General features: G+C 42.9%; 2 protein-coding genes across 2 annotated transcripts in view; both read right to left on the bottom strand.

The window, feature by feature from the left end:
• lrrk1 (leucine-rich repeat kinase 1) overlaps positions 1-11,781 on the bottom strand; it is a 183,943-nt gene extending 172,162 nt beyond the window's left edge. Inside the window, exons 1-2 of the mRNA XM_038996044.1 lie at positions 11,640-11,781; positions 9,703-9,914 (exon numbers count right to left, since the gene is read on the bottom strand). Of these exons, the coding sequence (XP_038851972.1) occupies positions 9,703-9,796 (94 nt within the window). The 5' untranslated portion in view covers positions 9,797-9,914; positions 11,640-11,781. The remainder of the gene's footprint in view (positions 1-9,702; positions 9,915-11,639) is intronic.
• A 10,184-nt stretch (positions 11,782-21,965) lies between these two features.
• On the bottom strand, positions 21,966-55,275 carry aldh1a3 (aldehyde dehydrogenase 1 family, member A3). Its single transcript, XM_039005478.1, has 13 exons — positions 55,165-55,275; positions 54,474-54,578; positions 52,101-52,241; positions 48,481-48,610; positions 42,050-42,111; positions 39,832-39,960; positions 38,114-38,227; positions 37,423-37,525; positions 36,685-36,869; positions 29,460-29,624; positions 26,977-27,134; positions 22,192-22,266; positions 21,966-22,035 (listed from the first exon to the last, which is right to left on the bottom strand). Exons 1-13 carry the CDS (start codon positions 55,273-55,275, stop codon positions 21,966-21,968), a joined length of 1,548 nt encoding a protein of 515 aa, XP_038861406.1.
• Between the last annotated feature and the right edge of the window lie 16,814 nt (positions 55,276-72,089).

Below are 72,089 nucleotides of genomic sequence, written 5' to 3'. Positions count from 1 at the left end.
CCCTCCTCCAGCTAAATGTGTCCATCACCAACAGTAAACACAAGAGTAGCTAGCGCTCCTAACCCCCTCCTCCAGCTAAATGTGTTATCAGTGTGGGGAAGTGGAAGTGTCCCATAATATCACATCACAATGTGCAGAATGTTTCCTGATAGGTAAAGATGTAGGCCTATGACGTCACAGAACAGATATATTATTGTCTGTGTATGACACAATCTGACCCTTATAGGAACGTATAGGTAGACTTGCAAAATGATGGAAGCTTTCCCAAAACTCCCAGGTTTTCCAGAAATCACTGTTAAGATTCCCAGAATCAGAAGGGAATAAGCAGGAAATACCTGTTAAGATTCCCAGAATCAGAAGGGAATAAGCAGGAAATCCCTGTTAAGATTCCCAGAATCAGAAGGGAATAAGCAGGAAATACCTGTTAAGATTCCCAGAATCAGAAGGGAATAAGCAGGAAATACCTGTTAAGATTCCCAGAATCAGAAGGGAATAAGCAGGAAATCCCTGTTAAGATTCCCAGAATCAGAAGGGAATAAGCAGGAAATACCTGTTAAGATTCCCAGAATCAGAAGGGAATAAGCAGGAAATACCTGTTAAGATTCCCAGAATCAGAAGGGAATAGCAGGAAATCCCTGTTAAGATTCCCAGAATCAGAAGGGAATAAGCAGGAAATACCTGTTAAGATTCCCAGAATCAGAAGGGAATAAGCAGGAAATACCTGTTAAGATTCCCAGAATCAGAAGGGAATAAGCAGGAAATACCTGTTAAGATTCCCAGAATCAGAAGGGAATAAGCAGGAAATCCCTGTTAAGATTCCCAGAATCAGAAGGGAATAAGCAGGAAATCCCTGTTAAGATTCCCAGAATCAGAAGGGAATAAGCAGGAAATCCGGAATCGTCCAACTAGGATTTCTGGAAACCCTGGGAGTTTGGGGAACGTGATGTGAATGTTGTAACCCTAGTTAGTAGATTGGGTGTTGGATCAGGCAGCGTCTCAGCTCTACTCTTCATTAAGGCTAGAATAACTATTTGGTGAAACTGCCACGGCCCTTTAGGAAACTAACAAAATATAACTAATTACTTCAAACAATGAACACAGTTTTTCCCCTCTGACATCATAGTGTGACAGAACAGCAGAATATTCTTTGGGATGCTCCTCTCTTTAGTTTCATCAACATAAAGGGACTGGGGCGAAATGTGGCGCTTTTCAACAAATGCGGATTATAGTTTAAGGAAATCTCACTATTACTGCATTGAAGAGGTGTTAAGCAAAGGGACTTCCTGTCTCAATAAAGATGAATTGCATTTGAATAAGTCACCGTGGATGCACAGGGACATACGATACCATCGTCCCCATAGAGACTGGGCTGGTCATTGGATCAGTATGTCTCATTACTATAGGGATGCATTGTCTGCAGAGTGACAGTAATCTCAGTAATCTGCTGATTGATTGGCTCATTCTGTGTAGCAGGATCCCTAATCCTGTCATTTCTGTGATTGGACAGGAGGGGAGCCTGCCTGGGCTGCATTCCAAAGACTTTCCTCCACCCTTCTATCCTTGTTCACCCACTGAGGTTGGCAGGTTAAAAGGTATAAACCCCATAAAGTCCATCACATTCATGTCCGTTATTAAGTCAGGGCAGGAGATTATGATGTAGCCTCTCATACATCCCTGTACCACTGTGATGTATTATTAAGACACAGTATTTAACCAGGAAGCCCCATTGAGATAAACCCAGTATTTCTGAAGGGAAACCTGGACCTGTCAGAGTGTAATGTAGAGATGACCATCAATACACAAAGGGCAAAGGTGCCCAATGGCATTGATGATCAATAAAGATCAAGATAATCAACATATGGAGATGTTTCTTTTGAGAGCTACAGTTCCAGCACCATGGAAAGATTTCCATGTCTCAAAAGTATTTTAGAGGACACCTTGATTTTCTATCAAGATACCAAACACTCCCATCAGGCCTTGGAAGTCTTGTTTAAAATGCTGTAGCCGACTCTACATACAATAACCTAGTTCATATGTGATGGGCTCAGCAGCTACTCCAGAATAGATGACAGACGGTTGTGTTGTTGATATAAGCCTGGAGATACAACACCACATCACACTGGAATACTGATTAAATAGTCAGTGATTTCATCAAGGCAAATCAATCTACCCAACACTGGCTGAATTCTGACACATATCTGACATTTACTGTCATTCTATCCAACAGCATGTACTGCAGTTTAGATCACAGTGAAATAGTGTATGTATACAGGTAGCAGGCTTGGGGTTGAGTCCTTTACAACTCAGTCAATTCAGGAAGTAAAGTGGAATAGTGTATGTATACAGGTAGCAGGCTTGGGGTTGAGTCCTTTACAACTCAGTCAATTCAGGAAGTAAAGTGGAATAGTGTATGTATACAGGTAGCAGGCTTGGGGTTGATTCCTTCACAACTCAGTCAATTCAGGAAGTAAAGTGGAATAGTGTATGTATACAGGTAGCAGGCTTGGGGTTATTCCTTTACAACTCAGTCAATTCAGGAAGTAAAGTGGAATAGTGTATGTATACAGGTAGTAGGCTTGGGGTTGATTCCTTCACAACTCAGTCAATTCAGGAAGTAAAGTGGAATAGTGTATGTATACAGGTAGCAGGCTTGGGGTTGATTCCTTTACAACTCAGTCAATTCAGGAAGTAAAGTGGAATAGTGTATGTATACAGGTAGCAGGCTTGGGGTTATTCCTTTACAACTCAGTCAATTCAGGAAGTAAAGTGGAATAGTGTATGTATACAGGTAGCAGGCTTGGGGTTATTCCTTTACAACTCAGTCAATTCAGGAAGTAAAGTGGAATAGTGTATGTATACAGGTAGCAGGCTTGGGGTTGATTCCTTTACAACTCAGTCAATTCAGGAAGTAAAGTGGAATAGTGTATGTATACAGGTAGCAGGCTTGAGGTTATTCCTTTACAACTCAATTCAGGAAGTAAAGTGAAATACCAATATGTTACTAAAGTGACGACGTCACGACTCTTGAAAATGACAATAGAAATGAACCCCGACCCTAATATAGGGATCTATATATTTCCCCCAGTGCCAAATATTCAATCAAACAATCAATCAACGGGTCCAAAGTGTTTAGCCACAAAGTGTTTAGCCACAAAGTGTATAGCCACAAAGTATATAGCCACAAAGTGTATAGCCACAAAGTATATAGCCACAAAGTGTATAACCACAAAGTGTATAGCCACAAAGTGTACAGCCACAAAGTATATAGCCACAAAGTATATAGCCACAAAGTATATAGCCACAAAGTGTATAGCCACAAAGTATATAGCCACAAAGTGTATAGCCACAAAGTGTACAGCCACAAAGTGTATAGCCACAAAGTGTATAGCCACAAAGTGTATAACCACAAGCATAAAAAGAGATTTCCTGAAACCCAGTCAGTCAGAGTGAAAGTGAAATCTTCAGGGTCCTCATCTCTCTGTGAATTAAAAACATGCCTCTACTAGCCTACAGTACACACAGCTGCACCGTTAAACTATCAGATCCTACAGGCTAACACTAGCGTCAATCACAGCTAAAGTACATTAAACCCCACAGATTTACCACTAATCTGATGTAGCATTAGCTTTAGCCACACGTACAACAACATGCCCTGTACATATGCTCCAGACTGTAAACAAGACTATATGCACCCAGTTAGCTACATAGGCTACACAGTGACTACAGTGTACAGTGTTACTCTAGGCTAGGGCATCAGTCACATGTCCTGTAGCATACCTGTTCATACTACGAGACTGGACCCTTCTCTTTTCTCTCATCTCCCCATGACATTCAGATCGCTTGTTCCTCTTCTCATATAGCCTTTCCCTCTTTCCCTCCTTCCTCTGTAGTGCGTTATGTATCCAGGGAGACTCTCTCTAGCCTGTCTTCATGGCCGATGGCTCTCTCTGCATCCCTCCCTCTACCTCCCTGGCTGTGGCTGGCTAGCTGGCTGGCTGCACTCAGAGCTAGTGTCAGAGAGGAGGGGGGGTGGATCTTCTTTGTTTGGCAGGCCCAGCCACCAGCCCCTCCCTCCTGACTCCTCCCGGAGTGTCCTGCAGGAAAGGTAATGATGATATGTCTCTGCCTCTCAGTCTTGATCCCCTATCGATCTCTACCCCCCCCACCACCCATCCCTGCAGAGTGTAACCCAACCCTACCTCTCTTCTCTGCCTGCTTCCCCAGGGATAGAGGACCCTGACTGGGGAGGACTTCACTTAGCACACAGCCTCACAGAGAGGAAACGAGAGACAGAGAAAGGGGAGTGGGAGAGAGACAGAGAGAGAGAAAGGGGAGTAGAAAAGGGAGAGAGAAAGGGGAGTGGGAGAGAGAAAGGGGAGTAGAAAGGGGAGAGAGAAAGGGGAGTGGGAGAGAGAGAGAGAGAGAAAGGGGAGTAGAAAAGGGAGAGAGAAAGGGGAGTGGGAGAGAGAGAGAGAGAGAGAGAGAGAGAGAGAGAGAGAGAGAGAGAGAGAGAGAGGGGGGAGTAGAAAAGGGAGAGAGAAAAGGGAGTGGGAGAGAGAGAGAGAGAGAGAAAGGGGAGTAGAAAAGGGAGAGAGAAAGGGGAGTGGGAGAGAGAGAGAGAGAGAGAGAGAAAGGGGAGTAGAAAAAGGAGAGAGAAAGGGGAGTGGGAGAGAGAGAGAGAGAGAGAGAGAGAGAGAGAGAGAGAGAGAGAGAGAGAGAGAGAGAGAGAGAGAGAGAGAGAGAGAGAGAGAAAGGGGAGTGGGAGAGAGAGAGAGAGAGAGAGAGAGAGAGAGAGAGAGAGAGAGAGAGAGAGAGAGAGAAAGGGGAGTGGGAGAGAGAGAGAGAGAGAGAGAGAGAGAAAGGGGAGTGGGAGACAAAGACAGAGAGAAAGGGGAGTGGAAGAGAGAGAGAGAGAGAGAGCGAGAGAGAGAGAGAAAGGGGAGTGGGAGAGAGAGAGAGAGAGAGAGAGAGAAAGGGGAGTGGAAGAGAGAGAGGAAGAGGAAAAGAGTCTCTCTCTCTCCCACACACACCATTTTTCATACTCTCACAACCTATATGTGGTCTATCACATCTGCCACTGGTACTGAGTAGGACAAAGTTGCCCTTCTGTTTGGTGTTCCACACATCAACTACAAACAAGCAATTTTATGAACCATCTAAATGTCAAAGTTTCAAATTCCACAATCAATATGATTTAAAAACATGTTATGAGACGAGAAAATGTCCTTCTGAATGAAAACATGCTGTCAATTCTTCCACAGACCCTTTCTAAAGCATTTACACTATATTTACATATGTGCGTCCAAAATGGCACCCCATTCCCTACGGATAGTGCCCTACTTTTGACCAGGGCCCATCTATAAAAGGTCATTTCAGACGGTAGTGACTTCAGTAGCAGCATAGGATACAGTGGTGCTGCAGTGACTTCAGTAGCAGCATAGGATACAGTGGTGCTGCAGTGACTTCAGTAGCAGCATAGGATACAGTGGTGCTGCAGTGACTTCAGTAGCAGCATAGGATACAGTGGTGCTGCAGATACTTCAGTAGCAGCATAGGATACAGTGGTGCTGCTGTGACTTCAGTAGCAGCATAGGATACAGTGGTGCTGCAGTGACTTCAGTAGCAGCATAGGATACAGTGTTGCTGCAGTGACTTCAGTAGCAGCATAGGATACAGTGGTGCTGCAGTGACTTCAGTAGCAGCATAGGATACAGTGGTGCTGCAGTGACTTCAGTAGCAGCATAGGATACAGTGGTGCTGCTGTGACTTCAGTAGCAGCATAGGATACAGTGGTGCTGCAGTGACTTCAGTAGCAGCATAGGATACAGTGGTGCTGCAGTGACTTCAGTAGCAGCATAGGATACAGTGGTGCTGCAGTGACTTCAGTAGCAGCATAGGATACAGTGGTGCTGCAGTGACTTCAGTAGCAGCATAGGATACAGTGGTGCTGCAGTGACTTCAGTAGCAGCATAGGATACAGTGGTGCTGCAGTGACTTCAGTAGCAGCATAGGATACAGTGGTGCTGCTGTGACTTCAGTAGCAGCATAGGATACAGTGGTGCTGCTGTGACTTCAGTAGCAGCATAGGATACAGTGGTGCTGCAGTGACTTCAGTAGCAGCATAGGATACAGTGGTGCTGCAGTGACTTCAGTAGCAGCATAGGATACAGTGGTGCTGCTGTGACTTCAGTAGCAGCATAGGATACAGTGGTGCTGCAGTGACTTCAGTAGCAGCATAGGATACAGTGGTGCTGCAGTGACTTCAGTAGCAGCATAGGATACAGTGGTGCTGCAGTGACTTCAGTAGCAGCATAGGATACAGTGGTGCTGCAGTGACTTCAGTAGCAGCATAGGATACAGTGGTGCTGCAGTGACTTCAGTAGCAGCATAGGATACAGTGGTGCTGCTGTGACTTCAGTAGCAGCATAGGATACAGTGGTGCTGCAGTGACTTCAGTAGCAGCATAGGATACAGTGGTGCTGCAGTGACCTCAGTAGCAGCATAGGATACAGTGGTGCTGCAGTGACTTCAGTAGCAGCATAGGATACAGTGGTGCTGCAGTGACTTCAGTAGCAGCATAGGATACAGTGGTGCTGCAGTGACTTCAGTAGCAGCATAGGATACAGTGGTGCTGCAGTGACTTCAGTAGCAGCATAGGATACAGTGGTGCTGCTGTGACTTCAGTAGCAGCATAGGATACAGTGGTGCTGCAGTGACTTCAGTAGCAGCATAGGATACAGTGGTGCTGCTGTGACTTCAGTAGCAGCATAGGATACAGTGGTGCTGCAGTGACTTCAGTAGCAGCATAGGATACAGTGGTGCTGCAGTGACCTCAGTAGCAGCATAGGATACAGTGGTGCTGCAGTGACTTCAGTAGCAGCATAGGATACAGTGGTGCTGCTGTGACTTCAGTAGCAGCATAGGATACAGTGGTGCTGCAGTGACTTCAGTAGCAGCATAGGATACAGTGGTGCTGCTGTGACTTCAGTAGCAGCATAGGATACAGTGGTGCTGCAGTGACTTCAGTAGCAGCATAGGATACAGTGGTGCTGCAGTGACTTCAGTAGCAGCATAGGATACAGTGGTGCTGCTGTGACTTCAGTAGCAGCATAGGATACAGTGGTGCTGCAGTGACTTCAGTAGCAGCATAGGATACAGTGGTGCTGCAGTGACTTCAGTAGCAGCATAGGATACAGTGGTGCTGCAGTGACTTCAGTAGCAGCATAGGATACAGTGGTGCTGCAGTGACTTCAGTAGCAGCATAGGATACAGTGGTGCTGCAGTGACTTCAGTAGCAGCATAGGATACAGTGGTGCTGCAGTGACTTCAGTAGCAGCATAGGATACAGTGGTGCTGCAGTGACTTCAGTAGCAGCATAGGATACAGTGGTGCTGCAGTGACTTCAGTAGCAGCATAGGATACAGTGGTGCTGCAGTGACTTCAGTAGCAGCATAGGATACAGTGGTGCTGCTGTGACCTCAGTAGCAGCATAGGATACAGTGGTGCTGCAGTGACTTCAGTAGCAGCATAGGATACAGTGGTGCTGCAGTGACTTCAGTAGCAGCATAGGATACAGTGGTGCTGCAGTGACTTCAGTAGCAGCATAGGATACAGTGGTGCTGCAGTGACTTCAGTAGCAGCATAGGATACAGTGGTGCTGCAGTGACTTCAGTAGCAGCATAGGATACAGTGGTGCTGCAGTGACTTCAGTAGCAGCATAGGATACAGTGGTGCTGCTGTGACTTCAGTAGCAGCATAGGATACAGTGGTGCTGCAGTGACTTCAGTAGCAGCATAGGATACAGTGGTGCTGCTGTGACTTCAGTAGCAGCATAGGATACAGTGGTGCTGCTGTGACTTCAGTAGCAGCATAGGATACAGTGGTGCTGCAGTGACTTCAGTAGCAGCATAGGATACAGTGGTGCTGCTGTGACTTCAGTAGCAGCATAGGATACAGTGGTGCTGCAGTGACTTCAGTAGCAGCATAGGATACAGTGGTGCTGCAGTGACTTCAGTAGCAGCATAGGATACAGTGGTGCTGCTGTGACTTCAGTAGCAGCATAGGATACAGTGGTGCTGCAGTGACCTCAGTAGCAGCATAGGATACAGTGGTGCTGCAGTGACTTCAGTAGCAGCATAGGATACAGTGGTGCTGCAGTGACTTCAGTAGCAGCATAGGATACAGTGGTGCTGCAGTGACTTCAGTAGCAGCATAGGATACAGTGGTGCTGCAGTGACTTCAGTAGCAGCATAGGATACAGTGGTGCTGCTGTGACTTCAGTAGCAGCATAGGATACAGTGGTGCTGCAGTGACTTCAGTAGCAGCATAGGATACAGTGTTGCTGCAGTGACTTCAGTAGCAGCATAGGATACAGTGGTGCTGCTGTGACTTCAGTAGCAGCATAGGATACAGTGGTGCTGCTGTGACTTCAGTAGCAGCATAGGATACAGTGGTGCTGCAGTGACTTCAGTAGCAGCATAGGATACAGTGGTGCTGCTGTGACTTCAGTAGCAGCATAGGATACAGTGGTGCTGCAGTGACTTCAGTAGCAGCATAGGATACAGTGGTGCAGCTGCCACCACTTCTGTTGACTGAACCCAGTAGTGTTGTTGTTTCACTTCTGTCTTCTATATTTAAGCAGCCGCCACTCAGACACAGACGAGTCTCACCCACTCTGAATCTGCTGGTTCAGTTAAAACATATCCGACTGCCACGAAACAGGAGCCTGATCCCAGATCTGTTTGTGCCGTCTTCACAACTCCTATGGTGATTGTTATGCCAATGGCACAAACAGATCTGGGATCAGTCTAACAGAACACAGTATCTAAAGGGGATAATCAAATCAAATTGTATTTGTCCCATGCGCCGAATACAACAGGTGTAGTAGACTTTACAGTGAACTGCTTATTTACAAGCCCTTATCCAACAATAACGTTTTTTTTTTAATTACTAAAAACAGTATCATAATATTGGCTGATGCTAGCTGCCAGTCCAACCAAGGTGCATAGAAGAACTAACTGAACTCTTGTCTCACACACAGCTATGTCTTACTAAACTTGTGAGGACTTTTTGGGGACCAACAATTGATTCCCATTCAAAATCATATTTTCCCTAACCCTAAACAGAACCCTGAATAGCCTTTTTACCAGTGAGGACCGGCGAAATGTCCTCCATTCTCTGAATTATATTTGGTTTACTAGTATAGTAAAATGTGTACGTACACACACACACACACACACACACACACACACACACACACACACACACACACACACACACACACACACACACACACACACACACACACACACACACACACACACACACACACACACACACACACACACAGTCTCTCTATGTTTCACCAGTAGCCTGAGAGCCACACTGGTCCTGTATTGAACAACGCTACATTGTCAGCGGTACTGCAACAAGACACAGTGACACAGGACTTTGGCAGAGGGTTGAACTGGAAACACACAGACACACAAAGAATGTTCCAGTACTAACCACAACCAGGGAAAACACATGAACCAGCCTATGGCTCATTATCAAGCCGTCGTTCCTTGATTCCTTGCATTCTTTCTACTCATATCCTTCTCTGAAGGTCTGATGGGAGGGACCTTGGACATTCTCCTCCAATGTAAGGAATAAGGAAAAGACTCATTGAGATAAGTACAATACAGTAAAAGTGAATTCTCTCACCATCTTGTTCAAGATCTTGTTTCTCTTGTTCCTCCATGTTGTTGCTCTGTGCGCCTCCAGTGGCCTTGGAGAGGCCGACTGACCAGTAGGACATGCCTCCTCCTCCACAGCAGGGCAGGACTGAACTAGCACCAGTACCGGGTGGTGGTGGTCAGTGGGACTGGTCCCAGTCTGAGTCACTGGTGTGGTGGAAGACACTGGTCAGAGATGGGCTGTGGTAGGAGGGAGGACAGAGGGAGAGGCCATTAGTCAGAGCCCTGCAAAACACAGGCAGGCAGGGAGGCAGGGAGGCAGGGAGGCAGGCAGGCAGTCAGGCAGGCAGGCAGACAGGCAGGCAGACAGACAGACAGGCAGTCAGTCAGGCAGGCAGACAGACATAGGTTTGATCTTGAGAAAGTGAAAGCAGTCACACACTCACATTGCACAACAACAAGTTAATGGATACACAAATTGCCACCCAACATTTACAACTATAGTTGTCGAGATGCCTTAATTACAATAATGTACTTGTGTCTAGTACGAGAAGCTTTATACTACAACTTTTATGACTTGTTATTGTTTCTGACCCATATACAATAAACATAGCTAGGTGAATTGATCATGCTACTTTGAATGGGTTGTTTGTTGACATCCTTGTACTTTACACAGTTTTTGGAACAGATTCCTGTTGGAACGTTCCACAAATTATACCCACCCAGTTCCACAAATTATACCCACCCAGTTCCACAAATTATACCCACCCAGTTCCACAAATTATACCCACCCAGTTCCACAAATTATACCCACCCAGTTCCACAAATTATACCCACCCAGTTCCACAAATTATACCCACCCAGTTCCACAAATTATACCCACCCAGTTCCACAAATTATACCCACTCAGTTCCACAAATTATACCCACCCAGACACAGTTGCCTAATTTAGTGGATTTGTATTTTTAAATAATCTCTGTGTAAAACACACACTAGTCTACAGAACTATAAAAACAGAGACGTTACTATTTCTGGCCGCCTTGAACACACACTAGTCTACAGCCAGAACTATAAAAACAGAGACGTTACTATTTCTGGCCGCCTTGAACACACACTAGTCTACAGCCAGAACTATCAAATCAGAGACGTTACTATTTCTGGCCGCCTTGAACACACACTAGTCTACAGCCAGAACTATAAAATCAGAGACGTTACCATTTCTGGCGGCCTTGAGCACACACTAGTCTACAGACAGAACTATAAAAACAGAGACGCTACTATTTCTGGCCGCCTTGAACACACACTAGTCTACAGACAGAACTATAAAAACAGAGACGTTACTATTTCTGGCCGCCTTGAACACACACTAGTCTACAGCCAGAACTATAAAAACAGAGACGTTACTATTTCTGGCCGCCTTGAACACACACTAGTCTACAGCCAGAACTATAAAAACAGAGACGTTACTATTTCTGGCCGCCTTGAACACACACTAGTCTACAGCCAGAACTATAAAAACAGAGACGTTACTATTTCTGGCGGCCTTGAACACACACTAGTCTACAGCCAGAACTATAAAAACAGAGACGTTACTATTTCTGGCCGCCTTGAACACACACTAGTCTACAGCCAGAACTATCAAAACAGAGACGTTACTATTTCTGGCCGCCTTGAACACACACTAGTCTACAGCCAGAACTATAAAAACAGAGACGTTACTATTTCTGGCCGCCTTGAACACACACGACACTTCAGTTAATTCACTTTGGTTTACACATGCCACATCTTTAAAACCACACACTGTGTGCATGGTCTTGATTCTTTAACAAGTTGACTTTATTAGGCGTATAAACTCTGAAACGTGCCAAACGTGCGTCCAGTGACAGCAAGTAGACACATTTGTTTGCGAAACGTGCGCACTTGTTGCTCGTTAATGAGTGTAGTTGATAAGGAATTTTTTCTCACCGCATTGTCCATACACTGTCGAATGGTACTGATTTTGCGCTTCTAAAGCATTGAACAGGCTAAACTTCGATACATCCACAAGTGAAAGTTTAACCGAAGACAAAATAGCCGAAGGAACACTCACAAGCACAGATTGCAAAGGAAAAACGTCAACTTCCTGATTTCATCAAACCAAATACTTCCAGCCTGTGATGCTGCCTACCACGCTGTCTGTCTCATAACCCGGATATGGGAATAGCCTACTGTACAATGACTGTATGCTACTGTACCAGTTGCATTAGTTCTGCTAAACCTATGGCTGAAGCTCATTTACTGCATTTATACGTAATTTTTCAACTCTAAAATGCTATTTTGGAGAACAGCTAAAACTAATACAAATTACCCCAGGCATTAATTATCATTGCAATATTTGTTTTAAAGGTATGTGGAACTGCGTGTAGGCTACAATGTCAACCACTACTCAACCTTATCATGAATTGACAAATTTACTTGTGGAATCGCGCAAACAGTGAACATGAAATAGATGCATAAAACACGCTATCAAGTCACAACCATCCCAACTTCAAATGCGGACATCAAGGTGAAAGCAACCAGTGCATAAAACAGCTGACCACTAATACCAACTACGCCAGATAAATCCTACACATGCATTGAAATAAAATGTATAATAGCCTACATCAGACCTACAATCGACAAGGACGCATGAAGACAAACAAACTCGACCAAAGAATGACGAAAATCACGAAATACAAAAGGAAAATCTACACATTACTTTTTAAAGTGAGTTAAGGCCGTGCCCGTGATTCAGAACCGCTGAATGGACGGCGTCTCCGTACAGGTAGGCTTGGTGGAGCTCCGTGGCATGGTTCTGAATGGACAGCGCCTCTGTCTATTAGCCAACTATACATACTGAACAAAAATATAAAAGAAACATGAAACAATTTATATGATTTTACTGAGTTACAGTTCCTATAAGGAAATCAGTCAATTGAAATACATTCACTTGGCCCTCAATTATGGATTTCACATGACTGGGAATACAGATATGCATCTGTTGGTCACAGATACCTTTAAAAAGATAAGGGAGTGGATCAGAAAACCAGTCAGTATCTGATGTGACCACTGTTTGCCTAATGCAGCGCAACACATCTCCTTTGCATAGAGTTGAATAGGCTGTTGATTGTGGCCTATGGAATGTTGTCCCACTCCTCTACAATGGCTGAGCAAAGTTGCTGGATATTGGCTGGAACTATCATACACTTTGATACAGAGCATCCCATACATGCTCAATGGGTGACATGTCTGGTGAGTATGCAGGCCATGGAAGAACTGGGACATTTTCGGCTTCCAGGAATTGTGTACAGATCCTTGCGACATGCATTATCATGCTGAAACATGAGGTGATGGCGGCAGATGAATGGCACGACAATGGGCCTCAGAATCTTGTCACGGAATCTCTGTCCATTCACATTGCCATCGATAAAATGTTACCCATCGCTCCACAGTGAAATGCTATTAGCGCGTACCCGCTAACTAGCTAGCCATTTCACATCCGTTACACTCACCCCCCTTTCGACCTCCTCCTTTTCCGCAGCAACCAGAGACCCGGGTCAACAGCATCAATGTAACAGTATAACTTTAGTACGTCCCCTCGCCCCGACCTCGGGCGCGAACCAGGGACCCTCTGCACACATCAACAACTGACACCCACGAAGCGTCGTTACCCATCGCTCCACAAAGGCCGCGGCTTTTGTGGAGCGATGGGTAACGACGCTTCGTGGGTGTCAGTTGTTGATGTGTGCAGAAGGTCCCTGGTTCGCGCCCGGGTATGGGCGAGGGGACGGTTTAAAGTTATACTGTTACATTCGTTGTCCCGTATCTTATTCCTGGCCATACCATAACCCCACTGCCACCGTGGGGCACTCTGTTCACAACGTTGACATCAGCAAACTGCTCGCCCACACAACGCCGTACACATGGTCTGTGGTTGTGAGGCCAGTTGGATGTACTGCAAAAATCTCTAAAACGATGTTGAAGGCAGTTTATGGTAGAGAAATGAACATTCAATTATCTGGCAACAGCTCTGGTGGACAATGTTGCAGTCAGCATGCGAATTGCACACTCCCTCCAAACTTGAGACATCTGTGGCATTGTGTTGTGTGACAAAACTGCACATTTTATAGTGGCCTTTTATTGTCCCCAGCACAAGGTGCAGCTGTGTAATGATCATGCGGTTGAATCAGATTCTTGATATGCCAGTCCTGTCAGGTGGATGGCTTATCTTAGCAAAGGAGAAATGCTCACTAACAGTGATGTAAACAAATTGTGCACCATATTTGAGAGAAATAAGCTTTTTGTGCGTATGGAACATTTCTGGGATCTTTTATTTCAGCTCATGAAACACTGGACCAACACATTACATGTTTTTGTTCAGTGTAATTATTTAGTTGTTGGCAGTTAGACTTTTTTGGGGCACAGTTAGGTAGCCTGCAATGCTTATGAAAATCATAACTTGCTCGCAGATCTTTAGAAATGGTAGGATCAATTGTAAATTGGCACTCCACGTGAAAAAGTTTGCCAATCTCCTGCTATAGGCTATATGAAGCCACCCTTGGTGCATACAGTATACTATGACAGTGTCAGTGTCTCCTGTGCTTCCCGCCGGACCTCACTCACTCTCACACACACACATGTTTTGCATGACACTAGTATCAATTGGCTGGCTTTAGGACCCCTGCACTGTTGGTTGAGGGCGTGTAAGTAAGCATTTTACGGTAAAGTCTACACTTGTTGTATTCGGCGCATGTGACAAATAAAGTTTGATTTGATTTGCTCCGCATTATGAATGCCCTGACTTCTGCAGAGGCCATATCACCTTAAATGCTGCACAGCCAATGCAGACGTCGGATTGACCACAGTGGCAGTTTCCTTTGCCAGTCAGTCCTTTTGTATCACTTTCAGAAAGCAGAGACCGTGCCAGTTTGCTTTGCCAGTCAGTCCTTTTGTATCACTTTCAGAAAGTAGTGACCGTGCCAGTTTGCTTTGCCAGTCAGTCCTTTTGTATCACTTTCAGAAAGCAGAGACCGTGCCAGTTTGCTTTGCCAGTCAGTCCTTTTGTATCACTTTCAGAAAGCAGAGACCGTGCCAGTTTGCTTTGCCAGTCAGTCCTTTTGTATCACTTTCAGAAAGCAGAGACCGTGCCAGTTTGCTTTGCCAGTCAGTCCTTTTGTATCACTTTCAGAAAGCAGAGACCGTGCCAGTTTGCTTTGCCAGTCAGTCCTTTTGTATCACTTTCAGAAAGCAGAGACCGTGCCAGTTTGCTTTGCCAGTCAGTCCTTTTGTATCACTTTCAGAAAGCAGTGACCGTGCCAGTTTGCCTTGCCAGTCAGTCCTTTTGTATCACTTTCAGAAAGCAGAGACCGTGCCAGTTTGCTTTGCCAGTCAGTCCTTTTGTATCACTTTCAGAAAGCAGAGACCGTGCCAGTTTGCTTTGCCAGTCAGTCCTTTTGTATCACTTTCAGAAAGCAGAGACCGTGCCAGTTTGCTTTGCCAGTCAGTCCTTTTGTATCACTTTCAGAAAGCAGAGACCGTGCCAGTTTGCTTTGCCAGTCAGTCCTTTTGTATCACTTTCAGAAAGCAGAGACCGTGCCAGTTTGCTTTGCCAGTCAGTCCTTTTGTATCACTTTCAGAAAGCAGTGACCGTGCCAGTTTGCCTTGCCAGTCAGTCCTTTTGTATCACTTTCAGAAAGCAGAGACCGTGCCAGTTTGCTTTGCCAGTCAGTCCTTTTGTATCACTTTCAGAAAGCAGTGACCGTGCCAGTTTGCCTTGCCAGTAAGTCCTTTTGTATCACTTTCAGAAAGCAGAGACCGTGCCAGTTTGCTTTGCCAGTCAGTCCTTTTGTATCACTTTCAGAAAGCAGAGACCGTGCCAGTTTGCTTTGCCAGTCAGTCCTTTTGTATCACTTTCAGAAAGCAGAGACCGTGCCAGTTTTCTTTGCCAGTCAGTCCTTTTGTATCACTTTCAGAAAGCAGAGACCGTGCCAGTTTGCTTTGCCAGTCAGTCCTTTTGTATCACTTTCAGAAAGCAGAGACCGTGCCAGTTTGCTTTGCCAGTCAGTCCTTTTGTATCACTTTTAGAAAGCAGAGACCGTGCCAGTTTGCTTTGCCAGTCAGTCCTTTTGTATCACTTTCAGAAAGCAGTGACCGTGCCAGTTTGCCTTGCCAGTCAGTCCTTTTGTATCACTTTCAGAAAGCAGAGACCGTGCCAGTTTGCTTTGCCAGTCAGTCCTTTTGTATCACTTTCAGAAAGCAGAGACCGTGCCAGTTTGCTTTGCCAGTCAGTCCTTTTGTATCACTTTCAGAAAGCAGAGACCGTGCCAGTTTGCTTTGCCAGTCAGTCCTTTTGTATCACTTTCAGAAAGCAGAGACCGTGCCAGTTTGCTTTGCCAGTCAGTCCTTTTGTATCACTTTCAGAAAGCAGAGACCGTGCCAGTTTGCTTTGCCAGTCAGTCCTTTTGTATCACTTTTAGAAAGCAGAGACCGTGCCAGTTTGCTTTGCCAGTCAGTCCTTTTGTATCACTTTCAGAAAGCAGTGACCGTGCCAGTTTGCCTTGCCAGTCAGTCCTTTTGTATCACTTTCAGAAAGCAGAGACCGTGCCAGTTTGCTTTGCCAGTCAGTCCTTTTGTATCACTTTCAGAAAGCAGAGACCGTGCCAGTTTGCTTTGCCAGTCAGTCCTTTTGTATCACTTTCAGAAAGCAGTGACCGTGCCAGTTTGCCTTGCCAGTCAGTCCTTTTGTATCACTTTCAGAAAGCAGAGACCGTGCCAGTTTGCTTTGCCAGTCAGTCCTTTTGTATCACTTTCAGAAAGCAGAGACCGTGCCAGTTTGCTTTGCCAGTCAGTCCTTTTGTATCACTTTCAGAAAGCAGAGACCGTGCCAGTTTGCTTTGCCAGTCAGTCCTTTTGTATCACTTTCAGAAAGCAGAGACCGTGCCAGTTTGCTTTGCCAGTCAGTCCTTTTGTATCACTTTCAGAAAGCAGAGACCGTGCCAGTTTGCTTTGCCAGTCAGTCCTTTTGTATCACTTTTAGAAAGCAGAGACCGTGCCAGTTTGCTTTGCCAGTCAGTCCTTTTGTATCACTTTCAGAAAGCAGTGACCGTGCCAGTTTGCCTTGCCAGTCAGTCCTTTTGTATCACTTTCAGAAAGCAGAGACCGTGCCAGTTTGCTTTGCCAGTCAGTCCTTTTGTATCACTTTCAGAAAGCAGAGACCGTGCCAGTTTGCCTTGCCAGTCAGTCCTTTTGTATCACTTTCAGAAAGCAGTGACCGTGCCAGTTTGCCTTGCCAGTCAGTCCTTTTGTATCACTTTCAGAAAGCAGTGACCGTGCCAGTTTGCTTTGCCAGTCAGTCCTTTTGTATCACTTTCAGAAAGCAGAGACCGTGCCAGTTTGCTTTGCCAGTCAGTCCTTTTGTATCACTTTCAGAAAGCAGAGACCGTGCCAGTTTGCTTTGCCAGTCAGTCCTTTTGTATCACTTTCAGAAAGCAGTGACCGTGCCAGTTTGCTTTGCCAGTCAGTCCTTTTGTATCACTTTCAGAAAGCAGAGACCGTGCCAGTTTGCTTTGCCAGTCAGTCCTTTTGTATCACTTTCAGAAAGCAGAGACCGTGCCAGTTTGCTTTGCCAGTCAGTCCTTTTGTATCACTTTTAGAAAGCAGAGACCGTGCCAGTTTGCTTTGCCAGTCAGTCCTTTTGTATCACTTTCAGAAAGCAGTGACCGTGCCAGTTTGCCTTGCCAGTCAGTCCTTTTGTATCACTTTCAGAAAGCAGAGACCGTGCCAGTTTGCTTTGCCAGTCAGTCCTTTTGTATCACTTTCAGAAAGCAGAGACCGTGCCAGTTTGCCTTGCCAGTCAGTCCTTTTGTATCACTTTCAGAAAGCAGTGACCGTGCCAGTTTGCCTTGCCAGTCAGTCCTTTTGTATCACTTTCAGAAAGCAGAGACCGTGCCAGTTTGCTTTGCCAGTCAGTCCTTTTGTATCACTTTCAGAAAGCAGAGACCGTGCCAGTTTGCTTTGCCAGTCAGTCCTTTTGTATCACTTTCAGAAAGCAGAGACCGTGCCAGTTTGCTTTGCCAGTCAGTCCTTTTGTATCACTTTCAGAAAGCAGAGACCGTGCCAGTTTGCTTTGCCAGTCAGCCGTTAAGGCAGTCAGCTTTAATTAGAATTTGATGTCAGCATTTTGAACTCGGCCTTGTAAGCTTTGTTGTAATCGATAGCCTTTTTGATGACCATTTGAAAGAACAATATAGGCTGTGATAGCTGTAGGCCTAATTGATATGTTCATTCATTTACCCAGTAGGCTAGAGCAATTTTGGTTTCATGTATTAGTCTGAAAATAAACACAGAGCATTTCCCCAAAATACATATGTTGTTGGCTTCAAATACAATAACAATTGACTTTTCTTGCTATAGACCTATTTCATCATCATGCTCTGCCTGCATCTCTAATCCCTGTCTGTAGCCTACCTGTCTCTGGTATAATGCATTTCCACCTCTCTCTCTCAGTCTTGCTTGTCCATCTTCCTCAATTATAATGAAATATTCTAACAGATCAATCAAAACGTCATTAAATATTGGTAAGTTATTTAGCTATAGTGTAGATGTAGGGCTGTTTCTTTACTAATTACACAGACAGTGCCACTACTGCAATAATATCAGACAGAGAGAGACAAGCTGGCCCGGGGGAAATGTGCGAGCCGCCCCTTTTGTAGGCTGCTATGTTGCAATTAATATTCTCGGTGCAGTCTTGTTTATACAAAATGTTTCAATATTCTCCGAGCCACCTTGTTGATACAATGCTTCAATACTCGCAGAGCCACCTTGTTGATACAATGCTTCAATACTCACAGAGCCACCTTGTTGATACAATGCTTCAATACTCAGAGCCACCTTGTTGATACAATGCTTCAATACTCGCAGAGCCACCTTGTTGATACAATGCTTCAATACTCGCAGAGCCACCTTGTTGATACAATGCTTCAATACTCGCAGAGCCACCTTGTTGATACAATGCTTCAATACTCACAGAGCCACCTTGTTGATACAATGCTTCAATACTCACAGAGCCACCTTGTTGATACAATGCTTCAATACTCGCAGAGCCACCTTGTTGATACAATGCTTCAATACTCGCAGAGCCACCTTGTTGATACAATGCTTCAATACTCGCAGAGCCACCTTGTTGATACAATGCTTCAATACTCACAGAGCCACCTTGTTGATACAATGCTTCAATACTCACAGAGCCACCTTGTTGATACAATGCTTCAATACTCGCAGAGCCACCTTGTTGATACAATGCTTCAATACTCGCAGAGCCACCTTGTTGATACAATGCTTCAATACTCGCAGAGCCACCTTGTTGATACAATGCTTCAATACTCGCAGAGCCACCTTGTTGATACAATGCTTCAATACTCACAGAGCCACCTTGTTGATATAATGCTTCAATACTCGCAGAGCCACCTTGTTGATACAATGCTTCAATACTCGCAGAGCCACCTTGTTGATACAATGCTTCAATACTCACAGAGCCACCTTGTTGATACAATGCTTCAATACTCGCAGAGCCACCTTGTTGATACAATGCTTCAATACTCGCAGAGCCACCTTGTTGATACAATGCTTCAATACTCGTAGAGCCACCTTGTTGATACAATGCTTCAATACTCGCAGAGCCACCTTGTTGATACAATGCTTCAATACTCACAGAGCCACCTTGTTGATACAATGCTTCAATACTCGCAGAGCCACCTTGTTGATACAATGCTTCAATACTCGCAGAGCCACCTTGTTGATACAATGCTTCAATACTCGCAGAGCCACCTTGTTGATACAATGCTTCAATACTCGCAGAGCCACCTTGTTGATACAATGCTTCAATACTCGCAGAATGTTTCCCTTCCCTTCTCCAAGAGGTGTTACAATCTTATATGTATGACATGAAAATCCAAACGAATCACAAACACATTCCATTTTCTTTTATTTAAAATGTGTATTTAAATATCCATATAAAAAGTGAGAGACTAGTATATGAAACATGAACAAAATTACTTGTTTCCTTGTGGTTTGTTATACATTGTAACATCTCACATATGGTGCATATTGTGACGACAATGAATGGTTTACCTTCCATTTGAGACATTATTGGAGTACAAATGACTTGTATTTTCAACATAATGTCAGTTTTCAGTAGCATTGTTATACCATTAAAAACACCAATAGGACACAACCCCCATGTTTTACCTTATTGAATTAGGCTTCGGTTTCCCAGACACAGATTAAGCCGAGTGCTTGGATTAAACACAAATCTCAAATGAGAATCTCCATTGAAATGTTGTTTTAGTTTGGGAAACCAGCCCCATATGTATTGCAAAGAAATACATTCCATCAAACCATTTGCAAAACTTCCTACATTTAGTTCAATAAAAGCACAAAGCATAGAAACATCATCAGGGGTATCGTCACCCAAGACATAACAATATGTTAATAACAGTACTCAGGAGTCCAGACTAGTGCTGCAACATTCTGTTCACTTTCAGAAAATTCCCAGGGTTTCCAGCAATCCCTGAATCTGACCAGTAGTTCTGGGAAACCTGGGAAGTTTGGTAAAGTTAGCAGAATGTTGCCACCCTGGTCAAGACCTTATAGATGAGCAAAGTCATGCAACTCTGAAAGATATTGTACACAGATCCAAATGCAACACAATGTAAAGTGTTTAAAAGTGTTAAAATGCCAGTTAAGGTTTGCTAGTACAGTACTAGACCTATATATTGTTATTGTAGTGGATTAAAAACATGTCTTTCTTCTGGGCATTAGAAAGTAAAAAAATAGAGGTAAATATTACCTTGTTTGGAACGGGAATCAAAATTCATTCCACCATTTGAAAAGGGAGAAAATGCTCCTCAAAATGAGAGAAGAACATTCATATCAGAAAACCCAAAATTAAGAAACATTTTTTTTTTTTTAATGATTCCTCACATTCATTTCTGTACATGAGACCCACATAGATAGACAGTAGCATAGGCATAAACCGGGCTGCGTTCAGTGTAGGCAAACGTTGTGGAACATTGCAGATAGAAATGCTATGACTAGTGCTGACGTGGTGATTCCATATTCTACAAATCTGAGAGACATGTTTGTTCTACATAATATATTTTTATCTGAATGTTCCACAATGTTGTGCTCTGCCGAACACGGCCCACGTTCTACTATGGGACTGGTGACGTTTTACTATGGGACTGGTGTGTCACGTTCGTCGTAACATTTAAGTGAGGAGGACCAAGGCGCAGCGTGATAACAATACATTCTTCTTTAATGAAGACGAAACGAACACTATACAAACTAATCAAAACAACAAACGTGACGCTATACAAACAATAAGTGCATACACTGGCAACTTACACATAGACAATCACCCACAACCTACCTAATGACTATGGCTGCCTAAATATGGCTCCCAATCAGAGACAACGATAGACAGCTGTCTAATTGAGAACCAATCTAGGCAACCATAGACTTACATAAACACCTACAATGAACACAACCCCATGAACTCTACAAACACCCCCTAGACAATACAAACACCCTAGACGAGACAAAAACACACAAACATCCCCCATGTCACACCCTGACCTAACTAAAATAATAAAGAAAACAAAGATAACTAAGGCCAGGGCGTGACATGGTGACAAAGAAGGTTCAAAATTGTACACCACATCTGTTGGCGGGGTTTAGTGAAGCTCTGAAGTGCTGTGGTATTGTAAAGGGCTGGGGTGTATTCATTAGTGTAAAATGTTGCAAACCGTAGCAATTTCTATTGGACAAATTCAGGTAGGTCCCTCCCATTTCGTCTCGTTTGCTTCCAATTGGTTCCTATGAATACACCCCTGGAGCAATAGAGCTGTGGGAGGGTCTGAAACTCTAATAGGGTTTGGCTGCGTCCCAATTCACTTCCAGATTGGCCACCTCTCCTTGTCTCCTTTGATTTGCCAAGGAAAGAAAGCCACTCCAGTGTCCCAACACCCTTCGATGGCGTCCTTTCCTTGGCTTTTTCACCTTATGACTTTGAGTGATAGGTGAAATAGGCGTTGAATAGGATTTGAGCACAGCACACGCACAAATAAAACTCTTTATGACCAAAGGTGATAAAGGAAATGAGACAAGAAGATGAGGAAAGGGAGTGGCTTCAGAGTGTTGGGACACAGCCTGAGTTGATGACAGAGTAGTGCTGGGCTGGGCTCTAGTAGTGGTTTGTGGTCTCTCCTGTGTCCCTCACAGTGTCTCAGTCAGTTTGATGGTCACAGCTTTCACCTCAGAGTACTCTGCCAATGCATACTCACCCCTGAGGAATCAAAATACAAAGGTTAATAAATACTAATTCATTTGTATTGTTCTAATCATTCACATTGTGTTAAAAATGTGCAAAAGTGTAAAGTTTGGGTAAACAAACTAGTAAACCCTTTCATCACACATAGTGTTGAAGAGAAGTGACTCTTACAGCTCTCGTCCATTGCCTGACATTTTGTATCCTCCGAATGGTGCCTGGGCATGGAGGGCGTTATAACAGTTTACCCTGAGAGAGAGAGAGAGAGACAGAAAGTGAGAGAGAGTGAGTGAGAGAGCTTAACGGACATATTTTTCTATCCCCGGATTCCTAACGCAAACTCAACCTTTTCATCTGGATCTTCGCAACTAGCTAACCGCAATCCCGGATGACTACTCCTGGCTAGCGTTTCCATCCCGGAGCAAGCAAAATTAGCCTGAAGCTAACAAATTAGCCTGAAGCTAGCCCGGCTAGGGCTCCTGGGCTACCACCGAAGCACACTCCTGGGCTACAATATCCAGATCCCTTCTACTGCCGGTACGGGGCACGGAACCCCGCCGATCCTCTACGACTGGAATACAGACATAATCTGCCCGAGGATTCCAACAGGCCACTCAGGCGCGACGTACGCTGAAGGCCCATTCTGCTAACCGCGGCCTGCTAGCTATCTAGAGCTACTTGGAACCCTACTAATCCACGACTGGTCTATCGACGTCACCGCACGAGGAGGCAAAAACAGACTTTCCTCCATCGCGACATCCCCCAAAAGCCCTTCTGCTAACTTGCTAGCCCCGGTCTGCTAACTGCTATCTTGCTAGCCCCGGTCTGCTAACTGCTAGCTTGCTAGCCCCGGTCTGCTAACTGCTAGCTTGTTAGCCCCGGCCTACTAACTGTCTGAATCGCTGTGTCCCCAGCCAGCCCAACCACTCACTGGACCCATACGATCACTTGGCTACGCATGCCTCTCTCTAATATCAATATGCCAAAGGGGGCGGTGTTGCAATCTACTGCAAAGATAGCCTGCAGAGTTCTGTCTTACTATCCAGGTCTGTACCCAAACAATTTGAGCTTCTACTTCTAAAAACTCGACTTTCCAGAAACAAGTCTCTCACTGTTGCCGCTTGCTATAGACCTCCCTCTGCCCCCAGCTGTGCCCTCGACACCATATGTGAATTGATTGCCCCCCATCTATCTTCTGAGCTCATGCTACTAGGTGACCTAAACTGGGACATGCTTAACACCCCGGCCATCGTACAATCTAAGCTTGATGCCCTCAATCTTACACAAATGATCAATGAACCAACCAGGTACAATCCCAAATCCGTAAACACGGGCACCCTCATAGATATCATCCTAACTAACTCGCCCTCCAAATACACCTCTGCGGTTTTCAATCAAGATCTCAGCGATCACTGCCTCATTGCCTGCATCCGTAATGGGTCTGCGATCAAACGCTCCCTAAAACACTTCTGCGAGCAGGCCTTTCTAATCGACCTGGCCGGGGTATCCTGGAATGACATTGACCTCATCCCGTCAGTAGAGGATGCCTGGTTATTCTTTAAAAGTGCCTTCCTCACCATCTTAAATAAGCATGCTCCATTCGATTTTTTTAAAAACCAGGAATAGATATAGCCCGTGGTTCACTCCAGACCTGTCTGCCCTTGACGAGCACAAAAACATCCTGTGGCGTTCTGCATTAGCATCAAAAATCCCCCGTGATATGCAACTTTTCAGGGAAGTTAGGAACAAATATACACAGGCAGGCAGTTAGGAAAGCTAAGGCTAGCTTTTTCAAACAGAAATTTGCATCCTGTAGTACAAACTCAAAAAAGTTCTGGGACACTGTAAAGTCCATGGAGAATAAGAGCACCTCCTCCCAGCTGCCCACTGCTCTGAGGCTAGGAAATGCTGTTACCATCGATAAATCCACTATAATTGAGAATTTCGATAAGCATTTCTCTACGGCTGGCCATGCATTCCACCTGGCTACCCCTACCCCGGCCAACTGCCCGGCACCCTCCACAGCAACCCACCCAAGCCCCCACCATTTCTCCTTTACCCAAATCCAGATAGCTGATGTTCTGAAAGAGCTGCAAAATCTGGACCCCTACAAATCAGCCGGGCTAGACAATCTGGACCTTCTCTTTCTAAAATTATCTGCCAAAATTGTTGCAACCCCTATTACTAGCCTGTTCAAACTCTCTTTTGTATCGTCTGAGATTCCCAAAGATTGGAAAGCTGCCGCGGTCATCCCCCTCTTCAAAGGGGGTGACACTCTAGACCCAAACTGCTACAGACCTATATCTATCCTACCCTGTCTTTAAGTTCTTCGAAAGCCAAGTTAACAAACAGATTACCGACCATTTCGAATCCCACTATACCTTCTTCGCTATGCAATCTTGTTTCAGAGCTGGTCATGGGTGCACCTCAGCCACACTCAAGGTCCTAAACGACATCATAACCGCCATTTATAAGAGACATTACTGTGCAGCCGTATTCGTCGACCTGGCCAAGGCTTTCGACTGTCAATCACCACATTCTTATTGGCAGACTCGACAGCCTTGGTTTCTCAAATGATTGCCTCGCCTGGTTCACCAACTACTTCTCTGATAGAGTTCAGTGTGTCAAATCGGAGGGCCTGTTGTTCGGACCTCTGGTAGTCTCTATGGGGGAGACACAGGGTTCAATTCTCGGGCCGACTCTCTTCTCTGTATACATCAATGATGTCGCTCTTGCTGCTGGTGATTCTCTGATCCACCTCTACACAGACGACACCATTCTGTATACTTCTGGCCCCTCTTTGGGCACTGTGTTAACTAACCTCCAGACGAGCTTCAATGCAATACAACTCTCCTTCCATGGCCTCCAACTGCTCTTATATGCAAGTAAAACTAAATGCATGCTATTCAATCGATCACTGCCCGCACGTCCAGCATCACTACTCTGGACGGCTCTGACTTAGAATACGTGGACAACTACAAATACCTAGGTGTCTGGTTAGACTGTAAACTCTCCTTCCAGACTCACATTAAGCATCTCCAATCCAAAATTAAATCTAGAATCAGCTTCCTATATCGCAACAAAGCATCCTTCACTCATGCTGCCAAACATACCCTTGTAAAACTGACCATCCTACCGATCCTCGACGATGTCATCGATGAAATAGCCTCCAACACTCTACTCAACAAATTGGATGCAGTCTATCACAGTGCCATCCGTTTTGTCACCAAAGCCCCATACACTACCCACCACTGCGACCTGTATGCTCTCGTTGGTTGGCCCTCGCTTCATACTCGTAGCCAAACCCACTGGCTACAGGTTATCTACAAGTCTCTGCTAGGTAAAGTCCCGCCTTATCTCAGCTCACTGGTCACCATAGCAGCACCCACTCGTAGCACGCGCTCCAGCAGGTACATCTCACTGGTTACCCCCAAAGTCAATTACTCCTTTGGTAACCTTTCCTTCCAGTTCTCTGCTGCCAATGACTGGAACAAACTGCAAAATTCACTGAAGCTGGAGACTCATATCTCCCTCACTAGCTTTAAGCACCAGCTGTCAGAGCAGCTCAGAGATCACTGCACATAGCCCATCTATCTACCTCATCCCCATACTGTATTTATTTTTATTTCGCCTTTACTTAACCAGGTAGGCTAGTTGAGAACAAGTTCTCATTTGCAACTGCGACCTGGCCAAGATAAAGCATAGCAATTCGACACATACAACAACACAGAGTTACACATGGAATAAACAAAACATACAGTCAATAATACAGTAGAAAAAAAGAACAAAGTCTATATTCAGTGAGTGCAAATGAGGTAAGATATGGGAGTTAAGGCAATAAATAGGCCATGGTGGCGAAGTAATTACAATATAGCAATTAAACACTGGAATAGTAGATGTGCAGAAGATGAATGTGCAAGTAGAGATACTGGGGTGCAAAGGAGCAAAATAAATAAATAAAGATCTCTTCCTTTTTCTCTCCCACTCCTTGTCCTTCTCACTGCCACACAGAGGAGCTTCGTCTGGGATACCTACCTATCTACCTGGCTCGTCTGGGATACCTACCTATCTACCTGGCTCTATCTTGTGGCCACAAGGTGCAGCTACAGCTGTGTTCTCACATGAAGAGGTATAAGTAGGGGATACGGAGTCAGAGTGAATAGGGAGTACATTGGTAAAATGCTAATAGAAGTTGTACTGTAGAAAGTAGTAGTTAGCAGCACATGGAGTAAATGAATAATAAAGTAGTAATGGTAAAGAGTAGTGGTTGGCTTTGGGCCAATGGTAACAGTAGTAATAGTAGTAGTAGTGGTAGCAGTAATATTATTATTATTATTATTTTTTTTTAAATTATTATTATTATTATTATTTTTTTTTTTTTGGGGTGTTATTATTATTATTAGTAGTAGTAGTGGTAGTAGTAGTGGTGGTAGTGAGCCTCATGTCAACTAGTCTGTCTGCAGGAGAGAGGACTAACCATAGAGAATTATAGAGGCCTCTAGTGGCCTAAAGGCCAAAATTACCATGGGAAGCGCCATTGAGGGCTTCCACCATTTTAATGTAGTCAACTGGTTGGGACTTCCAACTTCATTGGCTGATCCCTCCTGGTGACCCTGTTGGAGTCATGTCCAACCAGGTCATCAGGAGGGTTCAGCCAATCGGGAAGAACCAAATTGACTACTTTAAAATTAAGATAGCCTCAATGGCGCTGCCCATTCTGTCACAGATACAAAGATGAGTGCTCTATCTATCTCTGGGACTAACCTCCTGTATTTATAGGAACTTGTCAGGCATTACTAATCAATCACTAACATCCAGTTCTCATCCTTACACTATTTTGGATATTAGTACTAGTATTGAATTGTTAGGATGGGAATAGTAATAGCTAATAGTTGTTGCTGTAGTCATATGTAGTGATACTAGCATGGTACCATTGTTCAGGAGTTAACAGTAACCTACCAGACGGTGCCAGTCTCCAGGGCGGCAGACACAGAGAGAGCCCGGTCCAGATTGCGTGTGAACACGGCAGAAGCCAAGCCGTACTCCGTACTGTTGGCTCTCTCTATGGCCTCCTGCTGGCTCTTGAAGCGGAATATACACTGGACCGGGCCGAAGATCTGGATGGGGTCATGGAGAAGATTACATGCCCTGTTCAAATGCATCCTTCCTACCGCCCTCCTTTGAAGAAATCCCTGATGTGACATGGCTGGTAATTGGTAATTGCTTACACCTATCAGTTTGTTGGATCAGTGATTACCTCAAGGAGGAGAGACAGGTATGTTTGTTATGTATTCAAACAGGCCATGGTCAGCAGGAGAAGGATAAAGCAAAGCCTCACAGGCCACAGGTGTCAGTTCAACGCCCAATTTGGATTGACTTGGATTTGATGAATAATGTGAAGAAAATGTTTTATTAAAAAATGCAATGACTTCACTGTTGAACCCTGTCAATGTTGTGTCCAGATAAATGTCTGTAGGATCAATCAGCACCTATCAGAATAGCCTTGGGTCATATTAAGATGAATAATTTAAAAAACAAGCGTTTGTTATTTGACAGGTTCAGGTTCCTCCCTGTGTCAGTCCATTTTCTTCCGTTTGGTGTCTAGTGAATACAACCCATAGAGATAGTTAGAGGACGTAACATTGCATCTGCCACATTATGGCGTCTGTGGGGGCATGGGTAGTGCCATTGAGGCCATCTCCATTTTTAAGTAGTACATTTTCTTCCTCTACTAATTTGATGAGTTGGTAAACAAACTAAAAGGCTGCATACTTCAAATCAAACTTTATTTGTCACATGCGCCGAATACAACAAGTGTAGACCTTACTGTGAAATGCTTACTTACAAGCCCTCAACCAACAGTGCAGTTCAAGAATAGTTAAGAAAATATTTACCAAATAGACCAAAGTAAAAAATAAGAATAAAAAGTAACACAATAAGAATAACAATAATGAGGCTATAAATAGCACAATTGGTTGGGAGAATGAAAAACGTCAGCCATGTTCTTCGGCGCCATCTTTTCACCTGCAGTGTGTTGTTTGAACAGATATAAAGCCAAGGTTGGCAATTTACTGCCACCTATAGTAATGGAATGTTTGTTCACGATTATACATCATCTACTGATCCCTCCTGATGACCTGGATGGAATTATGTGATCATTCCTTAACCCATAGGAAGTCCCACCCCATTGACTACTTAAAAATGGTGAAAGTCCTCAATAGCGCTGCCCATGCTAAAAAGGCTTTTGGCCACTAGAGTCCTCTATGTATTTCTATGATATGATCCTGCTTTACCATGACCATAGACTTGGATAGACAGCTCTAATACCACAAAGCCAGTTTTAGCATGGGCAGATCCATTGAGCACTTTTATCATTTTAAAGTAGTCAATTGGGTGGACCTTTCTATGGGTTAAGGAAGGATCGCAGAATTCTATCCAGGTCAGCAGAAGGGATCAGCCAATGAATGGCAGGTGGCATTAAATCACCAACCTTGGCTTTATGCCTATTTAGAAAACACACTCCAGGTGGCAGTATACACACTTTCAGTTTGTCTACCGACTCATAGAAGAAAAACAAGAATAAATTGACTACTTTCAATTGGAGAAAGATCTACATGGCGCTGGCCATGCTGTCACAGAAGCCATTATGCCACAGATGTAAAGAAGCGCCCTCCATCCATCTCCATGACTATGACCTTGTTTGAACCATAGATATACAGTTGTCTGAACCTGCACTTCAACCACACCACCAGAAGATGGCAGTGGTATACAACAAAACTGCCTGGACCAGTGGTGGCGTTCTCATTTTTATGAATGAAATCACTGTAAAGCCAACATCAGAAACCCCTAGCTCTGGGTAGAAGTTCCCCATAGACACAGATCACAGATCTAGGATCAGCTTTCCTTCCTCCAATCACAGAACAAAGACACAGTAGGCGGCCATTACGATGCAGAAAAAGTTCAGTTGACTATTTACAGGTATTATATACAGAGAACAGAATGATCTGCCTGTGGTATATTTAAGCAATAAGGCCAGAGGGAGTGTGGTATATATACCATGGCTAAGGGCTGTTCTTACACACGACGCAACGCGGAGTGCCTCGATACAGCCCTTAGCCGTGGTATATTGGCCATATACCACAAACACCCGAGGTGCCTTAGTGCTACTATAAACTGGTTAACAATGTAATCAGAGCAGTAAAAATAAATATTTTGTCATACCCGTGGTATACGGTCTGATATACAGTACCACGGCTGTCAGTCAATCAACATTCAGGACTCGAACCACCCAGTTTATAATTAATATCAGGACAGGTTTCGACTGTTAGAGTCTTCTTCAGGCAGCGTTGGGGTGGACGGATGCATCATCCCCCAATCCTAACCTTAACCATCTGACAAGAAAATCACAAAACTGAACATAGATCAGAATTTGGATCTCCCACCTCTTCCTTGGCGATGCGCATGTGGTCCTTGACATGGGAGAATACGGCGGGCTGGATGTAGAGGCCTGTGTCCTCCATGGCCACACCCCCACACTCCAGTTTGGCTCCCTCCTTCTTCCCGCTGTCAATCAACTCCAGTATCTTATCAAACTGCTTCTGGTCAATCTGGAGGAACAGGGGAAGATAGGAGATGAGAGGAGATGAGGGAGGGAGGGAGAGCGAGATAGAGGAAGGGAGGAGAGGAGGGAGGGAGGGAGGGAGGGAGGGAGGGAGGGAGGGAGGGAGGGAGGGAGGGAGGGAGGGAGGGAGGGAGTTGGAGGCAGGCAGGGTGATGTCATTACACAAAAGGTAAAGTAATGGCTATAAAGGGAGTATTCATTTACACACATCCAAAGCTGGCACAGGAGCAAAAGAAAGAAAGAACAGCTAGAAAAATAATGGGAGATTTTCTGCTCCCACCACAAGTGATCTTTAGTGAACCCATACTGATAGCCCACGTTGATAATCAACGGCGTAATGGAAACTACGTTTCTGTCAGAAAAGACCTGAAGGATACGTTCTGTAATTGTCCCACATCTTCTCATGCGGTCAGCTGTAGACTAAAAGTAAATGACTGAATCCTACATTGTGTCCTGCACGGTTAACATCTTCTCATGCTGTCAGCTGTAGACTAAAAGTAAAGGACATTGTGTCCTGCACGGTTAACTTAAGATAATATTTGATTGACTTCCCTGCATGACTTACATGAATATCTGAGTTAAGCACACATCTCTCAAGTTACAGATGTAGGATCTTCATTTGATCACTTTTTTGTTACTGAGAATTTTCCTGCACCACAGGAAATGCCAACTTTTGGAGTTTTAAAAAGGCTTCTAAAGTTTGTAATTTCCACTTAGAAATGTCAGACTTGATTTTCCTTAACGAAAAATGTATCAACCCCCTACAGAAATGTCCATTAACCAAATCCACATAATGATTCACATTTCCTGTTGCTGCAGGATTATTTTCCTGCCGTAGCAAACTGGCTCAAATGAAGCTCCTACATCTGTAGGATTTGGTCCAAAGTTGGGAACTGATCTAGTCGTGAATAATTGCCAAAGACTCCAACCACCCAAGCCATAGACTGTTCACTCTGCTACCATCCGGCAAACGGTACCCGAGCATCGGCTCTCGGACCAACAGGTTCCAAGGCAGCTTCTACCCCAAAACCATAACACTGCTGAATAGCCAGGCTGCTAAATAGTCAACTAATGGTTCCCAAACTATCTGCACTGACTCTGTCTTACACTGACCCTATGCACACTCACTAGACTTTATGTAAACACCGTATACACACTCACTAGACTTTATGTTAACACCGTATACACACTCACTAGACTATATATACACACCGTATACACACTCACTAGACTATATATACACACTCACTAGACTATATATACACACCATATACACACTCACTAGACTATATATACACACTCACTAGACTATATATACACACCGTATACACACTCACTAGACTATATATACACACTCACTAGACTATATATACACACCATATACACACTCACTAGACTATATATACACACTAACTAGACTATATATACACACCGTATACACACTCACTAGACTATATATACACACCGTATACACACTCACTAGACTATATATACACACCGTATACACACTCACTAGACTATATACACACACCGTATACACACTAACTAGACTATATACACACACCGTATACACACTCACTAGACTATATACACACACCGTATACACACTAACTTGACTATATACACACACCGTATACACACTAACTAGACTATATACACACACCGTATACACACTCACTAGACTATATACACACACCGTATACACACTCACTAGACTTTATATACACACCATATATACACTCACTCACACTACAGCGTCCCTCCCACACAAAACCCTCACACATTGACATACACTACATACGCACACACACATACACACACATAATACACACGCATACCGATACAAACACACATACAGTACATATGTGTACACACACACACACACACACACACACACTTTTACTCCACATTGATATGGTACTCCATGTATATATCTCCACATTGATCTGGTACTGGTTCTCCCTGTATATAGCCTCACATTGATCTGGTACTAGTACTTCCTGTGTAAAGCCTCACATTGATCTGGTACTAGTACTCCCTGTGTAAAGCCTCACATTGATCTGGTACTGGTACTTCCTGTATATAGCCTCACATTGATCTGGTACTGGTACTCCCTGTGTAAAGCCTCACATTGATCTGGTACTGGTACTTCCTGTATATAGCCTCACATTGATCTGATACTGGTACTCCCTGTATATAGCCTTACATTGTTCTGGTACTGGTACTCCCTGTATATAGCTCCACATTGATCTGGTACTGGTACTTCCTGTATATAGCCTCACATTGATCTGGCACTGGTACTTCCTGTATATAGCCTCACATTGATTTGGTACTGGTACTTCCTGTATATAGCTCCACATTGATCTAGTACTGGTACTTCCTGTATATAGCCTCACATTGATCTGGCACTAGTACTTCCTGTATATAGCCTCGCATTGATCTGGTACTGGTACTTCCTGTATATAGCTCCACATTGATCTGGTACTGGTACTTCCTATATATAGCTCCACATTGATCTGGTACTGGTACTCCCTGTATATAGCTCCACATTGATCTGGTACTGGTACTCCCTGTATATAGCCTCACATTGATATGGTACTGGTACTTCCTGTATATAGCTCCACATTGATCTGGTACTGGTACTTCCTGTATATAGCTCCACATTGATCTGGTACTGGTACTCCCTGTATATAGCTCCACATTAATCTGGTAATGGTACTTTCTGTATATAGCCTCACATTGATCTGGTACTGGTACTTCCTGTATATAGTAGCACATTAATCTGGTACTGGTACTTCCTGTATATAGTAGCACATTGATCTGGTACTGATACTTCCTGTATATAGTAGCACATTGATCTGGTACTGGTACTCCCTGTATATAGCTCCACATTGATCTGGTACTGGTACTCCCTGTATATAGTAGCACATTAATCTGGTACTGGTACTTCCTGTATATAGCCTCACATTGATTTGGTACTGGTACTTCCTGTATATAGCTCCACATTGATCTGGTACTGGTACTTCCTATATATAGCTCCACATTGATCTGGTACTGGTACTCCCTGTATATAGCTCCACATTGATCTGGTACTGGTACTCCCTGTATATAGCCTCACATTGATATGGTACTGGTACTTCCTGTATATAGCTCGACATTGATCTGGTACTGGTACTCCCTGTATATACCTCCACATTAATCTGGTAATGGTACTTTCTGTATATAGCCTCACATTGATCTGGTACTGGTACTTCCTGTATATAGCTCGACATTGATCTGGTACTGGTACTCCCTGTATATACCTCCACATTGATCTGGTACTGGTACTTCCTGTATATAGTAGCACATTGATCTGGTACTGATACTTCCTGTATATAGTAGCACATTGATCTGGTACTGGTACTCCCTGTATATAGCTCCACATTGATCTGGTACTGGTACTCCCTGTATATAGCCTCACATTGATCTGGTACTGGTACTCCCTGTATATAGCCTCACATTGATCTGGTACTGGTACTCCCTGTATATAGCTCCACATTGATCTGGTACTGGTACTTCCTGTATATAGTAGCACATTAATCTGGTACGGGTACTTCCTGTATATAGCCTCACATTGATCTGGTACTGGTACTTCCTGTATATAGCCTCACATTGATCTGGTACTGGTACTTCCTGTATATAGCTCCACATTGATCTCGTACTGGTACTTCCTGTATATAGCTCCACATTGATCTGGTACTGGTACTTCCTGTATATAGCTCCACATTGATCTAGTACTGGTACTTCCTGTATATAGCCTCACATTGATCTGGCACTAGTACTTCCTGTATATAGCCTCGCATTGATCTGGTACTGGTACTTCCTGTATATAGCTCCACATTGATCTCGTACTGGTACTTCCTGTATATAGCCTCGCATTGATCTGGTACTGGTACTTCCTGTATATAGCTCCACATTGATCTAGTACTGGTACTTCCTGTATATAGCCTCACATTGATCTGGCACTAGTACTTCCTGTATATAGCCTCGCATTGATCTGGTACTGGTACTTCCTGTATATAGCTCCACATTGATCTAGTACTGGTACTTCCTATATATAGCTCCACATTGATCTGGTACTGGTACTCCCTGTATATAGCTCCACATTGATCTGGTACTGGTACTCCCTGTATATAGCCTCACATTGATCTGGTACTGGTACTTCCTGTATATAGTAGCACATTAATCTGGTACTGGTACTTCCTGTATATAGTAGCACATTGATCTGGTACTGATACTTCCTGTATATAGTAGCACATTGATCTGGTACTGGTACTCCCTGTATATACAGTGGGGCAAAAAAGTATTTAGTCAGCCACCAATTGTGCAAGTTCTCCCACTTAAAAAAATGAGAGAGGCCTGTAATTTTCATCATAGGTACACTTCAACTATGACAGACAAAATGAGAAAAGAAAATCCAGAAAATCACATTGTAGGATTTTTAATGAATTTATTTGCAAATGATGGTGGAAAATAAGTATTTGGTCACCTACAAACAAGCAAGATTTCTGGCTCTCACAGACCTGTAACTTCTTCTTTAAGAGGCTCCTCTGTCCTCCACTCGTTACCTGTATTAATGGCACCTGTTTGAACTTGTTATCAGTATAAAAGACACCTGTCCACAACCTCAAACAGTCACACTCCAAACTCCGCTATGGCCAAGACCAAAGAGCTGTCAAAGGACACCAGAAACAAAATTGTAGACCTGCACCAGGCTGGGAAGACTGAATCTGCAATAGGTAAGCAGCTTGGTTTGAAGAAATCAACTGTGGGAGCAATTATTAGGAAATGGAAGACATACAAGACCACTGATAATCTCCCTCGATCTGGGGCTCCACGCAAGATCTCACCCCGTGGGGTCAAAATGATCACAAGAACGGTGAGCAAAAATCCCAGAACCACACGGGGGGACCTAGTGAATGACCTGCAGAGAGCTGGGACCAAAGTAACAAAGCCTACCATCAGTAACACACTACGCCGCCAGGGACTCAAATCCTGCAGTGCCAGACGTGTCCCCCTGCTTAAGCCAGTACATGTCCAGGCCCGTCTGAAGTTTGCTAGAGAGCATTTGGATGATCCAGAAGAAGATTGGGAGAATGTCATATGGTCAGATGAAACCAAAATAGAACTTTTTGGTAAAAACTCAACTCGTCGTGTTTGGAGGACAAAGAATGCTGAGTTGCATCCAAAGAACACCATACCTACTGTGAAGCACGGGGGTGGAAACATCATGCTTTGGGGTTGTTTTTCTGCAAAGGGACCAGGACGACTGATCCGTGTAAATGAAAGAATGAATGGGGCCATGTATCATGAGATTTCGAGTGAAAACCTCCTTCCATCAGCAAGGGCATTGAAGATGAAACGTGGCTGGGTCTTTCAGCATGACAATGATCCCAAACACACCGCCTGGGCAACGAAGGAGTGGCTTCGTAAGAAGCATTTCAAGGTCCTGGAGTGGCCTAGCCAGTCTCCAGATCTCAACCCCATAGAAAATCTTTGGAGGGAGTTGAAAGTCCGTGTTGCCCAGCAACAGCCCCAAAACATCACTGCTCTAGAGGAGATCTGCTTGGAGGAATGGGCCAAAATACCAGCAACAGTGTGTGAAAACCTTGTGAAGACTTACAGAAAACGTTTGACCTCTGTCATTGCCAACAAAGGGTATATAACAAAGTATTGAGATAAACTTTTGTAGGTGACCAAATACTTATTTTCCACCATAATTTGCAAATAAATTCATAAAAAATCCTACAATGTGATTTTCTGGATTTGTTTTTCTCATTTTGTCTGTCATAGTTGAAGTGTACCTATGATGAAAATTACAGGCCTCTCTCATCTTTTTAAGTGGGAGAACTGGCACAATTGGTGGCTGACTAAATACTTTTTTGCCCCACTGTAGCTCCACATTGATCTGGTACTGGTACTCCCTGTATATAGTAGCACATTAATCTGGTACTGGTACTTCCTGTATATAGCCTCACATTGATCTGGTACTGGTACTTCCTGTATATTGTAGCACATTAATCTGGTACTGGTACTTCCTGTATATAGCCTCACATTGATCTGGTACTGGTACTCCCTGTATATAGCCTCACATTGATCTGGTACTGGTACTCCCTGTATATAGCTCCACATTGATCTGGTACTGGTACTTCCTGTATATAGTAGCACATTAATCTGGTACGGGTACTTCCTGTATATAGCCTCACATTGATTTGGTACTGGTACTTCCTGTATATAGCCTCACATTGATCTGGTACTGGTACTTCCTGTATATAGCTCCACATTGATCTGGTACTGGTACTTCCTGTATATAGCTCCACATTGATCTGGTACTTGTACTTCCTGTATATAGCCTCACATTGATTTGGTACTGGTACTTCCTGTATATAGCCCCATTCTTGTGTATTTTATTGTATACCTCTTGTGTTACTATTTTATTTTGTATTATTATTTTTAAGCTCTGCATCATCGAGAAAGGTTCAGAAGCAAGCATTTCACTGTAAAGTCCACACCAGTTGTATGCAGCACGTGTGATAAATACAATTGAATACCATATACTGTCTGTTGCCCCATATTTGAGCATTTTGCTGTAAGTTGACATATTTGAGATGCTTTTCTACTGGCGGTATCACAGACACAATGACTAGAGGTTGTGGAGTTTGGACGGCTTGCTCTGTGTCAGTGGAGACTTTCTGACAAACTGTGTCTGCTCTGCTATCCAAACACCTGTCTGAGAGGCGCCAGAAGAAAATAAAGAGAAGAGAAGGAAGGGGGGAGAGGAGGAGAGAAAATAGAAGAGAGGGGGAGAGGAGGAGAGAAGAGAGAAGAGAGGGGGAGAGGAGGAGAGAAGAGAGAAGAGAGGGGGAGAGGAGGAGATAAAAGAGAAGAGAGGGGGAGAGGAGGAGAGAAAAGAGAAGAGAGGGGGGAGAGGAGGAGAGAAGAGAGAAGAGAGGGGGAGAGGAGGAGAGAAGAAAGAAGAGAGGGGGAGAGGAGGAGAGAAGAGACACCTGTGGTCCGTGTGATGTACGTGGGTCCAGGGGGTCTCCTATGACGATACTCTTGGCACTCTCGACGCTGCGGCGTACAAACTCCTCATAGATCTGTTCCTCCACGAAGACACGCGACGCGGCCGTGCAGCACTGGCCCTGGTTGAAGAAGGCTCCCTTTTGGGTCTCCTCCACTGCCAACTGCACTGTTAGTGAACATAGGAGAGATGTTGACGAAGGCTGTCGCCAAATGCCTTAGAGTCCCTCAGAGTAATAACATAACAATTGGCCACATCTTCCCTGAGGGCAAGATTTGGCATGATAATGACATAATTTTCTGGTTGTAAACTTGGTTTCTGGTCGTAGAGATGTCAGATAACAAGATTAGAACCGGGTAAACATGTATTTTTCTGGTCACAAACACATTTAAAAGAAACCCTGTCCCTTTAAAACCTGTATACAACCTGACCACGACGTCTTCAGACCTTGTAAAGACGTCATTGCAACCAGTTTTGCCCGCTGGGTTATCATATTATATTGTTGATATGTTGGATAGGCTAGGAGCCACGATGACACAATGTCCGTCATGATAACCATCACACAGTTCGCAATCAGTCTCCATCTCTATTGCTTACAAGCACACTATTGATCACACACACTGTGTCAAAGGCCTTTCCTCTGCGCCTAGCAGACCTGCTGTCTTTGTTCTCCCTCTCTGCCTTGTTGGTTTAATAGAGAGACAGAAACCACATCACTTACAGTCCGAGTCAGCAAAGACAATGCAGGGGTTCTTCCCACCCAGCTCCAGGGTCACTCTTTTCAGATTACTCTTTGCTGCGGCCTCTTTGATCAACTGGCCTACCTGGGGAGACAAACAGGGCGAGGACGGATCACAGGGGGAAGTCATATAACAATGTGTCATATGGCACATTCAGTTCAAACAAATACTTAAAAAAATATATACATTGGGATTTGATAGGGCACGAGGGACTGGTATCGGTGAGACAGATTGTTAATGAATGCATGTACTGCATGCCGAAATGAGAGAGATACCAACATTTTTAAACAAGTGTCAAATAAATGTGACATTTATTATAAAACCCTCAGTATATTTGTGAACATTTCGTGTGTTTATTTTACAATCCTGCACCCCACTTGGCTTTGAAAAATCTTTTATTTTCAGCCTTGGGTTCAAATAGTATTTGTTTCCTTTTGATACTTTAGCTGCACTTGATTGAGCTTGTCTGGCACAATGGAACACACAAACCAGTCCCAAAAGTGCAAACCCCGCCCATCTGACACTCCAGGCAGACTACTTGAAAGAAAAATACTACTTGAACCCAGGTCTGTTCATTTTGGAACAGATAGTGAACAGTTACATAAACCACAATCATCCAACCAGTTGCCCCGTCGCTTCCAGCATTATGCATACCTCCAAACATGCACGTACCTTTGTAGATCCCGTGAACGCCACTTTGTCGATGCCCATGTGGCTAGCAATGGCTGCGCCTGCTGTGGGGCCGAACCCTGGCACGATGTTCACCACTCCGGGGGGGAAACCGGCCTATCATGGCAACCCGACGACGATAGTTAGTGATCAGAACCATGTGCAAGGGAATAAGGTACGCTACTCGCTACTTCTGAACACAGTCAACATGGATGAGTTAAAGATACATTACACTTTCAAATCAAAGTTAGCAGGATCTACACACAAAAACCATGTTCTGGGACATGGTTTCACCTTAACATTAGACTACTCTTAAGGTCTGTAAATATAGGACAAACTTTCATTTAAGAGTGAAATGTCCCTTTAAGGAGCATGAGAGAGTTACTCTGGGAATTTCACCAGGTGCTTTTTATTTTATATATATATAATAAATAAGTATTTTTTTCTATTCAATTTCCAGTGTCGTCTTTGATTGGCTGAACAACTCTCATATACCCAATGATTAGAAGCAGAACTCTGGTCTTTCCCTTTAAAAATCATTACCGTCGACATGATAAAAGCGAACTGGTCTAATCACATAAGACCAGGGCTTTTCTCTGGGTATAAAACAGCCCGGGATCATTTGGACTAATGGCCGGTAAGAGAAGCCAAATAGGTTTGAAACCAAATGTCTCATGACCTGCGAGGCACTACTACAGTCCCATTTCATACTGTACACACACACACACAAAGGTATGCACTGACAAACAAACACACGCACATCAGCACGCACACACACACACACACACACACACACACACACACACACACACACACACACACACACACACACACACACACACACACACACACACACACACACACACACACACACACACACACACAAAGGCATGCACTGACGAACAAACACACACACATCAGCACACACACACACACACACACACACTGTATTGGTGGGGTAATCCCCTGCCTTTGATGTAGGATCTACGCTGAAGACATTGATATTTGCTCTCCTGAGCCCCGACATGAGGAGCAGAGTAAAGGGAAAGATCAAGATGTTTGTAATAGAGGAGGGAAAGAAGAGGCGAGGAGAGGAGAGGAGAGGAGAGGAGAGGAGAGGAGAGGAGAGGAGAGGAGAGGAGAGGAGAGGAGTGGATGAGGAGAGATGAGAGGATAGGGGAGAGAAGAGGAGAGGAGAGGGGGGGAGGGGAGGAAAAGGACAGGACAGGACAGAAGGGGAGAGGAGAGGAGAGAGGGGGAGAGGAAGGAGAGGGGAGGAAAGGAAAGGAGATGAGAAGGGAGGAGAGGGGAGAGGATAGGAGAGATAGAGGAGAGATAAGAGGGGAGGAAAGGAGAGGAGAGCAGGGGAGGGGAGGGGAGAGGAGAAGGGTCTATAGTTTGACCTCAGGTGAGTCTCCTGGTCAACAGATGTAATAGTCAATGTGTCCTGAGGAGGACCAATAGATTGCCTGTTATTTTTCTGTCCCGTTATAAAAGATAGTTGCATATAATATCTCTCTTCATTGCAGTGCAGGATTCTCCAAATCCCATCACGGAGAGCTACAGAGAGTGCAGGCTTTACTTCCAATCCAACACTGACACACCTGACCATTCCAAATAATCAACCAATCACAGCCCCTTCAGTCTGCACCATGCTCACCCAGTATAGCTCTTCAGCAACGGAGTTGGAGGCCCCTGTTGTTCTTAAAAGTGTCTCTCACCTCTTTGATGAGAGATCCTACGTGCAGGGCTGTGAGAGGGGTTTGCTCGGCTGGCTTGATGACCACAGTGTTACCACAGCACAGCGCCGGGGCCACCTTCCACATGAACATCAGCAGGGGGAAGTTCCACTAGGAGACACAAAACAAGTGTATATTTGACAGGCAGGTTGAAAACTTAAAGGGATAGTTCACTCAAAAACAATCTTTTAGTATTTTCTTCATTAGTCCAGTGTTAATATGATCCCTTTATTTGTTGCATGTCAGCAGCCAAGATTTCAAGATACAGCTCTTTCAGTACAGAGATGTACTGTGATGATGTGATTAGAGAGCAAATCAAGACCGCTGTGCTGTCATCCTATAAAGGGATGATTCAAACAATCTGCTTCAAAAACCTCTCTTCTCTCTGCCCTGTTATTTTCCCTACAGAGAACTTAATGAAAGAAATGAACAAATAACCGGACCCTCAAAGACAAATTAGACAGCAAACGCGTGTAAGAATCCTAATGTTTACTGTTTAAGCATTGTTAACTTTTACAATGCTTTGGATACAGCCGCCACAATTAGGGATTTTCTGGGATGTGTAACCCTAAAAACAAGCTTCCTGTTTTTCCTAAGCGATGACTCATGGTCTGCATGAGTGCCAGTGGTGCTTTTAGTAATTACACGACGTCCTTCAGTATAAATTTCATTTTGATGATATAATCTCCCATGTCGAACAACAGCCTGCTTGTTCCTTTGTTGCCGGAGCAACAGAAGAAGATATATACTTCTGCTAGCAGAGAAAGCCCATCGGCCGCATTCAGTCAGTCAAAATGTAGGAATAGAAATGATACCCCAGTCTGGTCTAGACTCTAGTGAACACGGTGCAATGTGATAGCCTTTACTCTAACCTACATGGACCACTATCCCACCCCAAGCTATCTGACGATAATATCATCAAAAAGGAAATATGGATGTGTTTTTGGATCTGCAAGGGTGCATCCTAAATGACACCCTATTCGACATATAGTGGGGGGCCCTGGTCATAAGTAGTGCCCTATATAGGGAGCAGGGTGCCATTTGGGACGTAGCCTTAATGTATAGTTGTAAACAGTCATGTTCCTGTAACGGTACACTTCAGTTGGATTAAGAGAGAGAATGCATTGTGAAGAAAGGTAGAGATTAGGATTAGATTTCCAGTACATGTCCAAGATTTAATTTCACCCTCAGATGGAGTTGAAGTTAGAACCTTAGGTAAAATGCAGCTTACAAATAATTTTTTAAAGACCAATCCAAACTCAAAGCTTACTTTTTGTATCATTCCAAATAAAGTTGCATTTACCTCAAAATGCACTTTCAAGAAAGATGTTACCTGAGAATATAATGGGATCATTTACTCTAATGCATTCCAAATGACACCCTATTCCCTATATAGTGCCCTACAGCCTATAGTGCTCAGTCAAAAGTAGTGCACTACAGCCTATAGTGGTCAGTCAAAAGTAGTGCACTATAGCCTATAGTGCTCAGTTAAAAGTAGTGCACTATGTAGGTACTAGGGTGCCATTTGGGGCGCAACTTTTAACTATCTCGTTATTGCTGCAGCTCTACTGATCTATGACTGTCAACACGCATGCTAAGAGTTATATTTCTGTATGTGCCAGGGACACGTAATGCCCTTGGAGCTGAGGCACAGTTTTTGGGGTGACAGCACTGACAGTAAAAAGCATGATGAACGGCTCTTGTGTTTGGCACACACACACACACACACACACACACACACACACACACACACACACACACACACACACACACACACACACACACACACACACACACGATAACATTCTCCCTTGTCTCTAGAATAAAGGAGAGTTTTGGTGCCAACATGACGTCCGTCCATCACTATTATAAATCTCCAACAGTCTGCTGTACTGTAGGCCTGTACTGTATATGTGTCCCATGGCTATCGTCTGTGGGGATTCTGTTACAGTGAAGGTAAACTCACTGCACTGTACACCTCTGACACTGTACACCTCTGGTCGTTGGGTGGGTGGGTGGGTGTGTGCGCATGCATTTTTCAGTCAATGTAGGTCAAATTGACCCCTTCTATTTGCCAAGTCATTGTGTTTAGCTGTAGTACAGCAGTAGTATGTGTTTAGTACCTGTTCACACCCTGCCAGCAGATTCTACATGTATTATTATTACAGAGTCACAAACACAGAACACTGGTCTTACTTACTGGGATGATGGCGCCACACACACCTATGGGCTCATGTTTGGTGAAACACATAAAAGTGTCATCTGGAGAAACAACAACACAACAACAAGATACTCATTATCAATCTCTCTCCACTCAAAATGACATATTACTTCAGGTTTACAGTCTGTTTGAATGTGGCATCCTTTCTCATTTATTTAGTTTACAGTCTGTTTAAATGTGGCATCCTTTCCCATTTATTTAGTTTACAGTCTGTTTAAATGTGGCATCCTTTCTCATTTATTTAGTTTAAAGTCTGTTTAAATGTGGCATCCTTTCCCATTTATTTAGTTAAAAGTCTGTTTGAATGTGGCATCCTTTCTCATTTATTTAGTTTACAGTCTGTTTAAATGTGGCATCGTTTCTCATTTATTTAGTTTACAGTCTGTTTAAATGTGGCATCCTTTCTCATTTATTTAGTTTAAAGTCTGTTTAAATGTGGCATCCTTTCCCATTTATTTAGTTAAAAGTCTGTTTGAATGTGGCATCCTTTCTCATTTATTTAGTTTAAAGTCTGTTTAAATGTGGCATCCTTTCCCATTTATTTAGTTTAAAGTCTGTTTAAATGTGGCATCCTTTCTCATTTATTTAGTTTAAAGTCTGTTTAAATGTGGCATCCTTTCCCATTTATTTAGTTTAAAGTCTGTTTAAATGTGGCATCCTTTCCCATTTATTTAGTTTAAAGTCTGTTTAAATGTGGCATCCTTTCCCATTTATTTAATTTAAAGTCTGTTTAAATGTGGCATCCTTTCTCATTTATTTAGTTTAAAGTCTGTTTAAATGTGGCATCCTTTCTCATTTATTTAGTTTAAAGTCTGTTTAAATGTGGCATCCTTTCCCATTTATTTAGTTTAAAGTCTGTTTAAATGTGGCATCCTTTCTCATTTATTTAGTTTAAAGTCTGTTTAAATGTGGCATCCTTTCCCATTTATTTAGTTTAAAGTCTGTTTAAATGTGGCATCCTTTCCCATTTATTTAGTTTAAAGTCTGTTTAAATGTGGCATCCTTTCCCATTTATTTAGTTTAAAGTCTGTTTAAATGTGGCATCCTTTCTCATTTATTTAGTTTAAAGTCTGTTTAAATGTGGCATCCTTTCTCATTTATTTAGTTTAAAGTCTGTTTAAATGTGGCATCCTTTCCCATTTATTTAGTTTAAAGTCTGTTTAAATGTGGCATCCTTTCCCATTTATTTAGTTTAAAGTCTGTTTAAATGTGGCATCCTTTCCCATTTATTTAGTTTAAAGTCTGTTTAAATGTGGCATCCTTTCTCATTTATTTAGTTTAAAGTCTGTTTAAATGTGGCATCCTTTCCCATTTATTTAGTTTAAAGTCTGTTTAAATGTGGCATCCTTTCCCATTTATTTAGTTTAAAGTCTGTTTAAATGTGGCATCCTTTCCCATTTATTTAGTTTAAAGTCTGTTTAAATGTGGCATCCTTTCTCATTTATTTAGTTTAAAGTCTGTTTAAATGTGGCATCCTTTCCCATTTATTTAGTTTAAAGTCTGTTTAAATGTGGCATCCTTTCCCATTTATTTAGTTTAAAGTCTGTTTAAATGTGGCATCCTTTCCCATTTATTTAGTTTAAAGTCTGTTTAAATGTGGCATCCTTTCTCATTTATTTAGTTTACAGTCTGTTTAAATGTGGCATCCTTTCTCATTTATTTAATTTAAAGTCTGTTTAAATGTGGCATCCTTTCTCATTTATTTAGTTTAAAGTCTGTTTAAATGTGGCATCCTTTCCCATTTATTTAGTTTAAAGTCTGTTTAAATGTGGCATCCTTTCTCATTTATTTAGTTTACAGTCTGTTTAAATGTGGCATCCTTTCTCATTTATTTAGTTTAAAGTCTGTTTAAATGTGGCATCCTTTCCCATTTATTTAGTTAAAAGTCTGTTTAAATGTGGCATCCTTTCCCATTTATTTTATTTAAAGTCTGTTTAAATGTGGCATCCTTTCTCATTTATTTAGTTTAAAGTCTGTTTAAATGTGGCATCCTTTCCCATTTATTTAGTTAAAAGTCTGTTTAAATGTGGCATCCTTTCCCATTTATTTTATTTAAAGTCTGTTTAAATGTGGCATCCTCTCTCATTTATTTAGTTTAAAGTCTGTTTAAATGTGGCATCCTTTCTCATTTATTTAGTTTAAAGTCTGTTTAAATGTGGCATCCTCTCTCATTTATTTAGTTTAAAGTCTGTTTAAATGTGGCATCCTTTCTCATTTATTTAGTTTAAAGTCTGTTTAAATGTGGCATCCTTTCTCATTTATTTTGTTTAAAGTCTGTTTAAATGTGGCATCCTTTCTCATTTATTTAGTTTAAAGTCTGTTTAAATGTGGCATCCTTTCTCATTTATTTTGTTTAAAGTCTGTTTAAATGTGGCATCCTTTCTCATTTATTTTGTTTAAAGTCTGTTTAAATGTGGCATCCTTTCCCATTTATTTAGTTTAAAGTCTGTTTAAATGTGGCATCCTTTCCCATTTATTTAATTTAAAGTCTGTTTAAATGTGGCATCCTTTCCCATTTATTTTGCTACGTCAACCATTTGCACTTTCGAATGATGGTCAAAAATATCCTTTAAACTCTCCATATAAACGGGGAGCACACAGTCATTTTGACGCTCCTCCTCTGCCCGTCCTAAAAGTCCCTGTGCCTTGCTACTCACATGGCTGAACGTCCTGTTCAATAGAAGGAAATAGAGCGGGCAGATACAGAGTCCCCAATAACCAGACTATTAAGCCTATTGTTTGGAGTGAAATGTCACCCTTGACCTTCTTGGAATGGAGGGGCAATTAAAAGCGTCCCCCATCTCTAACCCCCCCCCCCCCCCTCCATTTAATTGCTGCAATGTCCCACCCTCCTCTTTCTCTGTAGTAGTCAACTGGCTTTTTAGGGTAAATACAGTTGAACTATAATGAAGTTAAGTTGGAATGTTTATGCGATAGAGTTGACCTTAAACTACTCTGTTCAGCAGAATGTACTTACTTGGGGTGTTGCGGGTACTGAAAGGTTTGTTAAAACCCTGCACCAACAACTGTGGTTACAACATGTTAGTGTGCCATGTTGCACATGCGTTGCAGCAATTGTTCCACCAATAGTCTACTGTGGTGCAACCAACCTTTTTAGTGCCCTCAACTCTAATAGCACAACTCCAAGGTAGGCCGACATAAAACAAAGACAGGAAACTGTCTATTATAAAAATACATGTATAATACTGCACAGTAACATGAATTTACACCAACACAAGACATTCCAAAATCCTTTTTCACTACTGTACCACAGCATCTGTGCAACTAAGGTCCATCCTTCTGACATAGCAACTAGCGGGAACAACTTACTGACTCCAATGCTGCCTTAATGACACCCTATTCCCGATATAGTGCTCTACTTTTGGCACCTTACTTTCTTCCGTGACATTTTGCATGATCCCCCTCCACCTCCACACACGGACGTGTCAAAAGCCCAGCTGATAGCCTAGATAATGGGTTCAATCCGACACTCTCACTCCATGACTCTGACCTTGTCTTGTTTCTTCTATTGATGTATGTGGTGATTACAGCCAGACAGACTCCTACACACCCAGGATCCGTTATCTCCCCGTGTCCTGGGTGAGCCCACTCATCCCACACAGACAGACTGCTACACACCCAGGATCCGTTATCTCCCCGTGTCCTGGGTGAGTCCACTCATCCCACACAGACAGACCGCTACACACTCAGGATCCGTTATCTCCCCGTGTCCTGGGTGAGTCCACTCATCCCACACAGACAGACTGCTACACACTCAGGATCCGTTATCTCCCCGTGTCCTGGGTGAGTCCACTCATCCCACACAGACAGACTGCTACACACCCAGGATCCGTTATCTCCCCGTGTCCTGGGTGAGCCCACTCATCCCACACAGACAGACTGCTACACACCCAGGATCCGTTATCTCCCCGTGTCCTGGGTGAGCCCACTCATCCCACACAGACAGACCGCTACACACTCAGGATCCGTTATCTCCCCGTGTCCTGGGTGAGTCCACTCATCCCACACAGACAGACTGCTACACACTCAGGATCCGTTATCTCCCCATGTCCTGGGTGAGTCCACTCATCCCACACAGACAGACTGCTACACACCCAGGATCCGTTATCTCCCCGTGTCCTGGGTGAGCCCACTCATCCCACACAGACAGACTGCTACACACTCAGGATCCGTTATCTCCCCGTGTCCTGGGTGAGTCCACTCATCCCACACAGACAGACTGCTACACACCCAGGATCCGTTATCTCCCCGTGTCCTGGGTGAGCCCACTCATCCCACACAGACAGACCGCTACACACCCAGGATCCGTTATCTCCCTGTGTCCTGGGTGAGCCCACTCATCCCACACTTTACAGCTTATCAAAGGTTCCATTTACATAGTCAGGGGGGTGGACATGGGATGTACAGTAGAGTAGAGGGAATTAGACTGTATCCCAAATGGCACCCTATTCCCTATGTAGTGCACTACTTTTGAGCAGTGCACCTTTGCTTATTTAGGCCCAGAGCATTTTTTTTGTGTGTGTTTTTTTTAAGGAGAGAGGAATTCCACACTCCTTTCCTATTTGTATTATTTTCATGACAGGTTAGGAGTAGAGAGACAGAGTAGAGAGAGCAGAAATGTGTAGGGCTGATGTGGGGATCGAACCAGCAGCCCTATCTCAGGGGGTATATATATGGTTGTAAAGGTGAGAGCGTTACCTGCTCGACCAGACTCCGGGCCCTGGCCCAGAGCTGTTTCTAAGTCACCAAGTTGCTACTGGCAGGTAGAGGAGGGACTGTATACAGACTATTATACCAGGGGATAGTCACCTTAGTCTGGGAGTTGTTCCTGACAGGTAGAGGAGTGACTGTATACAGACTATTATACCAGGGGATAGTCATCTTAGTCTGGGAGTTGTTCCTGACAGGTAGAGGAGTGACTATATACAGACTATTATACCAGGGGATAGTCACCTTAGTCTGGGAGTTGTTCCTGACAGGTAGAGGAGTGACTGTATACAGACTATTATACCAGGGGATAGTCACCTTAGTCTGGGAGTTGTTCCTGACAGGTAGAGGAGTGACTATATACAGACTATTATACCAGGGGATAGTCACCTTAGTCTGGGAGTTGTTCCTGACAGGTAGAGGAGTGACTGTATACAGACTATTATACCAGGGGATAGTCACCTTAGTCTGGGAGTTGTTCCTGACAGGTAGAGGAGTGACTATATACAGACTATTATACCAGGGGATGGTCACCTTAGTCTGGGAGTTGTTCCTGACAGGTAGAGGAGTGACTATATACAGACTATTATACCAGGGGATAGTCACCTTAGTCTGGGAGTTGTTCCTGACAGGTAGAGGAGTGACTGTATACAGACTATTATACCAGGGGATAGTCACCTTAGTCTGGGAGTTGTTCCTGACAGGTAGAGGAGTGACTATATACAGACTATTATACCAGGGGATAGTCACCTTAGTCTGGGAGTTGTTCCTGACAGGTAGAGGAGTGACTATATACAGACTATTATACCAGGGGATAGTCATCTTAGTCTGGGAGTTGTTCCTGACAGGTAGAGGAGTGACTGTATACAGACTATTATACCAGGGGATAGGAGAGAGGAGAGAGGAGAGAGGAGAGAGGAGAGGAGAACAGAGAGGAGAAAGGAGGGGAGAGAGGGGGGGCTAACTCAGAGGCGTTGATCAGGCACTGATCTGGAGTGTCTGATTCTCAGCTAATCCCGACACAGACTGTTGCACCTCGCTGATTACCATCAGCCCCCTCTTCCTCTTCCTTTGTCCTCGCCAGCCTTTCGTCTCTCAACTGCCCCATTGGAATCTAATCAGGAGGAAAGAGGGAAGCCTGTTTTGTCTATCTGACGTCCTGTCGTGGCGGCCGAGGATGGTTTTTGACACTGAGATAGGGCGAAGTATTAAGAGGACGGACGAGATGCCACCCAGGGCTGCGGACAATTGACGGATCGGCTGAGTGACTCGACCGCTAATTAACTCGTTTCTTGACGACTGGGCGGAACCAGTGGGCTAATCATATAGTGGACAGAACGTCTATGTGAGCCATTACGCCACAAAGGAGAGAGACAAGTGATTGTTGAGAAACAGCTTGATCAGATTGACAGGTCATGGACCTTTTTGGGAAATACTTTAATAAAAGCTGGCTGTTATAATGCATTATTACCTGTGATAAGCATATAATAACACTGTTTGGAAATGTTGTTGTATTATAAATGTATGAAATGGTAATAACTGGATAATTACGAGATGATATCAAGACGCTATAAGGGGTCGTAAGCCTACGTGCTTTTAACAAATCATAATGCACTATACCTGTAGGTGAAAGTAACAGCCTGGCAATCTAAAAGGTTTTAAAGCACCACAGAGACACTTACCTACAGGCATGGTTTTGCCATGTATCTTGTCGGCCCAACCGGCATAGTATCTAAGGGTTTTGATGCTGCCGTCCAGATCAATGAAGAAAGAATGAAGGAATGGCTTCCCAGTGTCTATAGTCTCCATAGTCTGTAAAAGAGAATCAGAAACATTGAACATAGTGCATTAAGGCCACATTAATGCAGGCTATCCTAACTTCTGGGAAACCTGAGGCAGAATCATCTCAATAAGAGAAAAAAATAGCTGTTGTGAAACAAAAAATAACTAATAATATATGTTCTCAAAAATCGATTTTGAGAGTTTCTGTCATATTTTACTGAGTCGGTTGCAAGCGCAGCACCATCAACCCCTTGGTTGCTACAAAACATGTTTTATGCCCTCGACCTGCGCCAAGAAGTGAATCTGCTGTGGGAGTTGATGGCTTCAGAAAGAAAAGTAATAATGCTAATAATAATAATGCTAACAGGAGAGTAGAGGCCAGGGTACGGCACGGCTGCCCTCGTAGCACGCTTGTCTCTCTGTGGAGCTGCTGTGAGCTGGAACATTAGAAGACCAGAAAATACAACACGTCCATCTGAATCTGAATATCATATCAAATGTTTTTCTTATCTAGATGAACAATCATTTCTATAGAGCAGACGGGTGGACAAAAACCTCGACAAAAGCAATCCATGACGTTGCGCATTTGACAGTATTTCAAAAAGTGACTGTACGTAAGTTACTAAACTCTTTGACGGACACAAGCTGCTTGAAACCACTAAGCCGAATGTGTTGGGGAAGAGAAAAGTATTGTATGGTGAGACCCACTGTGTCAAACATGATTTGTACACTTATATGGTGCTATGATACTCCAGTTCTTTGATTGACTGTCTCATGTCAAGTGGGACACAAGTCCAATGTTTACTAAAAACCTGGGTCAAATACATACGTCAAATACTTTAAAATAAGCCTACTTGAAAGTATTTGAGGTGCGCTTGATTTACCTTGGGGTTTGGGAGAACCAATAGAGAATGATAGAGGACTTTGTATCAGTCCTATTATGGCATCTGTGAGCACACTGGCATCTCCATTTTGAAGTAGTCAATTTTCTTCTAGTTCTACTTCTATGAGTTGTTAACCAAACTGAAAGGGTGCATACTGCCACCTGGAGTGTGTTGTCTGAACAGGTATAAAGTCAAGGCTGGCGATTTACTGCCACCTGCAGTTATGGAATGTTTGTTTACGAGTATAGTTCATTAGCTGATCCCTCCTGATGACCCTGATGGAATTATGTGATCCTTATGAATTACACTGACGAAGGCTTAGGAAGGCCGAAATGTTTGTCTATCTACCTACCCCCGAATGAACAAACTACTATAAAGAAACCTTGAATCTCCTTTTTGAGTGAGGACCAGCTACATCATTTTGTGCTCCTTCCTTAACCCATTGGAATTCCCACCGAGTTGGCTACTTCAAAATGGTGAAAGGTCTCAATGACACTGCCAATGCTAAATTGGACTTTTGGGCACTAGAGTCCTCTATCTATCTCTATGGGAGAACCAGATCAAGTGCAGCACCAGCAATGACATATGTAGGCTATCTGACCAATACGATCTAATTCAACCCACTGCAAATCGGCAGATAATGAGAAATGAAGCACTCCACAGAGCTAGAACACCAATAGATTTATCCTGTATCTTTTCATTGAGCTAAATGCTAAATCTGGTCTTTATTTCCCCCACAAACAGAACAGGGGTTAGCGTAATTAGCGATACCCCAGCACAAGCAGCCCTCCCAGAGCATGTTTTCAATTAGCAGCCACATGCGATCCCATAATATGACTTCACTCTCATCTGTAATGTTTCATTTACAAATCTGACTCCTAATGCAATCTGGAAACTCGATTGAAAAGGCATTGGAACATGTGAGAAGGCATTGGAACTTGGCTTGGATCACCCACCACTGTAAAATCTGATTTACACTGTCTAAAATAATCCAAGGTGGCCCAACTCAAGATATTTTAGTAACTACAGTAGTTCCACAACCTTTTTGAGTTGACTCAACTTTTGGAGAAGTGGCAGCAGGTAGCCTCGTGTTTTTCAACGTTGGGCCAATAACTGAAAAGTTGCTAAAAAAAAAACTAATAGCTCCAGGGGTTGCTGTTAATTATGGCAGACCCTCCCTCAGGGAGAGATATCGCTATGCAGAAAACACATTTACAATTCATACATGCGTATTAATACACACTTGCACATATGTGAAATAGGAGAAATATAAACACCCACCAAATGATAAGTGTTGCATAAAGCCTCACATTTGAAGTTGGGCAAAACATTGTTCTAACTCATCTATACACTGAATATACCAAACATTATGAACACCTTCCTAATATTCAGTTGCACCCACCTGGCACCTAAACCCAGCAGCCTTGCAGTTCACGACAAAAACCAGTACGCCTGGCACCTACAACCATGTCCCGTTCAAAGGCACCTAAATCTTGTGTCTTGCCCATTCACCCTCTGAACGGCACACAATCACAACCCATGTCTCAATTGTCTCACGGCTTAAAACTCCTTTAACCCGTCTCCTCCCCTTCATCTACACTGATTGAAGTGGATTTAACAAGAGACATCAATAAGGGATCATATCTTTCACCTGGATTCACATGGTCAGTCTATGTCAATCAACTTAAAAATATGTTTTTGATAGATGTTTTGTATGGAAATGATTTGATTATTGACAAAAGGCTGTTATATTTTTTTAGGTTAAAGTAATACTACAGGGCTTCCCGGGTGGCGCAGTGGTCTAGGGCACTGCATCGCAGTGCTAGCTGTGCCACCAGAGACTCTGGGTTCACGCCAAGGCTCTGTCGCAGCCGGCCGCGACCGGGAGGTCCTTGGGGCGACGCACAATTGGCCTAGCGTCGTCCGGGTTAGGGAGGGTTTGGCCGATAGGGATATCCTTGTCTCATCGCACACCAGCGACTCCTGTGGCGTGCCGGGCGCAGTGCGCGCTAACCAAGGTCGCACGGTGTTTCCTCTGACACATTGGTGCGGCTTGGTTGGGTTGTGTTTCGGAGGACGCATGGCTTTCGACCTTCATCTCTCCCGAGCCCGTACGGGAGTTGTTGTGATGAGACAAGATAGTAACTACTAACAATTGGATACCACGAAAAAGGGGGTAAAAAAAAAGAGTAATACTACAGTCCAAAACTATATTTTGGTATTTTGTTCATTAGTCCACTGTCAATACAATTCCATGTCAGTTAAACTTTTTCCCAATTACGGTCTTCTCTTGTGACACACACAGGCCTAAAGTCACACAGACACCCACCAACAATATTAGAATGAATGTCAAGGTTGTGTGGGCATTATATAGCAACAAGTGTAGAACTGAAAAATATATATTACTCGAGTCGCGACATACCAGCTTGGAAAAGATTTTCAATCACAGATCATGCACCTTCAACGTCTGGTGCACTGCGCTGCTGCTGTCAATTCTCTCTGGACACCCAAACTAGATGATAGGCTACCTTCACAACGCAGGTGACCGATGTCAAGTTGACCAATAGGCTGCTAGTTGTAGCCTTCTACAGTCTAGAGACAAATAATGTTAATAGGCCGTTATATCCATAACTTACCGCTAGCAGTGCCCGGTCCCTCTCCATCAGGTCAGCGAGCTTGTGCAGGAGTCGCCCCCGGCTTGACACGTCCATCCTTCGCCACGGCGAGCCCCTCTGGCTGGCCGCTCTGGCAGCCTTTACAGCCTTGTCCACATCTGCCTGCAGGTACACATCAACAGCTTTCACACAGACAACTGATACACTACCTAAAACATTTCTATGGGTATTATTGTTTTGCATAAGTTACAATTATGAGCAGGCTAATGATAATTGATAGGCCTAATTGAGTTGATAGACAGTCACTCTCTTGGTTTTAAATTAGGCTATGGAAAAGGAAATTAAACATATAGGCCGAGATCAAGGGTCTTCAACCTTTTCTTGACCAGGGACCCCCTCCCAGGTAAACTGGCGACCCAGGGACCCCCATCATACGTTAGTAAAAACATTTATTTCATGTCTTGTTTTATCATGGGCAGCAGGTAGCCTAGTGGTTAGAGCGTTGGACTAGTAACCGGAAGGTTGCAAGATCGAATCACCGAGCTGACAAGGTAAAAATCTGTCGTTCTGCCCCTGAACAAGGCAGTTAACCCACTATTCCTAGGCCGTCACTGAAAATAAGAATGTGTTCTTAACTGACTTGCCTGGTAAAAAAAACAAAAAATCATCAGGTGAATCATAATGGCAATGAGAAATAATCAACATTTTAAAATGAATAGATTTGGTAAATACTTTTCATTATTTTGACCTCCCCACATTATAATTGGAAGAGGAAGTATAGTCTCTAACAGACTATTAGCTAGAAAGGTAGTAACTCCAAACAGATTTTCGCTAAGTTTTTTATCTGTTTAAACTAAGGCTGGCCGTTTGCTCCCAGGCTCTGTCGCAGCCAGCCGCGACCGGGAGATCCTTGGGGCGACGTACAATTGGCCTAGCGTCGTCCAGGTTAGGGAGGGTTTGGCCGGTAAGGATATCCTTGTCTCATCGCGCACTAGCGACTCCTGTGGCGGGCCGGGCGCAGTGCACACTAACCAGGTCGCCAGGTGCACGGTGTTTCCTCCGACACATTGGTGCGGCAGGCTTCCGGGTTGGATGCGCGCTGTGTTAAGAAGCAGTGCGGCTTGGTTGGGTTGTGTTTCGGAGGACGCATGGCTTTCGACCTTCGTCTCTCCCGAGCCCGTACGGGAGTTGTAGCGATGAGACAAGATAGTAACTACTAACAATTGGATACCACGAAATTGGGGAGAAAAGGGGGTAAAATAAAAAAATAAAAAATAAACTAAGGCTGGCCATGTCTTGGCAAACATGTCCATTGACTGGTAGCCTACTGACTGGTAGCCTACTGACAGGTAGCCTACTGACTGGTAGCCTATTGACTGGTAGCCTACTGACAGGTAGCCTACTGACTGGTAGCCTACTGACTGGTAGCCTACTGACAGGTAGCCTATTGACTGGTAGCCTACTGACTGGTAGCCTACTGACAGGTAGCCTATTGACTGGTAGCCTACTGACTGGTAGCCTACTGACTGGTAGCCTACTGACAGGTAGCCTATTGACTGGTAGCCTATTGACACGCAGCCTACTGACTGGTAGCCTACTGACTGGTAGCCTATTGACTGGTAGCCTATTGACTGGTAGCCTATTGACACGCAGCCTACTGACTGGTAGCCTACTGACTGGTAGCCTACTGACAGGTAGCCTATTGACTGGTAGCCTACTGACTGGTAGCCTATTGACTGGTAGCCTATTGACTGGTAGCCTATTGACACGCAGCCTACTTACTGGTAGCCTATTGACTGGTAGCCTACTGACAGGTAGCCTATTGACAGGTAGCCTATTGACTGGTAGCCTACTGACTGGTAGCCTACTGACAGGAAGCCTATTGACAGGTAGCCTACTGACTGGTGCTTTTTCAAAGCCCATGTCAGACACTCCAGTCAGTGTATCAGCTCCAATGAGTGTAATTTGCTCAATATTAGGAGTTGACAAATAAAGTTCACATCATTAGAAATAAAATATTATCCTCATTTCTACTGTAGGTATGTAATTAAAAATGTGTTTATTCTGTTGTTGCTAGCGATATTCATAAAAACATTGGAGAAGAAAACATTAATATATATATATTTCTCAGACCCCCTCCAGTCCCTGGAACCCAATCAGAACCAGATGAAGAGAGATAGAGAGAGGTGGAGAAAAGACACTCCAGTCCCTGGAACCCAATCAGAACCAGATGACGAGAGATAGAGAGAGGTGGAGAAAATACAGGATCACTGCAGTAGTAGTAATCAGTAATTCTGTTCATTTGATTTAGCAAACATTCCTTATTTCCTCAAGTCAACTTAGTAATTAAGACATGGGCCTAATCAAACATGAATTTATGTTTTAGGTACATACTTTGTCTGCTTCTTCCACTTCACAGATTTGGACACCTGTTGCTGGATTGAAGGTCTGAAATGTCTTTCCTTTGAGAGAGGTGTGCCACTCATTGTTGATAAAAATCTGTTGGACACAAAGAAAGACGCTGTTTAAAAAAAATACTGTTTTACAACGCACCTGTTCATTAGGCTACGATCAGTAAGCAATATAACACAGGAGCATAACTCAAGTGTGTTTTTTGGTTTCCAAATATATTTTTAATGCAGTCTTTTGGATCCAACTCCAATATGAAGACATGGATAGCACACCAACAGACAAACCACAACCTCTAGCCTGTGCACAGGCTACAGACTAACATGCATTAGAATAACTTGACGAAATTCACCTGCCCTGGCTTATGATGTCTTAAACATGTACTTTGACATTATATTATACCTTATACCTTACACTCTAGTTTCACGTTTTTATGGTCACGTGCACTAACTAGTACAGTACGTGCACTAACTAGCACAGTGAAATTACTTTCTTGAATGCTCTTTCCCAACAATGCAGTAGTACTATATATATATATATAGTTCAAAACAGTTAAAAAGTTTCGAAAGTTGTGCATACCGGTGTTTCAGATGTTTCGGCTTAATACTTTTTTTCACATTACATTTTCACTATTCAGTGATTGCTGCTATGTTACTTAATAAGACGTGCGTCTCACCTTGGTGTGGCGTATCTCCTGCACTTTGAAGGGCTGGGGAAAAGGCATGGGAGGGCCCCCATCGCCATTCGCCCCGGTCACCCCGTTCTCTGTTGTTCCGTTCTGAGCCATTCTGCGTCACCGGTCCAGTCCTGCCACAACTGTATTCACTCTATGTGTCTGTCTACTGTCTACTGAGCACTACAAGCGCATCCAGCGGTCTTTATAAGAATGCGAAAATCCTCCCTCGCTCTCTCTCTCTCGCTCTCTCCCCAGAGCAGCTGAGGGTAACCCAACTCTGCCCTTATCAAAATATCAAGCCCCAGTATCTGCAGCATGGAATCATAAACCAAAAGCCTCCTGGAATATTGTTGTTAATAGGAATGTTTAACGTAACAGGATAAAGATATAATGGCATAGGCTTTTATATTGACGGTCGGCTACTCAAGGACAGGTGTGGCAGGTACAATTTTTGCGTGTCAACTTATTTATTGGGGAAAGTGCAAGGTGTCAAGTATGGAACTTAAGCCATTCAAATGGATGCTAATTACTGTGGATGCTTTTAGACTACAGATAGCAAAATTGTAGAACACGGACAGCAGTACGTTCAAGTGTATACATTTCCAACACAATCTCACACTCAATTCGTGCAAATATGTACAAAAAGTATTTCAGCAGATTTTGTGCGTTTTTGTGTGGCTTAATTCGTGTGAAAATACATACATTTTTGTGAGACTTAATTCTAGGAATATACACACATTTTTGTGTGACTTCATTCATAGATTAAAAAAAAGTTTTGGGGAAAACTTCAGAACAATCTTTTAAAAGTTATTGAAGCAATGCATTTTGGGCAATGGTGCTCTACACTGCCTTTTTTTTGTGTCCCACGTTTATTTATATACATATATAAAAAACATCTTAATTAACAACTTTGTTAATCAACCAGATTGTCACCCGAAAAACTTATAATATAATAGAAGCCTTTTTCTATGGTTGTTTTTGCTTAATACTTTGGGATATTGGTGCTATGTCGGATTATATGAGTGTTGCCAAATTCGAGTAAAAAGCTGTATTTGTCAACAACAAAAAATTGTGATATTGATGAAGGTATTTGATTGGGGAATGGAGATACAATTTCATGATGGGAAATTAATTCATCAACAAAGGTGGGGAAACAGAAGACCTAAAAAAAAAAAACTTGGTTTTAACTCCCCTGAATCAACTGCATGGTATTTGCATCTATAACGAGTCTGGACTATTATCAATTAAGCCATATCAATGCAGTTAAACAGGTTCATGTAAAATAATGAATTATGTTGGCTTACACTTATGACACGTCCAAGGCTGTTTAATGATTATTATTACGGTTGTGTCAATCATGTTATATACTTAGGCTATTGTAACAAGGCATATGTCAGCATTGTAGGCCTACTGCCTCTGCCCGAGGCCTACTAGGCTTTCAAGGTAGCAGCCCTTAGAGTTTACTTTGCCACGTATGAGCCCTGGTTAGAGTCCCTGTTGCAGCTTTCACTTTCTTACGCTACATTGCTGGCAGCGTTGGGATCACGTCCAGCTCACGTCTAGTTATGTGATCTATTGTTAGGAAGCATTCTGGTTTTCAACATTGTGTTGGGTGTAATTACATTGATACAGTTGAAGTCGGAAGTTTACATACACCTTAGCCAAATACATTTAAACTCAGTTTTTCACAATTCCTGACGTTTAATCCGAGTAAAAATTCCCTGTCTTAGGTCAGTTAGGATCACCACTTTATTTTAAGAATGTGAAATGTCAGAATAATAGTAGAGAGAATGATTTATTTCAGCTTTTTTTCTTTCATCACATTCCCAGTGGGTCAGAAGGTTACATACACTCAATTAGTATTTGGTAGCATTGCCTTTAAATTGTTTAACTTGGGTCAATCGTTTCGGGTAGCTTTCCACAAGCTTCCCACAATAAGTTGGGTGGATTTTGGCCCATTCCTCCTGACAGAGCTGGTGTAACTGAGTCAGGTGTGTAGGCCTCCTTGCTCGCACATGCTTTTTCAGTTCTACCCACACATTTTCTATAGGATTGAGGTCAGGGTTTTGTGATGGCCACTCCAATACCTTGACTTTGTTGTCCTTAAGCCATTTTGCCACAACTTTGGAAGTATGCTTGGGGTCATTGTCCATTTGGAAGACCCATTTGCGACCTAGCTTGAAACTTCCTGACTGATGTCTTGAGATGTTGCTTCAATATATCCTCATCATTTTCCTCCCTCATGATGTCATCTATTTTGTGAAGTGCACCAGTCCCTCCTGCAGCAAAGCAACCCCACAACATGATGCTGCCACCCCCGTGCTTCACAGTTGGGATGGTGTTCTTCGGCTTGCAAGCCTCCCCCTTTTTCCGCCAAACATAACGATGGTCATTATGGCCAAACAGTACTATTTTTGTTTCATCAGACTAGAGGACATTTCTCCAAAAAGTACGATCTTTGTCCCCATGTGCAGTTGCAAACTGTAGTCTGGCTTTTTTATGGCGGTTTTGGAGCAGTGGCTTCTTCCTTGCTGAGCAGCCTTTCAGGTTATGTCGATATAGGACTCGTTTTACTGTGGATATAGATACTTTTCTACCTGTTTCCTCCAGCATCTTCACAAGGTCCTTTGTTGTTGTTTTGGGATTGATTTGCACTTTTCGCACCAAAGTACGTTCATCTCTAGGAGACAGAACGCGTCTCCTTCCTGAGCGGTATGACGGCTGCGTGGTCCTATGGTGTTTATACTTGCTTACTATTGTTTGTACAGATGAACGTGGTACCTTCAGTCATTTGGAAATTGCTCCCAAGGATGAACCAGACTTGTGGAGGTCTACAATTCTTTTCCTAGGTCTTGGCTGATTTCTTTTGATTTTCCCATAATGTCAAACAAAGAGGCACTGAGTTTGAAGGTAGGCCTTGAAATACATCCACAGGTACACATCCAATTGACTCAAATTATATCAATTAGCCTATCAGAAGCTTCTAAAGCCATGACATAATTTTCTGGAATTTTCCAAGCTGTTTAAAGGCACAGTCAACTTAGTGTATGTAAACTTCTGACCCACTGGAATTGTGATACAGTGAATTATAAGTGAAATAATCTGTCTGTAAACAATTGTTGGAAAAATTACTTGTGTCATGCACAAAGTAGATGTCCTAACCGACATGCCAAAACTATAGTTTGTTAACAAGAAATTTGTGGAGTGGTTGAAAAATGAGTTTTAATGACTCCAACCTAAGTGTATGTAAACCTCCGACTTCAACTGTATATCTTGTGATCAATGGATAAGCAACAATGGGTGTGACGGACAGAAGTCGTCACTACAGGTGTCATCAAGCCTTACATCAAAGTAGCCTGAAGCTGAATAGAAAGTGCTACAGTATGCCCTGACCAGTTATTCAGCCAAAATCCTCTGTGACTGTCCAATTTACAGAAGTTCAATTATCCGTGTGGACCCAAAACAAACACATTCTACACATTTACAAACTACCTGTTTAAAGTGTTATTACAACCATGGTGTTCTTTTGTTACTGAAACTTATACATCTAATAACCTGAAATTGAAAATTGGATGTAAAAATATTGAGGATAGGCCTCCCGGGTGGCGCAGTGGTGGTGTGACAGTTTTATATGATGTACTGTTTTATATTTTGTTTTATGTATAATATAAGTGTCTTAATATGTTTGGACCCCAGGAAGAGTAGCTGTTGCCTTGGCAGCAGCTAATGGGGATCCCTAATATAATAAAATAAAAAATATGGGTCAACAAATAATGTAAGTGTGTTATGCAGCAAAACACAACTGTCCTTTTTTAGGATGAAAACCAGTAATATGAATCACTGTTGATCCATCCTGTTCTGATCTAATGAGATGGATGGAGGGTTTTCTACGCCCATGAAGGACGAAGCTAGGGCCCTCTTGTTTCTCATTGGCGAAGACTGAACTCAAGTTAGGGGTTATACAGTACCAGTCAAAAGTTTGGACACGCCTACTCATTCAAGGGTTTTTCTTTATTTTTACTGTTTTCTAAGACATCAAAACGATGAAATAACACATATGGAATCATGTAGTAACCAGAATAGTGTTAAACAAATCAAAATATATTTTATATTTGAGATTCTTCAAAGTTGCCACCCTTTGTCTTGATGATGGCTTTGCACACTCTTGGCATCCTCTCAACCAGCTTCATGAGGTAGTCACCTGGAATGAATTTTAAAACATAGATGTGCCATGTTAAAAGTTCATTTGTGGAGTTTATTTCCTTCTTAACGCATTTGAGACAATCAGTTGTGACAAGGTAGGGGTGGTATACAGAAGATTGCCTTATTTGGTGAAAGACCAAGTTCATATTATGTCAAGACAATTCCACATAGGCTTGTATAATATTCATTATGAAAGAAATGGTGTAGTATATATATAAGTTGAGCCTTGTATTAAATACATTATGAAGAAAATTGTGTAATGTAGGCTCCACGAAATATGAAATGCTTTATGAAGAAAATCATGAAGACCTATTGTTGCCTACACCAAAAAAGGGTCTTTCTGACTACAAATGCACCAGTATCCCAAAGTATTAAGTGAAAACAAGCATAGAAAATAGTATTGGCTGGCGTCCCGAGTGGCGTAGTGGTCTAAGGCACTGCATAGCAGTGCTAGAGGCATTACTACAGACCCGGGTTTATTCCTGGGCTGTGTCACAACCGGCCGAGGACGGGAGTCCCATAGGATGGAGCACAATTGGCCCAGCGTCGTCTGGGTTAGGGGAGGGTTTCGCCGTGGGGGGCTTTACTTGGCTTATCTCACTCTAGCGACTACTTGTGGCGGGCCGGGTGCCTGCAGGCTGACCCCGGTCATCAGTTGAATGGTGTTTCCTCCGACACATTGGTGCGGCTGGCTTCCGGGTAAAGTTGGCGGGTGTTAAGGAGCGCGGTTAGGCGGGTCATGTTTCGAAGGACACATGACTCGACCTTCGCCTCTCCCGAGCCCATTGGGCAGTTGCAGCGATGAGACAACATCGAAATAGGGGAGAAAAAGGGGGGTAAAATACAAAAATATATATGTATATAAAAAAAATACTGTATTGAAATTAATAAATAAAAAAAACACGAAAGGCTGGTATTATATTATGATTATTTTGGTGACAACCTGGTGGATTAACAATATTGGGTTGTTAACACATTTTATTTTATATAAATAAATGTGTAAGACAAAATAAAGTCAGTGTAGAACACCATTGCCCATCATGCATTGCTCTAATAACTTTCAAAAGATTGTTCCAAAGAGTTTACAAAGCTGTCATCAAGTCAAAGGGTGGCATCTTTGAAGAATCTAAAATCTAAAATATATTTTGATTTGTTTAACACTTTTTTGGTTACTACATGAATCCATATGTGTTATTTCATAGTTTTGATGTCTTCAGTATTATTCTACAATGTAGAAAATAGACAAAATAAAGAAAAACCCTTGAATGAGTAGGCGTGTCCAAACTTTTGGCTGGTACTGTATATGGTTCCCAAGATCAAGTTCACAAACAACATCACCAAACCTGATTGGCGTTAAATAATTCTAACAGCGCCCAGTGTGTGTGTATGTGTGTGTGTAAAATAGAAGAGTTAGTGTGTGTACCCATGCGCACGTGCTGTGTAGGCCTATGTGTGTGAACTCCCCAAAATAGCCCCAGCGAGCGAAAGAGAGAGAGATTACTGTAGGCCTACCACCAAATTATTGTCTGTGTCTTTACAGTCAAAGCCATGCAAGTAATGAGTGAGAATTCATTTGTCCGCACATTATTTACATTGTAACACTAGAGCTTTGATCAGCCACGGCCGGAGGATTGGGGGAGACTGCTGGCCGGTCATCAGCCGTGCAAAGGTGTGATGAGTTGTGATGTTCTTCTCGAAGTTGGTTTTTGCACCTGGACGTGGTGAAGTTGAATGGAGTTGAACACATGCAAACAAATGCTTTTGTTCTCCGGGGGGACAAAGCCGTCGACCGGCTCGGGGCTCGACAATCAAACACTGTCGCCATTGTTTCCCCTTCGTTGCCTCTCGTCACTCTTCTTGTCTTCTTGTTCTAATGAGGACAACGAGCTCTCGCCGGTGCATTTCTCACTTCAGCAAGTTTCTAACACTTCCTAATGAGAGAGAGAGAGAGAGACCCAGAGAGACTGAGCAAGAGGAAAGCCAGGGCAGGAATGGAGAGAGAGAGAGAGATACTGTAGAGAGAGTGAGATGAAAAACAAAGAACAAAGAAAAAGCAAACAGATCAGTTAAGATTATAGACGAAATTAGTTATTGCGAGACACATTGCTTTGCTTGCGGTACTTTGCAGTCATGGGCTCATCCTATTTAAATTGTTTATGCAAATAGTCTTCAAATGCTCTGGAAATGTAGATCTGATATGCATCAGGATTGGAGACATTGATGATAATCAGGAATTCCATGCAAAGAAGGAACTAAAGTAGGCCTACAGATGATTCCATGTGGGTTGTAATTGCATGGGTTGCAATGGAACCATATGTCATTGGTCAGCCTGACAGTGGCAAAAGCAAGGCAACAATGCATCTTTTAGCAATGGCATCTTATAATAACATTCAATAATGCTCAAGATAGTTGAACTGTACTGTAGTTGATAGTTGTTATCATCACTAGATCTTCGTTCACAGTCGCTGCTGTCCTTGTCTGTTCCTAAGGCTAGAACTGAGATGGGGAAACAATCGTTTTCCCATAATGCCCCTTCATCCTGGAACATGCTTCAAAAGATATTCAAGTTAGGGGAGTTAGTGTCCTTGCCTGTTTTTAAGACTCTGATCGACGACACCGTTTGTGATAGCTGCAGTTGTTTCTAATCTTCAAATGTACCTGGAACTTGTGACACTTTGTCGTTTGTGTGTATTCTGTATTTTTCTGTAATATTTTATGTACACACTGCTATGTCCCTGTTTTGCCTTCTTGCCAGGTTGTCCTCGCAAAATAGGTTTTTAACCTTAATGGGTCTTAGCTGGTTAAATAAATGTTAAATAAAAAATGTGTAGAATTTTCCTTCACAACTTGACACAATAACTACAGTTGTATGGCTATGGTGGTAGATGGCGATAGGTGATGTGAAAAACATCCAGAAATCCTCCAGATGTGTCGTGAGAAAGTGTGGCCAGGTGCTGTGCTCCTCCAGCGTTGGATGGTCAGGTTAATTGGGGTTCCACACCTTCTAATGGAGGTCAAGTCTTTTACCCCCCACCACACCTCAACACCACTTAGACTCAACACACAACCAGACAGCTAATTGTGGCAACAGCATGTGTTAATAGGAGACTATTGACAAGATAATGTAGGTATGAATTCAGGAATTCTGAAACAATTTAATTATGATGAATATGATTTAAACACTTTGGCAATTTTTTGTCCTTACGTAGTGAGGGAGTTTCCCGTACACAGATTAGGCCTAGTCCAGCAATAACAAGTAAACTCAATGGAGAATCTCCATTGAAAGTGCTTTTTAATCCAGGACTAACTGTGTACGGGAAACCGGACCTATGGAATGTATATGAATGGACAACGAATAAATTAAGCAATATGATTATATAATCACAGCGAATTTGGACACCCTGACTGTAACTTAGACTCAGAGAGTCAGGAGGCAAGTGCAATTAGTGAGTTTAATGATGACATGGAACAGTACAAAACAAGAAAAGCGTCTAACATGGAAACATAAACAATATTGCCTGGTGGGTGATAACAAAGGAGTGCTAGATAAAGGGGAAGTAATCAGGGTAGTGATGGAGTCCAGGTGTGCCTCATGATGGGGTGCAGATGTGCATAATGAGGGTTGCCAGGTGAGTGTAATGACGGTTGCCAGGTGTGCGTAATGATAGGTTGCCAGGTGTGCGTAATGAGGGTTGCCAGGTGTGCGCAATGATGGGTTGCCAGGTGTGCGCAATGATGGGTTGCCAGGTGTGTGTAATGAGGGTTGTCAGGTGTGCGTAATGAGGGTTGACAGATGTGTGTAATGATGGGTTGCCAGGTGTGCGTAATGAGGGTTGCCAGGTGTGCGTAATGATGGGTTGCCAGGTGTGTGTAATGAGGGTTCTGGAGAGGGGGAGCGGAGGCAGACGTGACACTGACAAAATTTATTTTAAATCATACACCTGTCTATACTATGTGATGTCTCGGATTTCAATATCATTTTACCAGCGACTGAAATATATCAATTGGAATTGAAAATATATGAACAGCCAGTCTGCAGTATCATAATCCACAACCCCTGCAACCTAACCAATCACCACAACCCAGCACATATACAGGTTCATGTTCAGAAGAAAGGGAACGGTATAAAACAGTGTCCAAAATGGAATGAAACAGGGAGCTGTTATCTGAACTTGCACAATATTTTTGCTATATTTTGCCCTAATGAACACGACCCAGGTAGCTAGTAGCCTAACTGAGAGTGGCTGTGCCCTTCTTGTGGCTGATCAGATCACTGGTGAGTGGCAGGCCCATAAGACCCATCTGATCAGTGATGGGATGGCCAGGGAGTGAGCTCTAATGCCAGCCACTAGTTCATGGCCTGCCTGGAAGAAACACCATAAGAATGAGAGAGAAAAGATGGTGCTAGATCTCTGGAGCGTGGAGGGAGGGAGGAAGGGAGAGAGAGAGAAAGATAGAGAGGGAGAGAGCTAGAAGAGAGGGAGAGGACGTGGGGTGGAGAGAGGGAGAGAGAGCATCTCCTGCATGTGGGGCAGAGGAAGAGAGCAATCCAGTGAGAGAAAGAGAGGTAGAGAGACAGAGAGGTAGAGAAAAAGAGAGGTAGAGAGAAAGAGAGGTAGAGAGACAGAGAGGTAGAGAGACAGAGAGAAAGAGAGGTAGAGAGACAGAGAGGTAGAGAGACAGAGAGGTAGAGAGAAAGATAGGTAGAGAGAAAGAGAGAAAGAGAGGTAGCGAGAAAGAGAGGTAGAGAGACAGAGGTAGAGAGAAAGAGAGGTAGAGAGACAGAGAGGTAGAGAGAAAGAGAGGTAGAGAGAAAGAGAGGTAGAGAGAAAGAGAGACAGAGAGGTAGAGAGAAAGAGAGGTAGAGAGAAAGAGAGAAAGAGAGGTAGAGAGAAAGAGAGGTAGAGAGACAGAGAGGTAGAGAGACAGAGGTAGAGAGAAAGAGAGGTAGAGAGACAGAGAGGTAGAGAGAAAGAGAGGTAGAGAGAAAGAGAGACAGAGAGGTAGAGAGACAGAGGTAGAGAGAAAGAGAGAAAGAGAGGTAGAGAGAAAGAGAGGTAGAGAGAAAGAGAGAAAGAGAGGTAGAGAGACAGAGGTAGAGAGAAAGAGAGGTAGAGAGACAGAGGTAGAGAGAAAGAGAGAAAGAGAGGTAGAGAGAAAGAGAGAGAAAGAGGTAGAGAGAAAGAGAGGTAGAGAGACAGAGAGGTAGAGAGAAAGAGAGGTAGAGAGACAGAGAGGTAGAGAGAAAGAGAGGTAGAGAGACAGAGAGGTAGAGAGACAGAGAGGTAGAGAGACAGAGAGGTAGAGAGACAGAGAGGTAGAGAGAAAGAGAGGTAGAGAGAAAGAGAGAAAGAGAGGTAGAGAGAAAGAGAGGTAGAGAGAAAGAGGTAGAGAGAAAGAGAGGTAGAGAGAAAGAGAGGTAGAGACAGAGAGTTAGAGAGAAAGAGAGGTAGAGAGACAGAGAGGTAGAGAGACAGAGAGGTAGAGAGAAAGAAAGGTAGAGAGAAAGAGAGAAAGAGAGGTAGAGAGACAGAGGTAGAGAAAAAGAGAGAAAGAGAGGTAGAGAGAAAGAGAGGTAGAGAGAAAGAGAGAAAGAGAGGTAGAGAGAAAGAGAGAAAGAGAGGTAGAGAGACAGAGGTAGAGAGAAAGAGAGGTAGAGAGAAAGAGAGAAAGAGAGGTAGAGAGAAAGAGAGAGAAAGAGGTAGAGAGAAAGAGAGGTAGAGAGACAGAGAGGTAGAGAGAAAGAGAGACAGAGGTAGAGAGAAAGAGAGGTAGAGAGAAAGAGAGGTAGAGAGACAGAGAGGTAGAGAGACAGAGGTAGAGAGAAAGAGAGGTAGTGAGAAAGAGAGGTAGAGAGACAGAGAGGTAGAGAGACAGAGAGGTAGAGAGAGAGAGAGAGGTAGAGAAAGGGCCAGTGCCACAGTGAGATTACTCTGTCCAGGTGCTCAGGGGCCCAGACAATGACTCTTTTCAGCACTCCGATGAGAAAGAACCCTCCCTCCACTTGTTGCAAAATATACAGGAGGGGAAAGAGAGAACAAAACTCAGGCAGATAGTTATACTACAGTAGCAAAATATGTGTGAGAGGAAAGAGAGAACAAAACTCAGGCAGATGGTTATACTACAGTAGCAAAATATGTGTGAGAGGAAAGAGAGAACAAAACTCAGGCAGATAGTTATACTACAGTAGCAAAATATGTGTGAGAGGAAAGAGAGAACAAAACTCAGGCAGATAGTTATACTACAGTAGCAAAATATGTGTGAGAGGAAAGAGAGAACAAAACTCAGGCAGATAGTTATACTACAGTAGCAAAATATGTGTGAGAGGAAAGAGAGAACAAAACTCAGGCAGATAGTTATACTACAGTAGCAAAATATGTGTGAGAGGAAAGAGAGAACAAAACTCAGGCAGATGGTTATACTACAGTAGCAAAATATGTGTGAGAGGAAAGAGAGAACAAAACTCAGGCAGATAGTTATACTACAGTAGCAAAATATGTGTGAGAGGAAAGAGAGAACAAAACTCAGGCAGATGGTTATACTACAGTAGCAAAATATGTGTGAGAGGAAAGAGAGAACAAAACTCAGGCAGATAGTTATACTACAGTAGCAAAATATGTGTGAGAGGAAAGCCTAGGCAATCAAGTGAGCTCTCGTTGGCAATAACAAGCCCTTTTATTAATGGAGCCCATAGTTCAGGTCATAGATGGACCTGCGTCCCAAAAAGCACCCCATTCCCTTTATAGTGTACTAGTTTTATCCAGAGGACAATGTGCCCCTGGTAAAAAAAACAGTGCACTATAAAGGGAATAGGGTGCCATTTTGGAGGCATATTAAGTCCCATACATGATGAGCTGCTATCCCACGTCACCTGCTATCAGCTTCTCCTATTGTTTGACGATGAACTGCCATAGTGTGTGAAGTTATTATGTGCTGATTTGATTTGTAAAGGGCGTTGTATAACTTCTATGATACTCCATTAACAATGAACCTGATTGACATCTCTGGGCCGGAACAGACGCACCACATCCTAATAGTGCACAGAGTAGAATCCACCATGAACATACAATGACTTCCTATTTAATACAAAAGGTAAGATCAAGTGTCAAACTGGGTACACTGCAAGTAGCCTAGCTGTTAAGAGTGTTGGGGCAGTAACCGAAAAGTTGCTGGTTTGAATCCCCAGGGCCGACTAGGTGAAAAAAAATCAGCCAATCTGCAATGTACTTAATACTAATTGCTACTGTAAATTGCTCTGCATAAGAGTGTCTGCTAAATGACAAAAAAGTATTATTTACTAAGTCATTCTAATTCCATGGAATTAGAGATACAAACCACTCATACTAAACTTTACAGGGTAAATTTTACTGTGTGAAGTAATATACTGTTATCTGTAATTCTGAAGATGTGCTTCCCTAAATGCAAATAGTGCTATTACCATATTGCTTACACCTGTCCAATCCCCTCAGATCAAGTGCATTGGGCACAGGGTATATGGGTCAATTTGGGATTAGCCCAAAGACTGTAGTGCATGCACATGACCAGGAATTGTTACTGAGTATATATAGCCTTAAAGACAGAGACCTAAGTTGCTACACTACATTCATTTTTGGACATAAATAAATTATATTTACCCATTAATTCTTCAAGAATATAACTGATAAATGCCTCATGAGTTTAGTTCAAAGGTTGTACCTAATCAGAACCTAAAATATAGACGTTTTATTCCAATGTTTGTAAACAACATAAATGTAAACAAACACTGTATAGCCTCAACATATGGTTAATATTATACATTGATATAATGGATGGTCAGTCCTTGCATCCATAGCTCTGTCTATGGATTTCTAAAGCCCCATCCCCTAGAATTTTAGCAAAACGGGCGGGGAGGCCACTTTGTTATTGTTTCAATTAAGGATTCTAACTTTAATTAATGGGAGATTGTGTCCAAATTACAACAGCAGATATGATAGAACAGAGGCAAGACTCAGTGAGATGCAAATGAAGGAGAGGTGTTACGTCTGATAGACCTAGAGAAAAGAGTTCCAAACGGGTTCTTCAGCTGTACCCACAGGAGAACCCTTTTTCATTCCAGGGAGAACCCTTTTTGGTTCCCCATAGAACCCTTTTGGGTTCCATGTAGAACCCTCTGTGGAAAGGGTCCTACATGAACCCAAAAGGGTTCTACCTGGAACCAAAAAGGGTTCTACAAAGGGTTCTCCTATGAGGACAGTCAAACTATTTTTTTCTAAGATCGTAGACATGAATGAAAGAGGTGACTCAGCCTTTGATGTAGGGAAGAGATTCTTATCCTCTGTCGTTTCTCACCGATTCACATCGTCCTGCCGGGGTCCCGCCGGGCCGCTTATCCAGTCAGTTAAAGGGAGTGAGAGAGCGCTTTGTGTTTATAGATCAGAGCAATTTGCAAGCTCATTGAGGAACACCGTGAAACAAAGGAAGCTTAGATATAGAATCCATCATCGTCGTTTCTCTCCGTCTGTAGATTACTTTCCCACTTGATGACATATCACCAGTCCAGAGCCAGTTTGACAATTCTACAGTATAGTGCAGTGGAGAGAGATTTTATGTACACCTTATTTACACACCAGGTGCACTTTAGATTGAATTGACTACAGTTTTATAAAAAATATATATATACTGTATATTTAACATTTATTTAACCCGGAATTCACAACTGATGCCAGAAGACCTATTTTGCAAGGTAGACCTGGCCAAGAAGTAGAACATGGATCAAATAGACAAATATACAGACAAGCTAACAATCTTGAATTATTTTGTCAGTTCTCAGAGCAAAAGTGTAGATTATAAGAAGCATCGGAAGACTGAAAGCCAAATACTGTATCTTGAAAATGTGAATGTTGAAATGCACAATTTTGTGGGACTATATCAAAAGTGGACCAAAGAAAAATGTATGAAAAAATTGTTCCAAGGTTAAATTCCATTTGAATTCAGATGATTACAAAAAGTTTTCCAACTGTTTGAGATATAACTGCATTCTATGGAATGGAAATGCTACAGTATGTCTATCTGTGGTAATGGTGGTAATGGTGGTAATGGTGGTAATGGTGGTAATGGTGGTAGTGGTGTTGAACGCTGTCAACAAAAAGCTCAAAAGGCTTTAGTGAATTTCACCACAATAAGCAATCTCCAAGCCCACCTAGACATTAAACTATATGTTTAACATGAACTCTGAAAGATGGGAGGTAGGAGCCTGAAATCCAGAACCTGTTTGGTGCTAACATTCTCCTCCTTTTACTCTGTACCATTGCTATGTTTGGCATGACAAGGAGTGGAATGTTAACATAAACATACTAGAGAGATAGCTCTTGACACCTCAAATATTTATCTCCACTATCCCCTCTCTGAAAACATACACAACTGATTAAGTCTGTCCCTTGTGAGACATAAAGCATTTATAAGACATAAAGCTTTGTCATATTCACAGCACCGCCTCACAGTTCCCACCCATGCAGTCAGCTGATAGTCCTGACTGTTACAAGTCCCTCCAGGAACATGTTTCTGTTTCTCCTCCAGAACAAACCTGCCTCCATCATAAAGAGGGAATAATCCATAGAGTAATACATCACAGAGAGTTCGCCTGCACACAAAAGTTCACACAACCTTAGTGCGTTGTCACAAGCAAAGGTTGTCTAATCATTTTCTGCTGAAAAACCTGACTGTTGTATCACAACCGTTGTGTCCAAATACATTGAACATCCGTTGTACAACTTGAGTGTGTACGGTGCTGGTGTCTTCAGCAGAACAGGCAACACACTCACCTCACCTCACCTCACCTCACCTCACCTCACCTCACCTCACCTCACCTCACCTCGACTGACTGACTGACTGACTGACTGACTGACTGACTGACTGACTGACTGACTGACTGACTGACTGACTGACTGACTGACTGACTGACTGACTGACTGACTGACTGACTGACTGACTGACTGACTGACTGACAAATACATAGTAAGATAAATACATTAATAATTAAGACACACACTAGTAAATGTGTGAAATAGGACAAATGTAAGCACCCATCAACGTATTATTATTATTGTTGTCATTAGTATTATTATTAATATTATTGGGTCATTCTGTTAAAATGTTGTCCTTCGTGTCCCTCTCCTTAACCACCAGGAAAACCCCTTCAAAACGTCAGATAATGACACAAACTCGATGTTTTTGTTTTAAGTGTTTCTTCTCTTCATCAACCACATGTGATTGTATTTATATATCGTAGAACAATGGCTTGTCCCTTGGAGAAGAAGTCGTGGTTTAGTGGCATATTATTTGTAAAAAATAATAATATCATAATACAAAGGAAATGATTATAGTTACTTAGTGGATTACTTTAAATACTAAAATATCAACTGAATAATATCAATATTTGACAGGGAATAGCCGTTCCTCAATGTCATGTCACTGGTGTTACCCCATTATAAAAAACACCATAAAAAATGCAACACCCACGACAACTTCTTACTGGGTGAAATGTTCATTGAAGGAGGACTATTGTGGAAAGCACCTGGTGAGTCTGAACTCTCTCTTCAGTATGTTATTCATTTGATGATTCACTTGGTCATTTCATGCCAAGCCTTAAGATGTGTCAAGGTGTTACAGTTTATAGAAGGAGAAAATGACATTTTATAAAAAAGAATTGATCAAATCACATGATTAAGGCCGTTCCAGCCATTATTATGAACCGTTGTCCCCTCAGCAGCCTCCTGTGGGATCGGCCTATAAAACACTTAACACTATGATATGTCATTTCCAGTATACTGTACTTAAAGTGTTGCTTTGAACAATTGCCATTTGCAGTGACAAAAAAAGTAAAAATGAATTATGAGAAAACCCACTAAGAACCAGGTGTTGAATCTGAAATTGTTTTAAATTGATATAGGACTGTCATAACAAGTGGTTGTTTTGGTTGCTTTTCTGTGGTGCACTTGAACAGAAATGTACTGAATTTCCCCGTTCTGCTGTCTCTCATTCTTAAGAGGAAAATGTCTACATTCGACCACTGCTGACGACTAGCTGGTAATTGATAATGATCTTAAGTGATGCTAGACATGGCCATACACAATATGATCATTTACAAACGGTTTACAAATGCTTAGGAAACAGTAGAACTATGTTTTACAAGCAGCTTATACACAGAACCGTAATGAAAGTGTTCCTAACCATGGTAGAGAGTAGGGGAAGCAGTAATGAAATTGTTACTAACCATGGTAGAGAGTAGGGGAAGCAGTAATGAAAGTGTTACTAACCATGGTAGAGAGTAGGGGAAGCAGTAATGAAATTGTTACTAACCATGGTAGAGAGTAGGGGAAGCAGTAATGAAATTGTTACTAACCATGGTAGAGAGTAGGGGAAGCAGTAATGAAATTGTTACTAACCATGGTAGAGAGTAGGGGAAGCAGTAATGAAAGTGTTACTAACCATGGTAGAGAGTAGGGGAAGCAGTAATGAAATTGTTCCTAACCATGGTAGAGAGTAGGGGAAGCAGTAATGAAATTGTTACTAACCATGGTAGAGAGTAGGGGAAGCAGTAATGAAATTGTTCCTAACCATGGTAGAGAGTAGGGGAAGCAGTAATGAAATTGTTACTAACCATGGTAGAGAGTAGGGGAAGCAGTAATGAAAGTGTTACTAACCATGGTAGAGAGTAGGGGAAGCAGTAATGAAATTGTTACTAACCATGGTAGAGAGTAGGGGAAGCAGTAATGAAATTGTTACTAATCATGGCAGAGAGTAGGGGAAGCAGTAATGAAATTGTTACTAACCATGGTAGATAGTAGGGGAAGCAGTAATGAAAGTGTTACTAACCATGGTAGAGAGTAGGGGAAGCAGTAATGAAATTGTTACTAACCATGGTAGAGAGTAGGGGAAGCAGTAATGAAAGTGTTACTAACCATGGTAGAGAGTAGGGGAAGCAGTAATGAAATTGTTCCTAACCATGGTAGAGAGTAGGGGAAGCAGTAATGAAATTGTTACTAACCATGGTAGAGAGTAGGGGAAGCAGTAATGAAAGTGTTACTAACCATGGTAGAGAGTAGGGGAAGCAGTAATGAAATTGTTACTAACCATGGTAGAGAGTAGGGGAAGCAGTAATGAAATTGTTACTAACCATGGTAGAGAGTAGGGGAAGCAGTAATGAAATTGTTACTAACCATGTTAGAGAGTAGGGGAAGCAGTAATGAAATTGTTACTAACCATGGTAGAGAGTAGGGGAAGCAGTAATGAAATTGTTACTAACCATGGTAGAGAGTAGGGGAAGCAGTAATGAAATTGTTACTAACCATGGTAGAGAGTAGGGGAAGCAGTAATGAAAGTGTTACTAACCATGGTAGAGAGTAGGGGAAGCAGTAATGAAATTGTTACTAACCATGGTAGAGAGTAGGGGAAGCAGTAATGAAATTGTTACTAACCATGGTAGAGAGTAGGGGAAGCAGTAATGAAAGTGTTACTAACCATGGTAGAGAGTAGGGGAAGCAGTAATGAAAGTGTTACTAACCATGGTAGAGAGTAGGGGAAGCAGTAATGAAAGTGTTACTAACCATGGTAGAGAGTAGGGGAAGCAGTAATGAAATTGTTACTAACCATGGTAGAGAGTAGGGGAAGCAGTAATGAAATTGTTACTAACCATGGTAGAGAGTAGGGGAAGCAGTAATGAAAGTGTTACTAACCATGGTAGA

This window comes from Salvelinus namaycush, chromosome 1, assembly GCF_016432855.1.
Source record: "Salvelinus namaycush isolate Seneca chromosome 1, SaNama_1.0, whole genome shotgun sequence".
Classification (NCBI taxonomy): domain Eukaryota; kingdom Metazoa; phylum Chordata; class Actinopteri; order Salmoniformes; family Salmonidae; genus Salvelinus; species Salvelinus namaycush.
Note: the sequence above shows the minus strand (reverse complement) of the source record. Positions and strands in the feature narration are given on the sequence as shown.

Coding starts and splice junctions, on each gene's coding strand:
- aldh1a3 (XM_039005478.1), bottom strand. CDS start 55,275: ATGGCTCAGAACGGAACAACAGAGAACGGGGTGACCGGGGCGAATGGC. Junction 48,611..52,100: donor GGGACCGGGCACTGCTAGCG/GTAAGTTATGGA, acceptor TCTCTTTTACAG/ACTATGGAGACTATAGACAC. Junction 22,267..26,976: donor CTGGAGACTGGCACCGTCTG/GTAGGTTACTGT, acceptor TCTCTCTCTCAG/GGTAAACTGTTATAACGCCC.